At 45.6% G+C, this 70,738-nt stretch overlaps 2 protein-coding genes across 4 annotated transcripts; one reads left to right on the top strand and one right to left on the bottom strand.

Annotated features, from left to right (window-relative positions):
* Nucleotides 1–32,755: 32,755 nt before the first annotated feature.
* Nucleotides 32,756–36,433, bottom strand: Tmem176a (transmembrane protein 176A). Its single transcript, XM_041640718.1, has 7 exons — nucleotides 36,345–36,433; nucleotides 35,591–35,788; nucleotides 35,254–35,364; nucleotides 34,213–34,269; nucleotides 33,889–34,107; nucleotides 33,341–33,451; nucleotides 32,756–33,019 (listed from the first exon to the last, which is right to left on the bottom strand). Exons 2-7 carry the CDS (start codon nucleotides 35,786–35,788, stop codon nucleotides 32,978–32,980), a joined length of 738 nt encoding a protein of 245 aa, XP_041496652.1. The 5' UTR covers nucleotides 36,345–36,433; the 3' UTR covers nucleotides 32,756–32,977.
* Nucleotides 36,434–36,822: 389 nt separating this feature from the next.
* Tmem176b (transmembrane protein 176B) lies at nucleotides 36,823–53,568 on the top strand. Of its 3 annotated transcripts, XM_041640658.1 has the most exons (8): nucleotides 36,823–36,964; nucleotides 37,457–37,567; nucleotides 40,193–40,401; nucleotides 50,964–51,074; nucleotides 51,372–51,428; nucleotides 51,692–51,922; nucleotides 52,718–52,837; nucleotides 53,242–53,568. In XM_041640658.1, the coding sequence occupies exons 3-8, from the start codon at nucleotides 40,198–40,200 to the stop codon at nucleotides 53,323–53,325; spliced, it is 807 nt and encodes a 268-aa protein (XP_041496592.1). In that variant the 5' UTR covers nucleotides 36,823–36,964; nucleotides 37,457–37,567; nucleotides 40,193–40,197; the 3' UTR covers nucleotides 53,326–53,568. The 3 variants fall into 3 exon arrangements, with proteins under 3 accessions (XP_041496592.1, XP_041496593.1, XP_041496591.1); XM_041640659.1 differs by lacking the exon at nucleotides 37,457–37,567 and having other exon boundaries at nucleotides 36,828–36,964; XM_041640657.1 differs by lacking the exon at nucleotides 36,823–36,964 and having other exon boundaries at nucleotides 36,999–37,567.
* The last annotated feature ends 17,170 nt before the right edge of the window (nucleotides 53,569–70,738 follow it).

Below are 70,738 nucleotides of genomic sequence, written 5' to 3'. Positions count from 1 at the left end.
TCTCCAAGGGCCAGATCCTTCCTGCTTCTTCCAGCGTTTGGAGTTGGTAGTATCTTGACGACATTGTTTATCCCCTGGCTTACAGATGCAATATTCCAGTCCCCGGGCCTGTCCTTACTGGTGTCCTGCCTGCATCTCTGTCACTTCTAATGGTCTAGGGACACCAGTTACTCACTAGTGAGTCACCCATCTTGCTCTATCTTAAATAATCCAACTGTAATGATCTTATTTCCCAATGGACTCACATTCTGAAGCACGGGAATTATGCAATTTGGAGATGAACACCATGCAACCCTGCACGTCCTCTTCTTTCACCTCATTGTAAGGAGCCCAGAGCAGGACAGGTGGGTAACTTCCTAGGGTTGTGCTCTGGTGTGGATCGCTGTGGCTCCGAGAATCCACAGAGAGGAGCTCAGGTAGGTACAACAGAGCTGAGGAATAGAAGAAGGACTCTCCTCAGCCAAAGAGAGGTGATAGTAGAGTCACATAGCTGATGTGAGTGCTGTGTTCTTCATGAGGTTTGCATCACTGGGCTAGGGAGATGGGGTTGAAGGGGAGACTGAAGTAGGGAACTCCTGGAATGTGAAGTATGAGGGGCCTAAGGAATCCCAATGGAGATTTAGAGGAGAAACTTTTGGGAGAGTGCCCAAGGGACAGGGGCAAGTGGGAAGAAAAGCCAAGGCGATACCATGTGGGCATGTGTGGCCCACAGGGGCTTTGAGTTTCTGGCAATTCTCTTGCCTTAGATTTCCGTGTTGGCTTACACCATGCCTCACTGAGGCCACTGGCCTTGATTAAATGTATTGAATTTGGTGATTGGGGGAAGTGAGGGGTAACATCTGAGGATTCGGGCTCTGTGGCTGTGCTGTCCTGGGGTCACTAAGCTACATGTCCAGCTGCCAGGTCTTTCATGTCGATGACCTCAGCTTGGGAGGCGCAGCCTGTCCCTCCTGCAGTTAATCATTGGTGAGAATTACAGATAACATTTGGGCAAAGATTGCAAGCCCTTGCCCATTGTCTCCTCAACTGCCTGTCTCTCTTAAAGGCACAGAAACAAAGGACTTAGGGACACACTGATGCCACCTGGGAGTTCAGGGAGGTGACACTGTGCATGAAGTGGAACCAGAGTTCATGGATCAGTTGGCTGATGTAAAGATTGACTTCAAGTGTAAAAGCTTCAGGAGAGACTTGAATGCCAGGCTCACAGAGGACAGGGATCTTCCCCTTGCTCTGTTCCGTGTGACGACAGTCCCCAACCGATACTTCTTTAACAATTTGTGTGAAAGTACAGCATTTCTTCTAAGGATTACTGTGATTCTCAGATAGAGAGGGATATGACACGGAGTGAAATATATTAAATAAATAGTGAAAAAACTGACCCAGGGGATGGAGAGATGGCTCAGTGGTTTAAAATACTGAGTGCTCTTTCAGAGGACGTAGGTTCAATTCCCAGTATCCAAGTAGTGATTAGCAACCACCTTTAACTCCAGTTCCAGAACATCCGGAACCCTCATCTGGCTTCTGTGGGCTTTGCACACATGCTACATAGACACATGTGCAGGCAAAACACCCACACGCGTACACCCCACGCATACACCCCTGTACATACTCCTCCACACATACAGTTTTCATTTTTAAAAGGAAGCTTCATAAAAGGGGCAGTCTTCTACTCTCTCTTTATTTTTCAAACTGTCCCAAATATCTAAAAATTACAGAAGCTAAAATTAAAACCCATCACTCTCACTTCAAACTTTGTGGAACTGGTCTTGCTTTCAGTCAGTGCCTGATAGGCCAGTGCCAAGGGAGAGGAAAGGCTTTTACCATGTGCGGCCAGTCAGAACCCAAAGGGTTTTTAAGAACCTCCTCCTTTGGGGATTTAAAGGAACCTCTCATTCACACTGGGTCACCTAACTTCTGAGGGGGAGATGTCCGGGGGTGGGGGGGTTGTGCTCTTACCAGTGTGTACTCTGCGGAGGAGAGGGGAGTGTCCCCAACGCATTCAACGTAAGTCACGTGCCCAGCGAGACCCTGAGCCCTTCTGAAAACCAGCAGAACTGAGAGGGTGAAAATGCTAGAGATGCCAGTGGGCTCCTTGCAGGCACTACGAAGCCTATGTGGGCTTGACTGGTAGAAAGGAAGCTGGTCAGGCCTGGGCCACCTCTTAGACCCCCTTCAATCCCCAGAGTGAAAGGATAGCTGGCGAGTGGTCCAACCGATAACACTAACTAAACCTAAAAGGGACTCTGAGCAGGGCTGCTGTCTGAGAAAGACACCGGTGGGTGTGTATTCAGGAAGAAACACGATTCCAGTCATATCTGTGGCATTGTCCGCTGCAGCCATAACAGGCTCTCAGTTTTCCCCCCGATTCAGATCTAACCTCTTGAGCAGGTCTGTCTTCAAGGCAAAACAGCAGTGTAAACATTCTGGCCCCCAAATGTCATTTCACCACAAACTGACCTTCCGTTGCCTATTGCAGGCCTTCTAACTGGTTGTCTGAAGCCGGTCGCTGCAAGAACCTTGTTTTTAAAGATAAGATCCTAGGTCCCGGGCCTTCAGTAAAAACTCTGATAGTTTCAAATCAAGTTGATGCTCACAAATGGTTTCCAACCAATCTCAGTCTGTCTTGCTATATCGGGCAGAAAGGGATTTCTGCCTCCAAGGGTGATATCCAAGGCCAGTGCCATATGTCAACTGATGTAGCCAAAGAAGATTAGAGAATTGGCTCTTTCTTCTCCTTAAGGTTAAGGAAAAATGGGGCTGAAGAGATAGCTCAGTGTTTAAAAGCACTTGCTGTTCTTCAGAAGACCTAGGTTCAGTTCTGATACTGACTTGGTTCACAACCACCGCCTATAACTCTGGTCCCAGGGGACCTGACAACCTTTCCTGGCCTCCGTCAGCACCAGGTACACACATGATGCATAGACAGACATACAGACAAAACACCCTTGGAGGAAGAAATCTCTAATGGAGGAATGAGGTTGATGGAGGAAATGAGGTCACTGCAGAGGACCCAGAAGGGCCATTATCAGCGGGTACCAGAAGGAGAGAGGGTCCAGGCAGATGGGCAGCGCCAGCTGATGGACAGCTGAAGTCAAAGTCTCAGACCACGGGTTCTGGGCTTCGATCTTGCTGACATACTTCTTCCTCTTCCAACTCCCAGTCTTTCAGCTCTGTTCTGCTTAGTGACCCCGCTTGTTAAGGCAGTACACCTGAAGCAAGGAGTCTTCTCTAAGAACAAAATGGTGCAGGGCTGGGGCTGAGGGTGGCTGAGGACGGACTGGACAGAGAAAGTGAGAATAGAATGGTCAGCATCTGCATCTATCTGGGCCCCAGGAAGCAGCTGACTAGGTAGAAAGTCATATTTTAGCCATCAACCCGCACCTGAAAATTGCAAGAGAGGGACTGGGAGGATGGCTCCAGCGGCAAAGTACTTGTGGTACAAGCATGGGATCTCAGTTTGGATCTCCAGCTCTTGCAAAGACTTTTTTAAAGCTGGGCATGGTAATATATTCCTATAACCCCAGCAGTGGGGAGCTTACTGGCCAGTCAGTCTAGCCAGTGGATGAGCTTCAGGTCTAATGAGAATCTGTCTCAAAAATGTAAAGCAGAGAGTGAGCAAAGAAGACATTCTACGTTGACTACTGGCCTCCATATGTATATGTTCAAGCACATGCACACACACACACACACACACACACACACACACACAGCCAGAGAACATAACTCTGGGACTCCTCACCACCACAGTGTCCTAGGAGCTATTTCTCCAGCTCAGGGCCTTCTTATATTTTTTCCAAAAGGTAAGTGATTTTAGTAAACCATAAGAAAAACTGTTAGAACCACTGCATGTTATCTACCTGAACAAAGAGACGCATGGGAATGAGCTCAGATGAAAAGTCAACCCTGTGTGCAGGATGGATGGGGCCAACCTTGGATCGCATCTTGAGTGACAATTGCTAGTTTCTTATTTTAAGCTGTTGGAATCAGGTAGAAAATCACATTTTAGCAGCTGGTGGCTCCTCCTAAAGCAGAGACCCTTCTCCTACTCAGTGACTCAGATGGGAGGTGGTTCTGATCACTCCATGAAGAAGACAGAAGCCCTCAAAGGGACAAGAAATAAATAGGTTCTTGAGCCCTTAGCTCCTACTCTGTAAACATAAATATGTCCCTTCTTCTCTTGTTGAAAGTACACAGAATGTGCTCACCCTGTTGTAGCCCTGGTTCCTTATCCCACTTACCTCAGGGATAAAATCTGCAGACTAGTGTCAAAAATGAAACAGGCTACTGGTACACACACACACACACACACACACACACACACACACACACACATCTTATATGAGGAAAAGTATCATGAAACACAAGGAAGTAGTTGTTTTAAAAGGCCATTTTCACGAGCAGTGGAAAATTACATAATCCTAGAGGTGCAGGAGTGACATGCCAGCCCAGAAGAGTGCAAGAGGGACTTGTCTTTTCCTCTAGAACCCCAGCTGATTGGCCAGAACCACCCACACTGCAGGCATAGAGCCCAGCTGATTGGCCAGAACCACCCACACTGCAGGCATAGAGCCCAGCTGATTGGACAGAACCACTCACACTGCAGGCATAGAGCCCAGCTGATTGGCCAGAACCACCCACACTGCAGGCATAGAGCCCAGCTGATTGGACAGAACCACTCACACTGCAGGCATAGAGCCCAGCTGATTGGCCAAAACCACCCACACTGCAGGCATAGAGCCCAGCTGATTGGCCAGAACCACCCACACTGCAGGCATAGACCCCCAGCTGATTGGACAGAACCACCCACACTGCAGGTAGGTCTTCCCCCACTCAGTCTACTGACCCTTGTGCCAGCCCTCTGAAACACCTTCAAAGACACACCTAAGAATAATCGGTACCAATTCTCCTGGGGTTCCCTGCCCATGTGTTTTGCTGCTGGCTGCCCTCTTCATATCAAAGAAATGACCCTAGAAGGGAGGCTGAGAGATGTTTGTGTAATATGGAGAGAGGAACACATAAGAGAACAATTCCCAAAGCCCCTTTTTGGAGGAGGGAAAGGTTTATTAACTAGACCCTCCAACTCCCGAGGGAAAAGCCTTAATGCGGGAAGATTTCATCACTCGTCAACCCCTGACATAAAAAGGAAACTCCAGACACGGAACCTCAGGACATCTAAACAGGCTAGTAGATCTGACCTTCACTGTCCAACAATGAGGACATAGAGGAGGGAAAATCAAAACAAAGGACAAAAGGAGGGTTCAAAAATTAGTGACAGTAAAAGGAGCTACCCTGGGTAGAGATCTCCAGGTCCAGAGAAGCCTGGAGGAACTTGCTTTGAATGCAAGATGGGACCCTGGGGAAAGTCTCAACTGACACTCTGCCCTCTCTATCAAGAAACTGGGTTGGACACCTGGCATTGGAGAACTGACTGTCCCAAGTCTTGGAGGACACAAACGATGTCTAGAACTTTGTTGGCCATGGAAGGCATGGAAGGCTTGGGAGGTCTGGAGGGATCTTCATTGTCCTCACTGGAGAATAATCATCATCAGCTCTGAGGAGCCCAGCGCAGTTCTGGCCATTATGGGGAAGCAGGTTCATCTTATAGATACAAGGGCAGCTTATTCAGTTTTAGCTGTATTTGCAAGTAAATCATCCCCTCAGCCCACAATTGTTACTGAGGTGAAAGGTCACACAATTTATATTCCTAAACAGTGACTAATGCCAAGGGCCATCAAGAGACACAGTGAGACTTCTGAGGGTAGTAGAAAAACTGACCAGTGTAGGAGTCTCTGCAACCTTAACAGGCTGCAGTGTGGCGAGCCATGGGAAGCAAGAAGACAGTTCGGCTCACCACGGCTCAGTAGCTAGTGTTGGTTCAAACTTCGGGAGTCCAGGTGGTTTATTTCAGGCATATTTAAGCAAGCACAGCACTGTTTGGTGAAAACTATTCTGGTGATAATGAACTCAATCCTGCACGCACAGCAATCACATGCAAATTACCTTTGGGAACAAAGGAAGCCAAATACAGATCAGATGTGAGTACCCAGAAAGTTTTGGAAAGCCCATGAAGATAGGTTTTATAGGTTGACTGAGAAAAAACACACCTACAATAAGAGTCTTGGGGAGGGCCCAGTGCTGTAAAATCCCCGGCTGCACAGATAGTGCAAAGGTCACCAGGCTAGTAGGCACGCCTGCTCCAGCTTTCTAGGTGGATAACAACTATTGCATTTCTTCCCTTGAAGGAACAACCCTTGAATGTGCTTAACATTCCAGGCTCCCCTAGGCTTATCTGTGAACACAAAGACCTCTGTGCCTCCTACAGACCAGGAAGTCAGGGCAGCTGCCATAAGGATTCCTCCTATCTCACCTATGCTTGGTCTTACCAGAAATTAGAACCAAGATAGATTGGTGGAGAGGAGACCTATTGGGGAAAAGAAGATTGAGAGGAAGAATGTGGGGCCAGGGAGATGGCTCAGTCATTAAAGACTAGACTCATAACCAAAAATATAAAAGAGAACGAATGTGATTGGCAAGCACAGGAGGAAAAGTTGGTGTTGCCTAAGGCAGGATGATGGGAGGCTGCTCAGGCCTTTCATGATGCCTTTTTTGCAGGCTAGGAAACCACCATGACAATGGATTTGAGGAAGCTGATGGGGAATCACTGTGAAGCAATGTACCATGCTTGTCCCATATGTCTGTCTAACAACCAGGAACCCGAACCTCCTCCATGGTTGAACACTGTTCAGAGGCAAGGCTTACCCAGGAGATTATGGATTAGAGTTCATTCCCATGCCAGTCTGCAGAGGCTGTCAGTTACATATTTCCTGATTGCAGGAGAGGAGAGCTGGAACAACCTGCCCTTTGCCCTCAGAGGCCATCTCGTTCTTGTCATAGTCCATACCGCTGGACTCTGAGGCATTGCACTGAGGTAGAAGATCTCTGTTTTAGTTGGATTCATGAGACTGTGAGACCTTGAAATATTTAACTGAAATAAGACGTCACAGGCCCCATCTTAAATATGGGACTTCTCTTAAGATGACTGGTGGAAGAGAAACACACATATACACACTACTACTGAAGAATAACTGGAGTTAAGAAACACTGGTCATTATATCGCTTAATATCAATGGACTCAATTCACCTACCAAAAGACACAGGCTAAGAGAATGGATACGAAAACAGGATCCAGCCTTCTGCTGTATACAAGAAACACACCTCAACCTCAAAGACAGGCACTACCTCAGAGTAAACGGTTGGGAAAAGGTTTTCTAATCAAATGGACCTAAGAAACAAGCAGGTGTAGCTATCCTGATATCTAACAAAATTGATTTCAAACTAAAATCAATCAGAAGAGATGGAGACAGACACTTTATACTCATAACTGGAACAATTCATCAAGATGAAGTCTCAATCCTGAACGTCCATGCCCCTAATACAAGAATACCCACATACGTAAAAGAAACATTACTAAAACTTAAACCACACATCAAACCGCACACACTAATAGTAGGAAACTTCAACACTCCACTCTCACCAATGGACAGGTCAACCAGACAGAAACTTAACAGAGAAATAAGAGAACTAACAGATGTAACGAATCAAATGGACTTAACAGACATCTATAGAACATTCCACCCAAACACAAAAGATTATACCTTCTTCTCATCACCTCATGGAACCTTCTCTAAAATTGATCACATACTCTGTAACAAAGCAAGCCTCCACAGATACAAAAAAATTGGAGTAACCCCATGGGTCTTTTCAGATCACTAGGGATTAAAGTTAGAATTTAATAACAATTCCACCCCCAGAAAGCCTACAAACTCATGGAAACTGAAGAGTCAACTACTGAACCACCCCTGGGTCAAAGAAGAAATAAAGAAATTAAAGTTTTTCTTGCATTCAATGAAAATGAAGGCACAACATATTCAAACCTATGGGACACTATGAAAGCAGTGCTAAGAGGAAAGTTCATAGCACTAAATACCCACAAAAAGAAAATGGAGAAAGCTCACATTAGTGACTTAACAGCACACCTGAAAGCTCTATTAAAAAAAAGAAGCAGACTCACCCAGAAGGAGTAGAGGACAGAAAATAATCAAATTGAGAGCTGAAATCAACAAAATAGAAACAAAGAAAACAATACAAAGATCAATGAAACAAAGAGCTGGTTCTTTGAGAAAATCAGTAAGATTGACAAAGTCTTATTCAAACTAATCAAAAGGTAGAGAGAAACACCCAAACTAACAAAATCAGAAATGAAAAGAGGGACATAACAACAGACAATGAGGAAATTCAGAGTACCATTAGGTCATACTACAAAAGCCTGTACTCCACAAAATTGGAAAATGTAAAAGAAATGGACAATTTTTTAGACAGATACCATATTCTTTTATATTAATTTTGATTAAATGAAGACCAGGAGAGCAATTTCAATAGACCTATAAGCTGCGAGGAAATAAAAGCTGTCATCAAAAACCTCCCAACAAAAAAAAGAAAAGAAAAAGAAAAGAAACCAAAACCCAGTGCTAGATGGTTTTCGTGCAGAATTCTGTCAGAACTTCCAAGAAGATCTAATACCTCTACTCCTCAAAGTGTTCCACATAATAGAAACAAAAGGGAGATTGCCAAACTCTTTTTATGAAGCTACAGTTACCCTGACACCAAAACCACACAAAGACTCAAGAAACAGAATTATAGACCAATATCACTCATGAACATGGATGCAAAAATTCCCGATAAAATACTGGCAAACTGATTCCAAGAATACATTAAAAAAAACATTCACCATGATCAAGTCAGCCTCATTCCAGGGATACAGGGCTGGTTCAGCATAGGAAAATCTATCAATGTAATCCATCATATAAATAAACTGAAAGAAAAAAACCATATGATCATTTCATTAGATGCTGAAAAAGCATTTGACAAAATCCAACATCCCTTCAGGATAAAGTCTTGGAGAGATCAGGGATACAAGGAACATATCTAAATATAATAAAGTCAATATACAGCAAGCTGACAGCTAACATTAAATGGAGAGAAATCCAGTTGTTCCACTAAAATCAGGAACAAGGCAAGGCTTTTCACTCTCTCCATATCTATTCAACATAGTTCTTGAAGTTTTAGCAATATCAATAAGACAACAAAAGGAGATCAAGGGGATTCAAACTGGAAAGGAAGAAATTAAACTTTCATTATTTGCAGATGATATGATAATGTACATAAGTGACCCCAAAAACTCTACCAAAGAACTCCTACAGCTGATAAATACCTTCAGTAATATGTCAGGATACAAGATCAACTCAAAAAAATCGGTAACACTCCTGTACACACAAATGACAAAGAAACAGAGAGGGAAATCAGAGAAACATCACCTTTCACAATAGCCACAAATAATAGAAAATATCTTGGCGTAACACTAACCAAAGAAGTAAAGACCTATTTGACAAGAACTTTAAGTCTTTGAAGAAAGAAATTGAAGAAGATACAAGAAAATGGAAAGATCTTCTATGCTCTTGGATAGGAAGGATCAACAGAGTAAAAATGGCAATCCTACCAGAAGCAATCTATAGATTCAATGCAGTCCCCATCAAAATCCCAACACAATTCTTCACAGACCTTGGAAGAACAATAATCAACTTCACATGGAAAAACAAAAACCCAGGATAGGCAAAACAATCCTGTACAACAAAGGAACTTCTGGAGGCGTCGCCATCCCTGACATCAAGCTCTATTACAGACCTACAGTAATGAAAACAGCTCTGTATTGGCATAAAAACAGAGAATGTTGACCAGTGAAATCGAATTGAAGATGCTGATATTAATCCACACACTTATGAATACCTGATTTTTGACAAAGAAGCTAAAATTATACAATGGAAAAAAAGCATCTTCAACAAATGGTGCTGGCACAACTGGATGTCAACCTGTAGAAGAATGAAAATAGACCCATATCTATCACCATGCACAAAACTCAAGTCCAAATGGATCAAACACCTCAATATCAGTCCGAACACACTGAACCTGATAGAAGAGAAAGTGGGAAATACCCTACAACAGATGGGCACAGGAGATCACTTCCTATGTATAACCCTAGCAGCACAGACATTAAGGGCAACATTGAATAAATGGGACCTACTAAAACTGAGAAGCTTCTGTAAAGCAAAGGACACTGTCACCAAGACAAAAAGGCAACCTACTGACTGGGAGAAGATCTTCACCAACCCCGGAACAAAGGCTTGATCTCCAAAATATATAGAGAACTCAAGAAACCAGACTTTAAAATGTTAATTAACCCAATTGAAAAATGGGGCACTGAACTGAACAGAGAATTCTCAACAGAAGAAGTTCAAATGGCCAAAAGACACTTAAGGTCATGCTCAACCTCCTTAGCGATCAGGGAAATGCAAATCAAAACAACTTTGAGATATCATCTTACACCTGTCAGAATGGATAAAGTCAAAAACACCAATGATAGCCTTTGCTGGAGAGGTTGTGGAGTAAGGGGTACCCTCATCCATTGCCGGTGGGAATGCAAACTTGTGCAACCACTTTGGAAATCAGTGTGGCGGTTTCTCAGGAAATTTGGGATCAACCTACCCCTGGACCCAGCAATACCACTCTTGGGAATATACCCAAAAGATGCCCTATCATATGACAAAAGCATTTGTTCAACTATGTTCATAGCAGTATTATTTGTAATAGCCAGAACCTGGAAACAACCGAGATGTCCTTCAATGGAAGAATGGATGAAGAAAGTGTGGAATATATACACATTAGAGTACTACACTGCGGTAAAAAACAATGACTTCTAGAATTTTGCATGCAAATGGATGGAAATAGAAAACACTATCCTGAGTGAGGTAACCCAGACCCAAAAAGATGAACATGGGATGTACTCACTCATAATTGGATTCTAGCCATAAGTAAAGGTCACGGAGTCTAGAGTGGTGATCCTAAAGAAGCTAAATAAGAAGGTGAACCCAAAGAAAAACATATAGTTATCCTCCTGGCTATGGGAAGTAGACAAAATTGCCAGGAAGAAAATTGGGATCTTGGGGGTGGGGTGGGATGGGGGTAAGGGGAGATGGGGAGAGAAAAGTGAGAAGGGGGGGATGGGGGAACTTGGGGAAACAGGATGATTGGGATAAAGGAAGGTTGGATAGGGGAGCAGGGAAGCACAAATCTTAGTTAAGGGAGCCACCTTAGGGTTGGCAAGAGACTTGAACCTAGAGGGGCTCCCAGGAGCCCAAGGCGATGTCCCCAGTTAGTTCCTTGGGCAGCTGAGGATAGGGAACCTGAAATGACCCCATCCTATAGCAATACTGACAAATATCTTGCATAGCACCATAGACCCTTCATCTGGTGATAGATGGAGATAGAGACAGAGACCCACACTGGAGCACCGGACTGAGCCCCCAAAGTCCCAAATGAGGAGCAGAAGGAGGGAGAACATGAGCAAGGAAGTCAGGACCATGAGGGGTGCACCCACCCACTGAGACAGTGGGGCTGATCTATTGGGAGCTCACCAAGGCCAGCTGGACTGTGACTGAAAAAGCATGGGATAAAACCGGACTCTCTGAACATGGCTAACAATGAGGGCTGCTGAGAAGTCAAGGACAATGGCAAGGGGTTTTGATCCTACTTCATGTTCTGGCTTTGTGGGAGCCTAGCCAGTTTGGATGTTCACCTTCCTAGACATGGATGGAGGGGGGCAGACCTTGGACTTTCCACAGGGCAGGGAACCCTGACTGCTCTATGGCCTGGAGAGGGAGGGGGAGAGGAGTGGGGGGAGGGGGATAAGGGTGGGAGGAGGGGGAGGGAAATGGGAGGCTGAGAGGAGGCAGAAACTTTTTTTTTCTTTTTCTCAATAAAAAATTTTAAAAAAATTCCACATAACCCAATTAAAAAATGGGGTACTGAACTAAACAGAATTCTCAACAGAAGAATTTCAAATGGCCAAAAGATACTTAAGGAAATGTTTGACATGCTTAGCTATCAGGGAAATGCAAATCAAAACAACTTTGAGGTACCATCTTACACTTGTCAGAATGGCTAAGATCCAAAACATTAATGATAGCTTATGCTGGATAGGATGTGGAGTAATGGGAACACTCATCCATTGCTGATGGGAATGCAAACTTGTACAACCACTTTGGAAATCAATATGGCGGTTTCTCAGAAAATCAGGAATCAACCAACCTCAGGATCCAGCAATACTACTCTTGGGCATATTCCCAAAAGATGCTCAATCATACTACAAAAGCATTTGTTCAACTTTGTTAATAGCAGCATTATTTGTAATAGCTAGAACCTGGAAACAACCTAGATGCCCCTCAATTGAAGAATGGATAAAGAAAATGTGGCACATTTACACATTAGAGTACTACTCAGCGGTAAAAAACAATGACATCTTGAATTTTGCATGCAAATGGATGGAATTAGCAAACACTATCCTGAGTGAGGTAACCCCCTCCCCTCCTCCCATTCCCTCCACACACCTTCCCTCCCCACCCCCATCTAATCCGAAGAGAAGTTAAGGCACTTTGCTTTGTGGAAGGTCCAAGGCCCTCCCTACTACATCTAGGCTAAGCAAGGTATCCATCCAAAGACAATAAGATCCCACAAAGCCAGTACATGCAGTACAAATAAATCCCAGTGTCACTGCCAATGGCCCCTCAGTCTGCCCCAGCCAAACAACTGTCAGCCACATTCAGAGGGACTAGTTTAGTTCTATGCTTGTTCCTTTCCAGTCCAGCTGGAAAGTCCAATGGGAGTTGGTGAGCTCCCATTAACTCGGGTAAACTATTTCAGTGGGTGAACCCTTCATGGTCTTGACCTCTTTGCTCATATTCTCATTCTTTCTACTCTTCAACTGAACTTTGGGAGCTCAGTCCAGTGCTCTGATATGGGTCTCTGCTTCTGTTTTCATCAGTTGCTTGATGAAGGTTCTATGGTGATACTTAAGATAATCACCAGTCTAACTACAGGGCAAAGCCAGTTCTGGCACCCTCTCCTCTCTTGCTTAGGGTCTTAGCTGGGAATTTTTCTAGATCCAAGTTTCTTGCTAACCCCATAATGGCTCCCTCAATCAAAATATATCTTTCCTTGCTCTCACATCTGTCCTTCCTCCATCTCGACTATCCCATTCCCTCAAGTTCTCCTCAACCCTCTCCTTCTCCTCACCTCTTCCCCTTCTACCTTTCCCCTTCAAACTCTTGTCTTTCTCTGAACTCTGGACTGTACTCTCTCCTGACCCACTGCATTGGTGTGTTAGAAGTTTGTGGTCTGAGCTTAATCTTGCTAAACAAAGACCCTCATGCAGTTTGCATCAGAAATTGGCTTCGTGGATTCATATGGGGTTCAGTAACGTGGGCGTAAGAAGACATACAAGTGTTTTACTAATGAGCCCAGGACGGATGCTGTTTAATGCTCACCAGGTCCAGCCAGCATTGCTTCATCAATATAATGAGTCAGTAACATCTTGTGGCAGCAGAAGGCAGTCAGTTCCCTAAGGACTAAACTGTGACATCAGGCTAGAGAGGTGATCCATCCCCGAGGTTGAGTGGTGAGGGCATATCTGTTTCTGTCAACCGAGTTAAGCTGTCTGGTGGACATTGTGGGTAGAGATGACAAAAAAGGTGCTTGTCAGATCCATGAATGCATAAGCAAGCACCTGGGGTTGTGTTCATCTACTCAGGCGACGACATTGCAGCTGGTGCAGCAGCTGCAATTGGAGTCGCTGCTTAGTTAAGCGTATACCATTGTCAGACTCGAGAGCTCATCTGTCTGTCTTTTGTACGAGCCAATAGGGAACTGTATGGAGATGTGGCGTGGGTGTTTAAAAAGCAATGTGTTTTTAAGGCCTTGATGGTGATACTGACTCTACAACCTTGTCAAGAATTCGTCTCCCATTTAGAGGCTGCTGTAAAGACTCTCTACTTTTCCACAACAGCCCTTACTCCACAGCCTACAGAATCAGTGCGGGGAATCTGTCAGCTGCTAAGGAAATCTATTCTGGCTATCCATTCCAGCACTGGAGAAGTGACCACAGGATGGAATGGGTCATGGGCCCACTTTCCACACTGTGAGTCGGCTTAGCGGAAACTTCATCTGACCTTCATAAGGCTCTACACTGGCTGGGTGCTCTATGATGCTTTGGGTCTCAAGAAATCAGTGTTGGTCCAGAACCAGTACTTCTCTAAGAGTGTGATTATTTCTTTGTCCCCAAATGCACAGTTACACAGTTTCCTTTGACAAAGCCTGGGAGAGAGATTAACAGTATAAATGCATAGTTAGTGTGTGGGGCCATCATTCTCTAGGTTCTGGTAACTGATTGAGTACCACCGATCCTCTGTCTCTTAGACCTGAGGTATAGCATTGTTCAACTGATGTGAAAACTTTCTGCTTGTCCAGATTGAACACGAACCCAGGAGACATCTTATCTGTTTTTCCCCTAGGAACAGTACATTCAGCTCAGTTCCAGAGGTCTCCACAATTGAGCATGCTCTGATCGTTGCTTTGACTTTTATATCTATTTCTGTAATCATGTCCTCTGTGCCTTTTATTCTGGAGTGTCAGCGCTTGGTCCCTATCATCCTCAGCTCAAATCATTCTCATTTCATTTCCAACTGAGTGGCAGCCATCACAGTAAGATCTGTTCAGCAGAGAAGAGTGTTCAGAGAGCTCTTCAAGGTGCTGTGGCTCTGTTTAAAGAGCATTGGTCAGGAGTATGTTTCCAGTATGTTGGAGGACACTGATGACTCCATGGTGGCATTGCAATTCCCTACACCTTTGAATCCTTTCCATGCTAGCCCAAGATAAGACCTTTCTAACTTGCTCATACTGGCTCACCTTTTGGCCTATGTTTTAGCCAAGCAGTCAAACTGTTAGCCTTATCCTAAATCCCTGATCTACATTATTAAACACATACTCGCTCTCTTGGGGAGCATATCAATAACTTCAGATAGACCCACATTTGTGTTCCTTCCACAAGTATCTCATACCATTACATCGACAGGCCTAGTCCCTGTGTTTGTGTTGGTATAAATTTAAAAACTCAGATAGTTCTTTTGGATCAGAACACATCTCCTCATGAGTCGGACTTTGTGTCCCAGCTTTAGAGGCCTGCTTAACTTTAACTTGTAGGTCTAGAAACAGAGTGGAGCAGTGAGACTGGGTCCTAGAGAGTCTCAACATGGTTTCCAAGGCAGTGCCGGCAGGCCTAGCCCCCTAGACACAGGTAGAAAAGCTGATCCCACTCTATCATAGGTCATTGCTGATGGGATGCAAGGAGCAGTGGGAGCAGATAAACCATTGCCATTCATAAGCAAGACTTAACAGAATTCAGAAAATTCAGAAATTTTGACTCCAGCTTCTTCCAGATCTTTCGACACAACCCCACCCGAACTTGCACAATCTCAATTTTTCTCAACCCATCTGCACTGTGGATATGCTCAGAAGCTGAGCATCCAGCATTCACTGTAACTCGGTGAACTACACAATAGACATGCACTTGGTTTTCAGAAGTCTCAGCCTGTGGTAAAAGGAGGGTTCAGCCCAGGGCACATCTAGAAGCTTGCAGGCAGGGCTACATCTTCATGGTCCTTCTTCTCCTTTCTCCCTCTGTCCTGTGGTGCTGGGAGCAGCCAGTGTTACCATGTCCATTGGTTCTCTACCAATGATCACAAACATGATAAGCTGAGTCATCAACCTCTGTCATCCTATAAGTGACAGATCAGGGGCACCCAGGGACATTTATTTTGCATATATTTTGCAAACACACCATGGACAGTCAGTGCCATCTGCATTTAGGAGTGATGACCTCAACATTTTTAGGTCTATGAGATTAAAGAAGTCATTAAGTTTGCATGTCCTTGAATATATATACACACCTAGAACCATCCTTGTTTACAAAGGGATTTGGCAGAGGGAGAGAGAAAGCTGTGAGGAAGAATTTCTTAGAGGGATTGGCTTATGCAGTTACAGAGGTTGAGAAGTTCCCTGTCAAGTCATCAGTAAACTGAAGACTCAGGGATGCTGGTCCAATTCCAAAGGGTCCAGGACCAGGGAACCAACACAAGCACTTAGTCTGGGGCTGAATGTCTGAAAACCTAGGTGGGCGGTTGGTATGTTTCGGATCCCAAAGGCTAGAGAGCCTGCTGTTCTGTGATTGATAAGAGACCAGCATCACTGAGGTGGAACCTTCTGGGGAGTGTTTCCTCATGGTCAGCACGCAGAGGATGTGGCTCAGAGGGTGATAAGTTGTATCGCAAGCTGGCAGCCAAACTTGGTAAAGTATAAGAATCTCCCACATGGTACTGAAAACTGTGGGGTGGGAGAGGTGAGGGAGAGCAGCTGAGACTTGGAATATAAGAGGCCAGGGGAGGCCAGAGGTGAAAGTGCAGGCTCAGCTGCTGTGAAGACCCTAGGGTTGAAGTGGTCATGGGGAGAAGTTGCACCTTGGCGCCATGGAGCAGGGTTGGAATCTCTGTAAGGAAAATTGCCACGGATGGAAGTGCAATAGAGACTCCAGCATATGGCATTGTGGGATGTGGACGTGAGAAGACTATGGGGGGTGACCACTAAGGGTAGGGCAAGTGTGGAATCCACTCAGCCCGAGTCTACGTGACAAGCTGTATGTGCATGGCAGAGCTGTAGAGGTGTGGGGGGGCGGGGGCTGCCCAGTCCTTCAGAGCCCAAAGGATCATGAGGGAGTTCTAGGTGTTACATTCTGAGCTATATACACTCTGGGCTTGAGGTTTGCTTTGATCTGACTGTAACTGTGCTCTAATTCTTCCCTCTCGGATTGAGAAAGCATGTAACTCATTTTGAGTTCATAGAAATCCACGGTTAAGAGACATTGGATTTTAAAAGAGAACTTGGAGTTTTATAGTGTTGAAAAATTTAAAGACTGTGGGACTTAAAAGGGTGTGCTGTGTTTTCATGCTCACATGACATCTTGCTGTAGTTCAACAGTCATGTGTTCGTCGGTCTAACTGACAAGTCAATTGTGTCAGTTAGCGCTTGTCAATTTGACACAAGCTAGAGTCATCTAGGAGGGGGGCACTCTCAGTTGTTTAGCCTTTAGTCTGACATTTAGGCAAGTTTGTGGGGGCATATTCTAAGCAATGATTGAGATGAGTGGACCCACCCCTGGGCATGGGATCTTGGGTTGTATAAAAAGTCAACCTGAATGCCCCATGGACAGCTGGCCAGTATATAGCACACCTCCATGGCCTCTGCTTCAAGTCCTCATTCCAGGTTCCCGCCCTGCTTGAGTTCCTGCCTTGGCTTTCCTTGTCTGTAAAGTGTAGGACAAAATCAACCCTCTCACCCCCTGTGGCTTTTGGCCACAGCGCTGATCACAGCCATGGAAAGCAAAGTAGGACAAGGTGGAGCGGGCTCACTCCCTGACTGTCTCTCGTGCTCTTGTCAGTGTTTGAGACAAAGAGGGTCTCTCCATCCTTTAAGAATGAAAAGAAACTGGCTTCATGGTCCATGACCATCTTTATCGCCATTTTACAGTCCCCTCATCCACATCTTCCACAAACACTTGTTCTGTGCTTTGTACTTCATGGGGACATTTCATTTATAACACATGAGAAGCATTGCATTAACGACAAGAATGCTAGAATTAGTTTCAATTCGCCAGCTCTACAACTCTTCCACCCGAGGCTGCCTCAAATATAAGGCAGAGTGAGAAAACCCTGGCTCTGCCCATTGTGGTGTGGGCTCCAGTAACAGGAGTCAGAAACAAGTAGGGATCATACAATGGTCAAGGACGGAGACCAGAGTATGTGCAGGGTAGGGAGGAGGGAGCAGTTCCCTGAACTTAGGTGTGGCACTGATTTACAGTGTGTTTTCCAAAGACACTTCATACTGGGTCTTGTGAGGCCTATGGGTGTGGCTTTGTGCTAGGAACACAGGTCAGTGGTAAGGAGGTTATTATAGGCCAAGGGACAAGCAATGTCAGCAACAAAGATCATAATGCCATCGACAGAAGAGTGGCAGGGTAAGTTGACTAAGGTCTGTCCAGCTGGACTATTACTCAGCAATCAAAAGAAACAACGTGTCTCTGCTAGGCACAGCCTGGACCAGTCCCAGTGACGCTTTGCTAAGTAGGGGAAGCCAGATTCAAAGGTTGAAGTGCTACTATTTCATTTCAGAAGGAAGTGTTTGTCTCTGGTGGGTACAGTGAGAGACAACTTCCTGGGAAGGGGCCTGAGAGAACTTTCCCGGGGTGATGAAGTATTCAGCATCCCGAGGGCAGTTTGGGATCCCCAGTGTGAATATTTGTACACAATAAATGATGCGGGGGAGGTGGAACAACGCCCAGGGTGACCACATCTGGGTATCCAGAACTTGTGACCATGTCCCTCACATGACAGATGCTTCCCAGCTGTGATTACCCTGAAGCCCTTGAGATAGGGAGGGCAGCCTGAGCTATCGTTATAAGAAGAAAGCAGGAAGTCACGCAGTAGTCAGAGGCAAGGGAACTATAGAAGCTGTGTCTGTGCTGTGACAAAGGGGGTCACATGCCAGGGAACAAACACAGAGATGGATGATCTCCCTGGAGCCTCCAGGAGGAACCAGCCCTCCTGATACCTGGACTTTGACCCAGCAGGGCTAATTCTGGACCTACTAGGACAGTAAATATATATCAATTTGTGAAACAGACTGTGGTCATTTACTTCAGTCGCTAGAATGGGAACACACTGCACACAAGATGTGCATCTGATCTTGATTTTTTTACCTAAAAAACATTTTTAAAAGAACTGAAACAAATATGGAAATGATATACAAAAGAACTACTCTTCCAGGTAATTTTAGATATTTGCACCTGGCTCCGATGGATAAAGGGACAAATGGGTGTGTGTGTATGTGTGTGTGTGTAAAGCAAACAGAGCAAAATGTATTTGGTTGGTGTTTTTACTTGTCAGGGTGCAAGGTGCACCCCAGAATGGATGTTTTTTTCCACTTTTTTCCCTATTTTTGAGACAGGGTCTGGTTATATAGTCCAGGCTGGCCTCAGACTTCTGGTGATTTCCCTGACCCTGTCTTCCAGGTGCTGGGGTTACAGGACTGCAGCATCATGCCTAGCTCCCACACCGACCTTTGTGATGATCACTTGGAACGTCATCAAGAGCTGCTTTTGACAGTCTCATCCTTTGGAGGCGGGTGAAAAGCTCAGAACTCCTGCAACAAATACGGACTTGACAGACAGCAGGAGGCAGGAAAGGCAGTGAATCTGAGTCTCCACTGTTAAGGTTCCTGTTCTGAAGGGGGAAATGAAGTCTCTGAACAGACAGCAACTGGACCGTTTGTTCAAGGGAAGGATTAAGGAACCTCCCAAGAGCTTGAGTTTTGGCGGGTGTTTAGATTCCTACCTGTGAAGACATTTTCTAGGTGGTGGCCTGGGAGCAAGTTACTGAAGTGTCCTAAGCTGGAGGCTCATAGGGCTGCCGAGAACACTCTAAGACATGGGGTGGAAGTATTCTCCACAGAGTTCCTGGTACAGTGCCTGATGGCCGACAGTGCTGCTGACATGGTCGGTGTTGTGACTGTCGGCCACCTGCTTCTTCGCCAACAGCAGAGCACAGGCACACGGGAAGCTTGTCTGCACTCCTGGCTCATACTGTTCTGCAGGTCTTCAAAACGACCAGCAGGCGCCATATTCTGCCAGACAGCTCGCTGGAGAGATGGCTCAGCAGTTAAGATTACTGGCTGCTTGCTCTTTTGGAGCCAGCACCCGCAGGGCGACTCACAGATGTCTATAACTTCAGTCTCAGGGGATCTGAAGTCCTTCTTCTGACCTGCATGGGCACTAGGCACACAGGTGGTGCATACACGTGTGAATGCCGAACACTCAGACATATAACACAAATAAGGAAGGGAACGCACAGGCGAGTCTGGACTGTTGGGAACTCGGCACTGCAGTTCCAGCTTCCTAGCGGGTTTCCTTTCCTTTGCACTTAGCCCATCCCACAGGCAATTGCCTCACTGAATGGAATGCATTGCCTCTCTGGTGGTGGACAAACGCTGTGGCCAGCCATCTGGAAGAGGTTTCCAGACTCACCCTTCTTCCCTTCCTGCTCCCAGTGTACTAGGCAACGGTGTTTGCTGTTGTTGATGGTGGTGGGGGGCGTGCGTGTGTCTGAAGATGGTTTTACTCTGTAGCCCAGGCTGGCTGAGGACTCACAATGCAGCCTCCAGTCTCCAGACCCCACAGTGCTGGGATTGCAAGGGTGCCCAACAGCAGGTTCCTGGGAACTTCGTTTTTCTCTCCCACCAGCTACTCTCGTATTTGTTCTGGTTTGTTTGTGTCCACCTGTATCCCAGAAGCATCCCCTACTGGCCTCCTTGTTTCCAAGCTTGCCACCCCTCTCTCCTGTCCTTGGCAGAACGAGCTTTCCGCAGTGGAAACCCAACCATCTGCTTCCAGACTCCGGCCCCCAACAGTGTCCCTGAGTGTACTGACTCTAGCTAGTCCCTGCAGTACCGACTACGTGGCCTCCTTTGGTTTCCCCACAGCTGCCTGGAATCTTCCCTGCCTTGTGCCTGGAGGTCTATGACTGGAATGCTCCACGTGTTCATTCCTCCCTGTCCCCACCAGCTGCTGACCTTCATCCTAGACTCGCCAGGCCCGGTGGTCAGCTGCTTCCCTTTGTGTCTCTCACCTCTGTGTCACTGAGCTTAGCTCGGAGGCTGGCTCCAGGCGTTATCTTTATATGTGGGTACAGGAAGTGGGATCAGTCCCACGTTCAAAAGAGAATGAAGGTGAAGGAAAAGAAGCCTCAGTGTGCCCAGCGGGGTCCTATTAGGAGGCAGATGGAGTCCTTGCAGGCAGAACAGAAAGGAGCAAGGTTGAGGAAATTGGCAAGGGCTGTAGAGCACCCAGGCCTGGCAGCGATTGGTGTCAATTTCACCTCTGGCTGGACAGATGTGTTCTGCCTAGCAGAGTCACACTAGATGTTCGCCCCGCGCAGAGGAAGCGACTGGAGCTTATTCAGCTGCCAAGCTACCTACAGGCTGAACCCCAAGTCAATGTGGGCCTGAATGGAGTCCCTAAAAGCCAACCTTTCAGGTGCAGGGCAGAGAGAGCTGGCTGGAAGGCAGGTATGCTGAGAAATACCACCACCAAAAATCACCAGGAATACCTCTGTTCTCCTATCTAAGCATGAATGAAGGCAATTGCACTCATGAACAAGGACACGGCACCCCTGTTCTCCAGAGCCATGGGGGCAGGTGACAAAGTCAGGACACACTCTTTCTCTGGAGTGGCAGTCACTAGGCTCCCAAGAGACATTTTCTACTTCTACTTCCTGTCCTCAGTTTGTCCCATGAAGAATAGTTCTGGTGTCCCAAAAGAAAGCTACAGCTGGGTTTACTGGTCACAGGAATCTCAAGTGCGTCTGTAGCCCGCAAACTCCAAACTTTCTTTTTCTTTCTAAGAAGGTCTATGCACCAAGTCTCCAGGGTACAGCCTGATTGGTGTTCATGACCACGAGCTGAAGACAAAAAGTTTGGCAGAAAGCCTGGGACAGGAGTACCCGAGATCTGGCATGGTGACTCACACCTGTAACCCACCACTTGGGAAACAAAGGCTGAAAGCCAGCTGTGAAGCCTCAGCCAGCCTAGGCTATAGAGGGGTCCTGAACTCAAAACCAACAAATGAAATGCCACCCCTAAGGAAAGAAGAGAGTCCAACAGGATTTCTGTACTCCGTGGTGCTACCATCCAGCAACGCTCTTTTAGGGTGATAGGGTGTTGAGGAAGCCGGTTCCATTTTAGAATGGCCTAATTTTCCAAGCCGGCTGGACACGGAAGCTAGTCAAGGTAGTACTGGATGACAGACAACTCAGTGGGAACAACTAGAGACAGGCTAGGCTGAGGGGAGAGGTGCAAGTACCACACATCCAGGGGAAGGGGAAGTGGCTACAGGAAGGGCCTTGGTCCTCCCTCAAAGGATGTGACAGACTTTGACTCCCCATGAGAGGCCTCACCCTCTCTGAGGAGTGGATGGAGGGCGGGGTGGGAGGAAGGTGGGGTGCGGGAGGAGGTGAGGGAGAGGGAACAGGGATCAATATGTAAAATAATAATTAAAAGAAGAAAGGAAGGAAGGAAGGAAGGAAGGAAGAAAAAGAAAGGAAGGGAGGGAGGGAGAGAGGGGGAGAGGGAGAGAGAGAGAGAGAGAGAGAGAGAGAAAGAAAGAAAGAAAGAAAGAAAGAAAGAAAGAAAGAAAAGTAGGCTGGGCCTCCTGTTGGGCAAACACAGAAATCCATGGGCCTACTGCTCCAGCAAGGAACAGCCATAGAACACAGAGGGACCGCGCCCGCCCGGCGCCTCCTCTTTCCCAACACCGAGGGTGGAGGTGCAGGCCCCTTCTCCAGCCTGGGCTCTGAGGAGAGAGGCTGGACGCCGGGAGAAGCTCTGCTGAGTTTGGAGTCCCCAAAGTTTCAGCCCTCTCTGTCGGGGCCCATATTTTCATAGCCAATCTGCCTGCCACTCACTCTGTAGCAGCCAACAGGAGCTGGAGCCGCGGTAAAAAACCGGTCTTCTGTATGAGGAGAACAGCTCCCCCCTGTGTCCGAGCGGGGCAGAGTCAAAGAATTTGACAACCTTACTGTTGGATTTAGGATTCCCTCAAATATTTAGGGCTCTGCTGTATGCAGGCTTAGTAGCAGACATTGACTTCTCCATAGTATGGACTGACAGGGTGTTCCTTAAGCTCACTGAAACAGTACCGCTTTCCTAAATGTCTCTGTTCGTTCACCTGCCAGGGGGGTAGGAACAGAGATGGGTTTTTATCTACCTTGAGACAAGTTCTCAAATATTGCCTAGGTTAGCCTTGAACTCAAATATGTAGTCTAGGCAAGTCTTGGACTTGCTTACAATCCTCTTGCCCCAGTATCCCGAGTAACAAACCTCTCCTGGCTTATTTCGGATGTTCAATTCAGAGGACAATCTGTAAACTTTTACACGACCTACTCCCCTGCTCCAGTGGAATTTCCATCCTTTTGTCTGCAGGGTTTGTCCAGAAACCTTTGACCCCCATAGAATTTTGTGTTCATTACCTTTTAATAATGAGATATACGTAAATGAAAAGTAAACATAGATTTGAGGTCCTGTGGACAAACACAAAGCAAATCAAGAGATGGCTCATTGTTCCAGGTCTTTTTTCCTCCTCCCACAACTGATACACATGACCTGCATGCATTTTCTTTCCCTTGCTCCGGACCAGCTTCTGGATGCATTCCCAGATACAAACTGGCTTTGCTTGTGTTGACCCTTATACAAACAGAATCTTAGTGAAGGTGACTGCTTGTATATCTTTTTTAAAAAATTTTTTATTGCTTTATAAATAATACTATTCAAAATTTCCACTTCCTCCCCTCCTCCCATTTCCCTCCTGTTCCCCCATTCACCCTCCCCCTCCCCCAGTCCTAAGAGAGGGCAGGGTACCATACCCTGTGGGAAGTCCAAGGCCCTCCCCCCTCCATCCAGGCTTAGGAAGGTGTGCTTGTATATCTTTTATGTTTTGCTCAATTTCATGTGTTTTTTTCCCTCTGGAAATCTACAACTGACATATGCATTTTACCGATGGTTTGCTTCTGGATTGGGGGTATTGCCCACTGTGATCTATGATCGCATTGATGTGTGGGGGGTTGGTGGGTCTGTTCCAGAGCGTGTTGGTGAAGTCATCAGTGGCAGGTTGCAACTTTATACTAGTGTGCTGTGACTTTTCAGTGTGACTACACCAGTTCCTGCCAGGGGCGTGACTGCTCATTGCATGATCCTTACCATCCCTTGATAATCTCAGACGGGATGTTTTCTTCTGTTAAATTTGCATTTGTTGTATTTGGTTTATGTTTTCTTACTGTGGTTGTAATTTAACCCTATTCGGTGTCGATACTATTGAATATATTTCCTGTGTTTCTTGGCCATTTGGATTCCCTCTGGTGTCCAGCGTCTGTTCAGATCTTGGCTATGTTTTCTGGGGCATCATCTGCCCTGATGCTATATGAACTCTCCCTATGAGGTAGTCAGTGGCTTTACCGTCTTGAACCCACTCAAGTGGCAATTTCACACAGTTCCACTCACAGCGTCTGAATACCTGTCCCTTGTTAATCACGTGCTTACAGACACCCTCTGACACTGGGTGGAATATCTCTTCATTTCCTTTGTTCATTTTGGGGATCAGGTGTTTCAGCTTCCAGTGCAATGAACTTTATCAGCACCTCATTTTAGGGTTGGTGCTTTTGTGTCCTGGTTAGACCTGTGTCTCGAGGGTGAATGTGACCAGATGGACACTTGGGGCTGTGTTCTCAAGGTCTTCTCTTGGCCTTTGTTTACACTGCTTCCACTGGTGTGGGGACAGTCTCTCCGGTGGTGGGAGGGAGGTGACTATTGTCAGGAAGACCCTTCAGACTTGCATTTCCTTCCTTTGGGTGAAGGGTCCTCTCCATGAGATGTGGGTCTGGGTCAGAGCAGGACTGAGCTGAGGCTCTGTGGATGCTGCAGAAGGGTGAGCTGTGGTGGGGGTGACTCCCCCTTAGAGCTAGAGAACCCACTCCCTGAATTGTGTATTCCAAGGCGAGTGGGGTGGATTAGGAGGAAATGGGTGGAAGATAATGGAACAGTAGGAAAACTTTCCCTGCTCTCTAAATCTGGGACTGGGGCTCAGCTCCAACAGCTGGCTGAGATACAATGGGTGCCTGGGAGGGGGAAGCCTTGCTTCTCAGCATCCACAGGAGCCAGCACAACCTATCTTCCTTGAATTTCCAGGGCTAATGGGACCTTCCACACAGGAAGCACTAGGAGACGATTGCTCAGTCAGGAAGTGAGTACTTTTGAGAGTTGCAGCAAAATAATAATAATAATAATAATAATAATAATAATAATAATAACAACAACAATAATAATAACAACAACAACAACAACAATAACAACATCTTGAACTTTGCAGGCAAATAGATGGAGCTAGACAACATCATTTTGAGTGAGGTAACCCAGACACAGAAAGACAATTATCACATGTACTCACTCTTAAGTGACTTTTAGACATAAAGCAAAGAAAACCAGCCCACATATCACAATTCCAGAGAACCTAGACAACAATGAGGACCCTAAGTGAGACATACATCGATCTAATTTACATGGGAAGTAGAAAAAGACAAGATCTCCTGAATAAATTGGGAACGTGGGGACCTTGGGAAAGGATAGGAAGAGAGGGGAGAGGCAGGGAGGGAGCAGGGAAAAATGTAGAGCTCAATAAAAATCAATTAAAAAAAGAAAGAGCTGCCGCTGTGTTTTCCAATCAACTCCCCTTCTCAGGTTTTTGTTGTTTTGTTTTGGTTTGTTTGATTGCTTGTTTTTTTAATAGCCACTAGATGGCAGGTTTAGTCACATCTGGATGCTAGCAGCAAAGGATTCAAGTAAGGGAAGGAGCAAGACATTTGGATTTAAATTCAACTTTATTTCTGTTTGTGAACGCATCGGTCACAGATCTTTAAGCACACATTTCCGTGACGAGCACTGCACAGTGAAGCTGTGGCAGCCACTGGTGTCGTACCTCCTTTCCAGGCTTTTGAAAATGGTGTGGCTTTGGCTTCGGCATCCGCCCTTTTGTGGCCAGACTGTAAACATTCAGTTAAACAAATGTCAATCAAATTGTTCTGCTAGGAAGTGGCCTTTTACTGGCAGGATCTGGCAAGCTGCTTTGTTTAAGGCCTCCGGAGAGTTCCAGACTTGGGGAGCTACTGACCATATGCAGCCTGATCCTGCCTTCCATCTCCCGCCCCGCCTTGCTCCTCATTGTTAGTCCCCTCCACTGCCCTGCTTCTCCCCTGCAGATCCAGAAAATCCTGGATCTCTGGTGTTCTTTTCTGTTAAATCATGCCATGCCATTCTTATCTGGTATTTATAAATAAATAAATCAAAAGCAATTTGTGCATCTAAAAATGCAGCCAAAGTCTCAGCCCCGGGGTTCCTGTCTGGATCCGGAAGGTGAGCACACACATTTGGGAAGGACTTGGAGTGTTGTATTGGTCTCTTTGCTTCACCGTGTCTGACAGAACCATCTTGAAGGAGGAAAGAGTTCTCTGGGCTCACGACTTCACAGGGTTTTAGTCATCGTGCTGAGGAAGGTTTGAAGGTTTGTGGGGTGGCTGGGTTCACAGTGGGAGCAGTATGTGTAGATTCGTCATATCACGGTGGGCCAGGAAGCAGAGTGAGAGGGCCAGGAGCCAGCGACTGGGTGTAACTTGCAAAGACCTACCCCTAGGGACACACTTCTGCCGGCCCTATTCCAAGAATCTGCAACCTTGCAGTATGGCACTGCTAGCTAGGGATGAAGTGCTCAAAAATTAGCTTGTGGAGACTTTGTGATTACCGTCATAATAGATGTGGAGAGAGAGACAGGGCAACAATTTCATATGCATCGATGACTGTTTAGTAAAACTCACTTTTCCCTTCTTCTGTGTATAGGTCTGTGAATTTTAACAATGAATAGACTTGAACCATGGGCCTAGGGCTATCCCATCACCCCCAATTCTCCCTGTGAAGTTCCTTCTGCAGGTACAGCCTCCTCCTCAGGAAGTCATTAGTTCTCCAGCCTTACAAGGAACCATGTGATATGCATCCTTCCGGGACTGTCCCCTTCGCTAAAATGACCTTAAGATATGTTGTGCCTTGTGCTCCTCAGTCGTTTGATTTAATTTTACACTGGGCTTTGCAGCCCAGGCCAGGCTCAAACTCACAATCCTGCCTCAGCCTCCCAAGAGCAAAGATAATAGACACCTGCCACCACACCCAGAGAGCTTCTCTCTTTATTTTTGTTTACTTTCTTCATGTGTTGTTTTGTATGTGTAGGCATGTGTATATGGAAGGCAGAGGCCAAGTGTCTTCTTTAGTTGCCCTCCACACTTCAAAGAGAAGGTCTCTCTGGACCACACAGTGGTGTGGCCAGCATCAGCTTGACTCTTTGCATCTCAGCCTCCCCAGCACTGGGGATGCAGAAATGCACTGCCACACCTACCATTTTATGTGGGCACTGAGACTCAAGCTCAGCTTCCTGCTTGCTCTGCAAACCCTTTACCAACAGAACCATCTCCTCTGCCCTATTCTTTTTTCCTTTTTTAAAAGAACGATTTTTTAAAATTTCAATATTCATATTTCCAGTTCTTGCATACAAAGTAAATATTTTTCTTTGTGTTCACATGAAAATAAAAAAAAATTACCCATGTTGGAAATTGGTTGCCATCGTACTTAATATCCTTTGATAGAATATGTTCTCTTTTCTCTAATTTCTTCCCATTGTAAAGTATTGGTATTTTTCTTTTTTTTAATTGTTTTTAATTGAGCTATACATTTTTCTCCTCTCCCCTCCCTTCCTCCTCTCTTCCATTCTTCCCTCCCCTTTGATCCCTACACTTCCAATTTACTCAGGAGATCTTGTCTTTTCCTTCCTATGTAGATCCATGCATGTCTCTCTTAGGGCCCTCTTTGTTGTCTAGGTTCTCTGGGGTTGTGAATTGTAGGCTGTTTTTTCTTTGCTTTATGTCTAAAAGCCACTTCTGAGTGAGTACATGTGATATTTGTCCTTCTGGGTCTGGGTTACCTCACCCAGTATGTTTTTTTCTAGATCCACCCTGTTCTTTCTTTTCTGAGTAACACACTAGTGAGTGACCGTCTGAGAGCTTGTTTGTGGTTTTTCTTAGGGAAGGATATTTGGGTTCTTCTAGTCTGAGAACAATCATGAAGAGAGCTGCCATGAACACTCCGATGCAGGGTTATATAAGCTTTAGTTTTCTAGGATAAATACCCAGGAGTGGAGCCACTGAAATGTACGATGTGGGCTGGAATGTTTAAGGAACTGCCAACCTGGCTTTTCCAGTCGCTGTGCGACTTCCCGACCCCACAGAGTGGGGTGTTCGGTCTCTGCTAACTTGTGGAGTTTCTCTGGTTGTGTTTGTTGTCGCTCTTGCTTTCGTGCTGTTCACCTGTCAACTCAGTGATCCTTTTCATGGCCAGCTTCTCGCATCATGGGTTTTCCTCCCTCTAATATCCTGTTTCCTGTTTTGCCTTTTTTCTGCCTCCCTTGGCTTCATTTAGCTCTCTCCTGTTTCTATTTCCTGGCATGAAATTTTGTATTACTGATTTGAGAACTTGGTTTGACTCTGGATGATCATCAGTCTATTGGTGTAAGAAGGATGGAGGGATCATGGATTAATATTGTGTTTGGTTTGTTTCTATGGCTCTGGATGATCAGTGCAAGAAGGATGTGGGAACTATAGATTATTATTGGGTTGCGGTCAGTCTGTGGCTTTACAGCCAGTATTGCTCGTTTTATCATATCAGGTTAATTGATGTTAGATTCATCTATGTTTAGAATTGCAATATCCTCTTGATGGATTTTTTCTCCCTCTGAATAATTTTCGTTTGAAGTCTAATTAGTTAGATTTTTAGTATGGCTGTACTGGTTTGTTTTCTACTTCCATTGGCTTAGGATGTCAGTTCCCATCCACAGTACCCTAAAACTGTGTTCATCTGTGATAGCGGAGTGTGTTTCTTGTGGGCCACAACTAGATGGGTTGTGTTTTTAAATTCAATCTGCTAGTCTTTGCCTTTTGCCTGGAAAATTTAGGCCATTAACACTCGGAGTCCTTAATGGAAGGCATGAACTGATTCCTGACATTCTGATTCTTTATTTGGTATTCTGCTAAACTTTCACTTGACTATTTGCCATTCTTGTTAACTTAGTTTTTCCTATGACTTTGTGGTTATGTTTCAATATCTGTATTCATAAGGCCCATAAAGTCATAATCCATTAGAACTAAAACCCAAATTCCAAGTGTCCACACATTGTTCTTTTCTCCTTTTTTGTGACTGTGATAACGAACCCAATTATAAACATCATAGGGATTTGTATGTGTGGGAACCACTGTAATAACCTACTTTATCAGACGTTCTCTGCTGAGGTTGGGCGTGACCATGCACTATTGAAGTGTTATTGCTGTGGTGCAGAACGTTTGTGTGATGATGTGTTAACTGACGCAATGAATGACTTTCCCACAAGCCCTCACTTCTGTAATTGTGGTGTGCGGTTTGTGCTGCGACGATGAAGTTCACGCAGTAGAGGGTATAAACATGTGTACAGTTTCATTAGTAACACATATGCCCCTCCTGGGTTAAAAGTGAGGAGCTGATCATGACTGTAGACCCCTCTGTGTTTTCACAGGCCAGTCTCTTCCCTTCCCTTTCGCTCACCTTTGCAGCAAGGAGACTGCCATTCTGATGTCCACGTTACATATCCTCCTGCCTTTGCCTTTGCCCTGGGAGATGTACTGGTGGAAGCAACACGCCCTTTGATTTAGAAGCAGTGAGAAGCAGCGCACAGATGAGAGCTCAGAAAGGTCGCTATTCAGAGAGCTGTCCAGCTTTCCCGGGAGTCTCTGCGGGTGGAGAGGGAGAAGCACAAGGGAAGTGCAGGCCTGGGGAGCCAAGAACTCTTACCTGAGGTGGCTGTTGAGGCTGTATCAGGGACTGCAAGGCATGTAGCCATAGAGGCACCCTGGCTGGCCTCTCACTCATCACACTACAAGAGACTAAAGAGCATTTCTGAGGGCGCTATGAGCATCCTCAGTGGCTGCAGGGGAAGCTAGGGAGGGCTGTGCATGCATGGAGAGCAGTCAAGTGGAACACGAGTCCGCATGTCTTCCTATGAGCTCTGTCCTGTCCATACCTTTCCCACCTGCGCTTGCTACGGTCTGTCCCCAGCTGCAGTGAGCTGTCGTCAGGCAGGCCTCACAGCTCCTTCTTGGGAAGACACTAATTTTTTTGTAATGTTTTAAATTTTATTTATTTTTATTTTGTGTGTGGATTTGTCTGTGGGTACGTGTGTCCACCATGTTCATGCCTGGTGCCTACAGGGGACAGAAGAGAGTCTCAGATCATTTGGAACTGTGAGCCACCATGTAGGCACTGAAAATCAGTCCTGGGTCCTCTCAAAGAGCAGTGGAGCCATCGCTCCAGCCCCGATCTTCATCGTCTTTGAAATGACGGATATTTGTCTACAGTGTGACGTCTGGACAAGCTCAGCTGCCACTCTTCGTGCGGTGGAAATGGCTTCTGACAGAACACACAAACTAACACAAGTTTGCCTCTCGTACAGACATCTTACTCGGCTCCTCAGGATCCCCGTGTTGTGTGTGCTTTCCTTCTCTATTGTGATGTCACCCCAGTGTGGCTTGTTCCAAGGCCAGAAAGGTGAGCAGAGGGGATCTGCCTCCTATGTGCGTCCCAGGAGGTATACGTAGGACTAATTCCTAATCCGCTCTCTAGAATCCACTCACCAAAGGACACTGGGAAACTCAGTCTTCATCCTGAACAGTAAAGTACCCAATCAATGTCCAGGATGCATATTACAGGGGCTAGAGAAAGAATGAAAATGGGGGAATGATGCCAGCCTCTGCCAGTGGCTCATTGATGGCTGTCCCTGTGCTCTGAAGACACACCTTCCACAGTGTTTGCATAGGCCAACCCTGCTGACTGTTCAGATGGGTTTTCCTAATGCCTGTTCTAAAAACTTGAAGGAAGAAGGTTATTTTAATTAGCGAACTCTGTTCTAGTAAGGAGAGGTCCTTGGAATGCTTGGAACAGGATTATTTTTGCCATTGTTTTACTTTTTGTTACTTAAGGAGGAAAAATCTGGGCCCCGGAGCTTCACCCATTGCTGCTTATCACTGGGACAGAACATCATGGCAGCAGGAGTGTGTGGCAGAAATGCTCCTCACTTCCTGATAGACAGGAAGGAGAAAAAAGGGGGTAATTTAAAAACTGTGTGTGTGTGTGGGGGGTATTTGCACGTGAGTGTGTGTGTGTGTTCGTGTGGGTATTTGCACGTGAGTGCAGTGCCCACAGAAGCCAGCAGATGGTGTCAGATCCCCCGGAGCCAGAGCAACAGTGAGTTGCCTGATGTGGGTGATTGGAACAAAGCTCAAGAGCGGTACACACTTTCAACACTGAGCCATCTCTCCGGCCCCTAGGACTTTTTTTTTAAAGCAAGATTTTATTTTCCTTCTTTGAGAGTATAATGAGCATGGTCACACTGTAGGTAAAGACAGTGAAGCTGTGGGGCACAGAATATTCTGAAAGCCGGTTTGGTCACCTGAGTTGCAATCTCTAGCAATCTGTACGAACAGATGAGAAACAGACGAGAAACGCCAAGTTCCCTTTAAAGTAGCTTTAAGAAGAATAGAAAAACAGGATCTTGGAAATTCTGGGTCTTTCCTTTCCTGTTGCAAACTCGCGCTGCGGTGGTTGAGTTTGCACAGCATCTGCAGGTCAAGTGGGTTGGGTGAATCTTCGTGTTTGTGACCACATTTTGATTCTGAGACGGGAAGTGGAGGGTGAAGAGGTCACAGTGGCCTTCTGGTTTTGAAGTTTAATTTTGTTGGTTTTGTTGCTGTCCACCCTCATGGATCTTCTGCCTGCTGACGTCAGCCCCATCTTCAGAACCCTCTTTGGCCACGGCTTTCTCAGCCTCCTCTTCTCCCCCACCCTCTTCATCACAGTGGGCAGCTCTGATTTTATTTGGCTTTTAGAATGTTCTTTTGCTGATTGGGTGGATTTGTATGCCTCAGCAGATTCCACAGTATGAGCTTGCCTAGCTTATGCAAGCAATGGGATTGTAAGAGAACACCTGCTCCCTCTTACCTCCCACTCAGGAATCTTGACTAGTGGAGTCTATTCTAGTGGAGAGAGAGGGCACCCCAATGTCTAGCTTTCAGGAAAATTCATCTCAGAGCCTTACAAGGGCTCCTCTGGCAGAAACGGGCCTGCACCTCTCACCAGAGGGTGGTGGGTGGCCTCTCCCCAGAGGGTGGTGGGTGGCCTCTCACCAGAGGGGAATGTCAGAAGCAACACTGTGTTTCCCTAGAGCCCTCCTAGAATGTCTTCCTGGCCTTAATTCTAGGGTATATCTTCTTGATGCTCTAGGTTATCCACAAATACAGACACATGCTGATCCTTTAGGCCCTGCAGGAGGAACCCCAAATGTGCAGGTGTTCATGGCACATTGACATAAGACCAACTCAAGACAGTGCTCTGGATCCATCCCCTGCCTTTATTATGGCCTTTAAGGTTGTTCTTATTATCTTGATATTATCTTTATACACACACACGCACACACACACACACACACACCCATGGAATTTTTAAATATATGAGTCATATGTTGTCTAGTTTTCGGTATTTTTAAGGGATAAATTAATTTGGGGTTTATTTCACCATATCATTGGATCACTAACTTGAAAAAAAAAAGTTTTCAGAGCCAGGATGGCAGTACACACAACTGTGATCCCAGTACTCAGGAGATGGAGACAGGAGGATCATGAATTCAATTTCAGCCTGGAAGTCTCTATCTTAAACAGCCCCAAAATAAATAAATAAATAAATGAGATTTCTGGAATGTTTGTATCTTGGTGTTATGCTGTCTGTGTCTTGATTTTGCTCAACAGTGAAAATGAGAAGCCATCCATCCAACTGCCAGACACCCATCTTCTTATATCAGGATCTGGGGGGCAGAGTCTCTACTCCTGCACCCAGCCCACCCAGTCAGTTGTTTTCAGGTTGTGTGAGTCTAGACGTGGGTAGGAGGCTGCAGCTATGTGAGGCGCATCGTAGGCTTACTGTCCTTACCTTGCCCTGCTTCCCAGCCAATGAGAACTCCTTGGAGTGACAAAGCAAGAATCTGCAGCCAATGCCGTGAGACTTTATTATCAAGTCACTGCCTGAGAAGGAACATGGGATGGTGAAGGTGGAGAGAAATGAGCGAGGGCTGCTGTGAGCAACAGCAAAGCTGGGTGGAGCCAGGCAGGAGCCATGCCCTGTCGGTGGGGTAGGGTCTATTTGCTCTTGTCCAACTCTTCTTTCAGGCTTCAGAAGGAGGGAGGTCCAGAGCAAGGGAGAGGCAGGGCTAGATCACATTTGCACCCAGCAGTTTCTTCTCGTCTGTTTTCTAAGAAAGAGGCCAGGGCAAGATGTTAGTGGCAGGGAGAGAAGGGACAGCAGGGTCCTGTGCTCTAGGCCAGCTAGTTCTGGAGCCAGGCAGAGCCAATCTCAACTGCATAGGACCCATGACAAAAAGCTCCACAGGCCTGGGATAGATGTGGCCTTCTATGGCTTCCTAGATAGGAACAGTGGTTGGAAACGGACCTTGTGGAATGGGACAGAAAGACATGACTCTTCCTGGGACTCATATAATGGTCCCCTTCTTCCCTAAGCATTGATGTCTCATCTGAACATGCCGCTGCCCCAAACACATGGCGTAGGGACTTACCGCCTTTGTGAAGAATCTTTTCCAGAGGTAAACACACACAGGGATGAGAGAAGCCAGGAGCAGCAGCACCCAGACACCCAAGAGCATTGCCTGGAGACTTATGAGCAGGGGCTGGGAACACAGGACAAAGACAAGGGTGCTGGAGTGATGGCCATGGTCCTGCCCCTTTCCATTCTCTCTCCAGACAAGGGTCACTTTCTATCCCTCATCTCCAAAGTCTACAGCTTCTGGACTACAGAGGGATCATGGGTCCAGGGGGTAGAATTCATCAGAAATGTTTCCCACTCTCCTCAGAAGTTGAGTTTTGAAGTAAGTGACAACCTCAAGGAGGGCATACATGTTGGTAACCCTTGCCATACTTGCAACCCTGGGTCACTTGTGACTAGTAGTATTCCTATGTCATGCCAGCAGCAGTGGGAACAGTTTCTGGTTGGCTCAGTCCTGCATCTTTAGGAACAATCACCAAGACTAGGGGGAGGGGTACCTTTTCCCAGCCATTTTTGTCTCCCTGCCAGTGTCTGCAGCTGCCCTTCTCCACGGCCACTTACCTTTAGCATGCTTACGTAGAATATGCACAGGCTTATCCTATCAGTTTCCTCTGGAGATGGGGTGCTGGGGGACCGGGGGGGCCGGAAATCTGAAGGGCGGGTTGCACAGACATTATCTCTGAGATAGTATCGGTAAATGTGGAACTCACTAGCTCCAAGAACAATGGCAGCCACAGCCATGCAGAAATTTGCCAGCACAAGAAGTGTCCTCAACAGGGCCTAGAGAGAGGAAGAAATAGAAGACATTGAAGATTCAGAACTACCCAGCTTGTGTGTGATGGGGCAGGAGGGTCGAGTGTGGGTCTTGCCTGGTCCTAAACTCACCCAGCAGGCACCCCCACGTTTCTTGTGAAGGAAGGCAACAGCTCCAGCCAGCATAGCCTGGGAAGAGAATGAACAAGAAGAGTCAGCATAGGAAAGACAAATGCCCACTAATTCCCTGCCTTATTTCTCCTGTGACTCTTATCTGTAGTGCCAGCCACACGGCCTATACCATTCTATCTGCATTGTCTGCAGTGGAGTGACTGTGCAGGGCGATGAGCCTGGAGCTCATCGGTGAGGGCGTAGGACACTGTTTGAGTGACACCTAGGTGCTCGTGGCTAAGCCATGTGTGAACCTTCTTGTCTGTCCCTACAGTCTTCTTTTGAAAACGCACCAGATTCCTGATGAAAGTTCGGAGGACCGGGGATCTTGTGGATCAAAGTCCCAAGTTGTTAGAAGAGCTGTCCATGCAGGATGTGACTTTAGGCAGCCTCGGGTCCAGACACCTGCACTAGCTGGTATTGGGCCCCTCTGGCAGAAGAACAGGAAGTCTGGTGCACACCATGGACACATGGGTCCTGACCCTATTTGACTATTCTAGAATTAATCCGTCTATTTTTGCCATTGGGAGGATTAGCGAAGTTCCTTTCATCTCTGTTCTCAGTGAATGAGTGTGTGTTTTTTGCTGTTCTGAGTGTGTGTGCCTGTCAGAAAGTTCTCTACCCTCCATGCCCAACCCAACCAGCTGTCATTAGAGATAGCAGCATGTCGGATCCCATTGGAGGAGTAAAGGGAGGTAGAAGATGCTCCCCGCCTGCCATGCTCTACTTCCCCTGTCTCGAGGCAGACATCAGAGATGGGTGAACCCTTAGAGCCCTAACCGATGACAGCCATTGACGACGAGGAGTGGCTGTCAGTGTGCTGGGAGCAGCATGGGGCAAGAGACAGAGTTGCCTCACTCCTGTCATCTACACAAGCACCAAACTGGCCTACATGGTCAGGTCTGCTTGGCTACACACTCTTGATGCCACATCAATGGTGGTGGCATGAAGAAAGTGAAGAGAACTTCATCCCTCTGACAGCCGTGGGACCTTCATGCTCACCACGATCCCGGTCCAGAAGGGCGCTCCTGAGGTATTCATGGCTAAATACTGGCAGATGCAGAGGATTCCACCCAGAACCACACTCAGAAGCCCCAGCACAATCTGTACCACCTGGAAGAGAGAAGACTTGAGAACACAGCTCGTGAGCAGTGGGCCCACCTGTTAACTTGCAACTGATTGCTGAGTTTGGACCGATTTCTACTAAGACGAACAAACCAGCTCAATATCTTAGGCAGAGAGGGAGGCCAGAGGCAAGTGTGGCAGGCAAGAAAAAGGACCGTTCCTTAGCCTGGCTGGCTGTCCCTCCTCAGCTCACGAAGCATGTAGCTACTCTCACCCAGGAGGTCACCAGAAACCTGCTGCTGTCTAGACCCCTGGACGAGGCAGATGCTGGGAGTTGTAGTGCTGACCATCCGGCCAGCAGGAGTTTGGCCAGGACAGACTCCTGGGTGATGTGAACGTTAATGTGGGTGGGTTGTGGGGCCTCAGGGGCCACCTCACTGACGTTTTCAGTCTCCATGTCTGAGGACATCATCTGTGAGGGAGAAAATGAACAACAGGAAGGAATATTTGGCAGGTTTTCAGGCTTATTGGAGTTGGGAAGTTCCCTGGTTTTGGAGCTGTACCCCTGGTCTCTTTTGGGGAGTTGCCTGTCAGGGAAGCATGCTCTCTCTTCACCCCACATTTACTTTGTTCTCCCCCCCCCCGCCCCCCCCGCAAAAAGGTCTTCAGGGACCTGGTGTCTAGACCAAACAGTACCCATCTGCCTTATCCCTCCACTTCACTCCCGACTATAGTCCAAGCCTCATCAACAGCGCTCCCCAGAGACCCATTAAGCTTCTGCTTCAATATCTCTTCCCTATAGGGTCCCGGGGTTCACCTCTGTCTCCTTGAATGAGCACTTAGCACTGACTGACCCTGTCCCCACAGGACTGAGTGGCAGAGATAGAAGCCACACCTGTTCCTGGGGGCCTATCTCAGTGTGCCCATTCCCCTGGCAAGCTCTATGGGAGCTGAAATGGAAGGAGCTGGTGTACTGGGAAAGGGTTTGTGCTGCATGGCTCAGGATGAGACAGGATGGGCGGTCTTACCTGCTTTCCTCTGGGTCCAGGGGAGTATGCAGCAGGGAAGGCCGGGGGACACAGGGAGGAGCTGGCTGTAGTTGAGAACCTCAGCCTGGGGAGGTGGAAGAAATTGGGTGGGAGCCAGAAGGGGAGGGAGGATGACCAGACTTTAGCACTTCCTGGCAGGCAGCTGGGACTGGGCGGGGGGCCTTAGGGCCTTCCAGCAGGGCTTTCAGTTCCTCATTGGGTACAGGGGAGCTGGGGCAGGTGGTGAGGTAGGCACTGAGTTGGGGCTGGCACCCATCAATCCCGTGGAATCTTTGATAGTTCCCTCTCTTCCAGTCCTATCTGGGCTCCACCTTTCTAAGCGACTGGGAGCCTGTGCTCCCTGGGGTATGTGTGTATTCCTGTGTCACCTGAATCCTTGCTGCAGTAGGCCTGATCATCTACTCTAAACGGAACCCCCCAAGTGGGGCCCCTTCATGTTAGCTACTTGCTGGGAAACCAAGAGACTCTGGTCAGGCCCCCATCCCTCCACGCCTTCTTCCTGCTCTCCCCCAGCTCCTCTACTGTGTGGGGTCATTAGCTCCAAGTCAGCTCCTCCCAGACCTCTCTGCTCCAGCCCCACCTCTCTCAGAGGATAGCAGGTGAGACGGCCCTTCCCAGCCCCAGGGTAGCCCCTCTGGGAGCACAGAGACCCTTCTCTGGAGGAGTCTCCAAGACAACTCTTCAGTCTCCACCAGAGCCCAGGATGCTGCTTCTCCTTTCTTGGCTCCTTTCCTGTGGGAGTCCAGGGAGGGAGGGAGATGTTGGACAGAGCTTGTGACTCTGGAAACAGCTGAGGCTAGGGGTGGGGTGGGGGAGGCTCAGGGCCTGGCTTTGCCTTCCACAATTACCACCGCCTCACCCCTGCACTCTGAGAGAGTGGGATGGCTGTGGAGTAAAGACAGACAGGGGGTGTTTCTTTTCTCTATTCCTGGGCACTGGGAGGAGGAATATCAGGGAGTCACTGGAGTGGTGGCAGCAGCGGTGAGCATAAAGGTTTCTGAGTGGCCAGGGTGGTGGTGCTATTGGGGACCTGGAGGGCATCAGCATACAGACACAACTGAGGTTTCATTCCTGACTCCTGGAACCTCAAGGAAAGGTGAGACCCTGGAGCCTTCACTTGTGTTTCTGTGAAGAAGCCCAAAGCCTCCTCCTCCCTCCTGAAGAGTTGTCAGACTCCATCCTCTCACCTCCGAGGTGCCCAGGTGAGTGCAGGTGAACCGCTCTCCAACGTGTGGGGCAAATACAAATGGGTTTAAGACTGGTAAGACTGGAGCGGCTAGCGATATCCAGTCGGAAAGGATACTTAACCAGATTGCTTAGTAGAGTCTCCTGGGCAGATTTCTTTTGGATCTAAGCAATTGACCAGAGGGGCTAAAATGGAAATGGCAATTCTGAACCAGTAACAGGAGAGAGCCGGGAAGCAGGCAGGATGTGTTTAACTCTATGCTGGTTAGAAGGGTAGCAGTAGTAAGGAGGCCATTGAACATTCAAGTAGGCAGAATACGAAGACCTTGTGGACCTGAGGCCCTATGGAAACTCAGGGCAATGTTTTTAGTCAGAGGGAGAAAGGTGACACATAGCACAGTAGAAACTATTCTTCAGAGGCTAATACTACCTCCCTTTGCATCACATCTCGAGATTATGATGTAGATCCAAAGATTAGCGTTTCTTCTTAAATCGAGTTCATACCTGTCCATGTGGATGTGAGTGTGAGTGCACATTGCCATTGGTAAATTTTCAAATATACAAAGAACTTTAATGAAAAAAATCAGGAAGTATGAAAATGAAGATCTTACAAAAGAAGGAATAAAAAATGCCCTTAAACAAAAAGACAGCCAAGCACATTATGAAAGAACACCAAAAACAATGATAGAAACCAATGTGGAAAACTTGTACAAGGTGATTTATGGGGGGGGGGGCTGGAGTATTGGGTAATTTTTATTTTTATTTTTTGAGGTAAGATCTCATTGTGTATCCTTGGCTGGCCTGGAACTTGCTATGTAGACTAGGCTATCCTTCAACTCACAGAAATCCACCTTCCTCTACCGCCTGAGTTTGGGATTGAAGGTGTGTGCCGCCACACCTGGAGGGACGTTTGCAATGCACACCTTGATTATAGCTGTGCTTTCATAGAGATAAATATTGTCACATTCAAGAAAAGCAATGAAAAATTGAACAATTTATTGCATTAAATTAAAACATATAAGAGAATGCAATTTCTCTTATGTAAAATGAAGGAAGCAGAAATTGCCAGTACATGCAGGGGGAGAACTGGATGGCACTCATATATATATGGTCATTGCTACAACGTCCGTGGAGGGTGACTGACAACAGCCACTAGAAATACATTATTACATCCTGGTCATGATGCAAAGGGATTGGAAATATCCTGAGTGTCTATCAATAGGAGAGTATCCAAATATTCACGTGTGTGTGCGCACGCGAGCAAGCACATGCGTGTGCGCGCACACACACACTGAAGTGTTAGGCAGTCATACAAATGGAAGCTTTTGATGGACTGATGTAGGATGATCCTAAACCATGTGAGCACATCAGCACCATGTTGCACAGGGCCGTGTATGGTAAGTGGCCATTTGTGAGGAAGGACGAGAAGGAATACTTTACACGCTCCTGTGTACAAAACATGGCACTGGAGGCTCTGAAGAAACTGGTCACGTTAGTTCCCATCTGGAATGCAACTCGGCAACTTGGAGGACATAAAAAGAGGGATTCTAAAACTATATTCTTTTCCTTTATCATTTGCACTTTTATGTACTTTTGTATAGTGTGGGTGTGCATGTGTGTTGGTATGCGTGTGGGCACAAATGTATACGGGAAGGTGCACACATACATGTGAGATCGTGCATGTGGAAGCCCAAAGTTGACATTGCATGTTTTCCTTGATTCATTTCCACTTCATTGAGGTGGGTTCTCTCAGCTAAATGCAGAGCTTAGCAGGCCAGCTTGCCCTGGGAATCCTGTCTCTACCTCCCAAGAGCTGGGGTCACAGGAAGCCATCACGCCTGCTCAGCTTTTACATGGGTTCTAGAACCTGAAGGCTGGTCCTCATACGTATACAGCAATTTTCTATCCACTTAGCTACATCCTCAGCCCTCTTTTGAACTTTTTAACAAGTATTGCGTGTGTGCGTGCATGCATTTGTGTGTGTGTCCATGTGTGTGCACATGTGTGTGTGTGTGTGTGTGTGTGTGTGTGAACTCAGAATCCTTTTTGTCCCTCTTAGACCCAAGTCAAGCTGTATTAGGCAGCCTTATGTTACTGTGATAGACATCTGAGTGAAGGTAGATTTACAGGTTTCTTTGGTGGCTTACTGGGGCAGACATTTTGAGCTGAGGCCCAAGGCAAGGAAGAATATCAGGACAGTGGGGGTTTGTAGTAGAGGCTGCTTACCTCATTGTGGTCAGAAAAGAGTAGAATGAGGAAGAGGTGGGGAGAGGGAGGAGGGAAAGGAGAGGAGGAAGTGAATTTGGGGTGGGGGACTTAGATGTTCTTCAAAGGCACAGTCCTGTTAACTGACTGACATCTTCCAACCAGTCCCCACAGCACCACCAGCCAAGACCAAGCAGGCAATGGTCTGTGAGGAGCCCTGCATTCTGACAATAACATTCCATTAATCCTTCGGGAAAGCAGCCCAGGACTGCGCGTGGTGAAAGGCTCTAAAAGTGGTTTGACTCTCAAACAAGGGCCACAGTGACACTGGCATCTTCGCTTGGGGCATCTTCTTGACCTTGATCCACCCATTACTCCACTTTCTTTATCTTTCCTAGCTCCCGTACTTCATCCATTTCTGTTTATTTCCCCACCAGGAAAGATGGCTCAAACCACGGTGACGGTGGATGGAGCTGAAGTGGCATCTGCACTGCCCACGTCCCCTCAAGTCAACATCCACATCCACCACCACTCGGCTCTGGAGCAGCTGCTGAGAGCCATGGGCTCCGTGAAGAAGTCTCTCTCCCGCCCTCAGGACACAGGGCCCTCCAAGGCCAGCATCCACCATGGGCTGCTGGCTCTAGGGGTGAGAGTTGGGTGGTAGGCGGGTTAATGAGGTGGCACAGAGGGCAAAGGAAAGCAGCTTGACTCCTCAGGGAAGAACGCAGGAGCCCACTCCCCCCTTCACATCTGGGAAGAGGTTTTGGACATTTCTCTGCAGGGATTTTCATAGAAAGGAGGGCTGAGAGGGCTGTGTCAACCAGAGGCTGGGTGACAAGAGAGGAATTTCTGGGCTGAATTTGGTTGTTTCCTGGAGTTCAGGGGGCCTGAAGGCTGCAGGTGCAAATCAAGATGAACCAACCTCCCAGGGAGAGGCCGAAAGGACCCTTGAGTCACCTAAAAGAGCTCAACATGACTAAAGTTAGATCTAGTGACATAAGCACAGAGTGCCCCCACCCCCAGGAACTGGTGTCTGAGAAAGGCCCTGAGTGGAGCAGGGATGGGCGTGGACAGGGAGCTGCAGGGTGCAAAAGGAAAGGACTTCCGTGGGAAAGGGGTGTCAGGAACAAGGGCAGCCGGTGCTATGACAGTGAAGAGAGAAGAGAAAGGGATTCTGGGATGATAAGGAGCCATTTTGCTAATAGCCTTGAGTGACAGGATGAGGCGTTCGGGCCAGCTTCTGTGCATGAGCTTTGAGTGCCAACTCAGCTCAGGCTGCCTTGGAGCCAGGAGGAGCGCGGCAAGAACACACTTGTGTGTCTGAGTGAGGGGAGATCGGAATCCAGATAGTTTGCATAGGGTCCCCCTAACTTAGATGGGTTTGGGGTGTAAGGAAGAGTTAAGGCCAGAAACATTTGGAGGTTCAGAGGAGATAAGAACCCTGGAAGATAGGAGAGGCTGTCCTTCGGGGGTAGGGTTTGGCACAATCTAACAGCTGAGTCTAAGAGGCTGGAAGGACATAAGGTGGGGTACAGGAATCAGTGACAGTTGGATTCTCTGGGAAGAAGACACTCAGAAGGCTAGGGCTGGCTGTGGTTTATTGGGGCTTACATCGGTGAGAAGAAAAGGCTAGGATAGGATTGGACAGTGGGGATCATACACAGTGGTACAGCCTGTTGGGAAAGTTTCACAGTGCAGGGAAATGGTCCTTTATATGCCACCTTGCTTAGTCATTGGCTGGGATAATTCCTTAAAGAATTTCAGCTTGAAAGACTGGGACATGTCCCTCATTATAGGCTATCTGTAGCCAGCCTTCCTTCCTTCCTTCCTTCCTTCCTTCCTTCCTTTCTCCCTCCCTCCCTCCCTCCCTCCCTCCCTCCCTCCCTCCCTTTTTTGGTGTTATTTCAAAACCATACATATTTTTTAATTAATTAATTAATTAATTTTACATCCCAACTATAGCCTCCTCTACCTCATCTCCTCCTACTCCCTCCTCCACCTCACCTCCCCCCCTCCACCCTTTCTCTATAATTGCTCAGAAAGGTCTTGGTTGTGGGTCTCTGAATCTGCCTCCATCAGTCACTGGATGAATGCTCTCTGGGGCAGCCATCAATCTGATCGCAGAGATGGCCAGTTTAGGCTGTACATCCACTGCTGCCAGGAGTCTTAGCTGGGGCCATCCTTGTAGACGCATGGAAGTTTCTCTTTCTTAAGACTTCCCCATAAAGCCCCCCTTTCCTGTTGTGTCTCTCAGCACTGTTTTCCTCCACCCACTTTCCAACCCAGTCCCTTAAATTCCCATGCCCACCCAACCCAAGTTCAAGCAGGAGATCTCTATTTCCCTTTCCCAAGGAGATTATCCTTGTTACCCAGCCTCTCTGAGCCTGTGGATGGTAGCTTGGTTATTCTTTACTTTAAGTAACGATCTATTTATGAGTGAGTGCATACCATGTTTGTCTTTGTGGGTCTGGGCTACCTCACTCAGGATGATTTTTTTGTTCTCTCCATTTGCCATCAAATTTCCTGATGTCTTTATTTTTAACAGCTGAGGAATACTCCATTGTGTAAATGTATCACATTTTATTTATCCATTCTTCGGTTGAGGGGTATCTAGGTTGTTTCCAGGTTCTGTAATGTGGGATTCCCCTCTGTATGCTGTGACTATTTTATTGCCATTGGTTAGTGAATAAAGCTGTTTTGGCTAATGGCTTAGCAGAGCAAAGCCAGGCAGGAAATCTTAACAGAGATATAGAGAGGGAGTAGGCGGAGTCAAGGAGATGCCATGTAGCAGCTGAAGGAGAAAGATGCTGCCGCTGGAACCTTTCTAGTAAGCCACAGCCTCGTGGCGATACACAGATTAATAGAAATGGGTTAATTTAAGATGTAAGAGTTAGTTAAGAAGAAATCTGAGCTAATAATCACAACAGTGTTGTAATTAATATAGTTTTTGTGTGATTATTCGGGTCAGAATGGCTGTGAAACAAAAGAACAGTCTTCGACTACAGTTCTGGCTATTAACGAACAAAACTGCTATGAACATAGCTGAGCAAACGTCCTTGTGGTATGTTTGAGCATATTTTGGGGATATGCCCAAGAATGGTATTGCTGGTTCTGGAGGTAGATTGGTTCCCAATCTTCTGAGACATATTGATTTCCAAAGTGACTGTACAAGTTTATGCTCCCACCAGCAATGGAGGAGTCTTCTCCTTGTTCCACATCCTCTCCAGCATAAGCTGTCATTTGTATTTTCATTCTTAGCCATTCCGACAGGTGTAAGATGGAGTCTCAGAGTTGTTTTGATTTGTATTTTCCTGATGGCTAAGGATGACAAACATATCTTTAAAAAATTTCTCTGCCATTTGAGATTCTTCTGTTGAGAATTCTCTGTTTAGGTCAGTACCTCATTTTTATTTTTATTTTTATTTTTAGTATGGACCTCTCTTTATTGATTTTATTGAGTTATACATTTTTCTCTACTCTCCACCTTTTTCCCTCCCCTTCAACCCTCTCCCATGGTCCCCATGGTCCCCATGCTCCCAATTTATTCAGGAGATCTTGTCTTTTTCTACTTCTCATGTAGATTAGATCCATGTACGTCTCTCTTAGGGTCCTCATTGTTGTCTAGGTTCTCTGGAATTGTGATTTGTAGGCTGATTTTCTTTGCTTTATGTTTAAAAACCACCTATGATGGAGTACATGTGATAATTGACTTTCTGTGTCTGGGTTACCTCACTCAAAATGATGTTTTCTAGCTCCATCCATTTGCCTGAAAATTTCAAGATGTCATTTTTTTCTATTGTGTAGTACTCCATTGTGTAAATACACCACATTTTCCTTACCCACTCTTTGGTTGAGGGACATTTAGGTTGTTTCCAGGTTCTGGCTATGACAAACAATGCTGCTGTGAACATAGTTGAGCACATGTCCTTGTGGTATGATTGAGCATCCTTTGGATATATACCCAAAAGTGGTATTGCTGGGTCTTAAAAAAGTTTTTTTCTAATTTTCTGAGAAATTGCTATACTGATATCCAAAGGGGTTGCACCAGCTTGCACTCCCACCAGCAAGGCAGAAGTGTTCCCTTTACCCCACACCCTCTCCAGCATAAGTTGTCATCAGTGTTTTTGATCTTAGCCATTCTTACAGGTGTAAGATGGAATCTCAGAGTTGTTTTGATTTGTATTTCTCTGATGACTAAGGATGTTGAACATTTCCTTAAGTATCTTTCAGCCATTTTAGATTCCTTTTTTGAGAGTTCTCTGTTTAGGTCTGTATTCCATTTTTTTTTTTGGATTATTTGTTGTTTTGATGGCCAACTTCTTGAGCTCTTTGTATATTTTGGAGATCAGATCTCTGTCTAATATGGGGTTAGTAAAGATCTTTTCCCATTCTGTAGGCTGTCATTTTGTCTTGTTGACCATGTCCTTTGCTTTATAGAAGCTTTTCAGCTTCAGGAGGTCCCATTTATTAATTGTTTCTCTCAGTGTTTGTGCTGCTGGGGTTATATTTAGGAAGTGGTCTCCTGTTTCAATCTGTTCAAGTCAGCATCTCATTTTTAAATTGGGTTATTTAGGTTTTTGATGTCTAGTTTCTTGAGTTCTTTATATATTTTAGAGATCAGCCCTCTGTCAGATGTGGGGTTTGTGAAGATTTTTTTTTAACATTCTCTAGGCTGCTGTTTTGTCTTATTGACAGTGTCCTTTGCCTTACAGAAACTTTTCAGTTTCATGAGGTCCCAGTTCTTAATTGTTAATCTTAGGGTCTGTGGTATTGGTGTTCTATTCAGGAAGCTCCCTCCTGTTCAAAGGTGTTCAAGGCTATCCCCACTTTCTTTTCTCTTAGGTTCAGTGTAACTGGACTTATGTTTAAGTCTTTGATCTACTTAGACTTGAGTTTTGTAAAGATGATAGATATGGATCTATTTGCATTCTTCTACATGACAACATTCAGTTATGCCAGCACCATTTGTTGAAGATGCTTTCTTTTCTCCATTTTATAGTTTTGGCTTTTTTTTTTTATCAAAAAAATTAAGTGTCGCCGGGCGGTGGTGGCGCACGCCTTTAATCCCAGCACTCGGGAGGCAGAGGTGGGCAGATCTCTGTGAGTTCGAGATCAGCCTGGTTTACAAGAGCTAGTTCCAGGACAGGCTCCAAAGCCACAGAGAAACCCTGTCTCGAAAAAATAAAAATAAATAAAAAAATTAAGTGTCCATAGTGTATAGATTTGTGTCTGGGTCTTCTATTTGATTCCATTGATCCATCTGTCCTTTTTTATGCTAATGCCATGCTTTTTTTTAAAAATCACTATTGCTTTTTAGTTGAGTTTGAGATCAGGGATGATGATACCTCTCATTTCTTTTGTTGTAGAGGACAGTTTTAGCAATCATGAATTTTTATTTTTCCATATAAAGTTGAATATTGTTCTTTCAAGATCTGTAAAAAATTGTGTTGGAATTTTGATGGGAATTGCAGTGAATCTGTAGATTGCTTTTGGTAAAATGGCCATTTTTACGATGTTAATCCTTCCAATCCATGAGCATGGTGGATATTTCCATTTTTTGAAATCTTCTCCAATTTCTTTCTTCAAAGATTTGAAGTTCTTGTCATACAAGTCTTTCACTTGCTTGGTCAGAGTTACCCCAAGATATTTTATATTATTTGTGGCTACTCTGAAGGGTGTTGTTTTCCAGATCTTTTTTCTTGGCTGTTTTAGCATTTGTATTTAAGAGGGCTACTGCTTTTTTTTTCAGTTAATCTTGTATTTAGCTACTTCAATAAAAGTATTTATCAGCTTTGGGAGTTCCTGGTACAATTTTTGGGTTGCTTATGTACACTATCATGTCAGCTGCAAATAGTGATACTTCGACTTCTTTTTTTCCAATTTGTATCCCTTGATTTCCTTCTGTTGTCTTATTGCTCTAACTAGAACTCTGAGTGCTACATTGAATAGATATAGAGAGAGTTGGCAGCCTTGTCCTGTTGCTGATTTTAGTGGAATTTCTTTGAGTTTCTCTCCATTTAATTTGATGTTGACTCTCAACTTGTTGTTAATTGCTTTTGTTATATTTAGGTATGTTCCTTGTATCCATGATCTCTCTAAGACTTTTACCATGAAGGACTGTTGGATTTTTGTCACAGGTCTTTTCAACATCTAATGAGATGATCATGTGTTTTTTTTTTCTTTCAGTTTGTTTGTATTGTGGATTACATTGACAGATTTTTGTATGTTGAACCATCATCTATGCATCTCTGGGATGAAGTCCACTTGATCATGATGGTTGATCTTTTTGTTATGTTCTTGAATCCAGTTTGCCAGTATTTTATTGAGTATTTTTGCATGTTCATGGGGGATAATGGTCTGTAATTCTCCTTCTTTATTGGTTGGGTCTTTGTGTGGTTTGAGTATCAGGGTAACTGTGGCCTCATAAAAAGAATTTGACAATGTTCCTTCTGTTTCTATGTTGTGGAATAATTTAAGAAGTGCTGAGCTGGGCGGTGGTGGCGCACGCCTTTAATCCCAGCACTCGGGAGGCAGAGGCAGGTGGATCTCTGTGAGTTCGAGATCAGCCTGGTTTACAAGAGCTAGTTCCAGGACAGGAACCAAAAAGCTACAGAGAAACCCTGTCTCGAAAATTAAAAAAAAAAAAAAAAGAAGAAGTGCTGGTATTAACTTTTCTTTGAAATTCTGGTAGAATTCTGCACTAAAACCATCTGGCCCTGGACTTTTCTTGGCTGGGGGACTTTTAACTACTGCTTCAATTTCCTTAGGGGTTTTAGGTCTCTTTAAATTGTTTATCTGATCTTGGTTTAATTTTTGGTATGTAGTATCTATCAAGAAATTTGTTTATTTCTTTTAGATTTTCCAATTTTGTAGAGTACAGGTTTTTAAAGTATGATCTAATTATTGTCTGGATTTCTTCAGCGTCTATTATGTCCCCCTTTTCAGTTAGATTATGTTAATTTGGATGTTCTCCCTGCCCCTTTTAGTTTGGGTAAGAGTTTGTCTACCTTGTTAATTTTTTCAAAGAACCAAATCTTTGTTTCATTGATTCATTGTATTTTTCTCTTTGTTTCTATTTTATTGATTTCTACCCTCTGTTTGATTATATCCTACAATTTACTCCTCCTGGATGAGTTTGCTTCTTTTTGTTCTAGATCTTTCAGGTGTGCTGTGTGAGTCACTAGTGTGAGATTTCTCTAAATTCTTTAAGAAATCACTTAGTGTAAGAACATTTCCTCTTAGCGCCACTTTCATTATGTTCCGTAAGTTTGGGTATGGTGTGGATTCATCTTCATTGAATTCTAGGAAGTCTTCAATTTCTTTCTTTATTTCTTCCTTGACCCAGTGATAATTCAGATGAGAGTTGTTTGGTTCCATGAGTTTGTAGGCTTTCTGTGGTTTGTGTTGTTATTCAACTCCATCTTTGATCTGATAGGAAACAGGGGGCTAGTTCAACTGTTTTGTATTTGCTAAGACTTGCTTTGGGACTGAGTATGTGGTCAGTTTTGGAGAAGGTTCCATGAGGTACTGAGAAGGAGGTATATTCTTTGGCATTTGGATGAAACATCCTGAAGATATCTGTTAGGCCCATTTGAATCATAACATCTGTGAGTTCCAATATTTTCTGTTTAATTTCTGTTGGAATGATCTGTCCATTGGTGAGAGTAGGGTATTGAGGTCTTCCATCATTAATGTGTGGGGTTCAATATGTGATTTTAGCTTTAGTAATGTGGGTGCCCTTGTATTTGGGGCATAGATGTTTAGATTTGAGACATCATCTTGGTGGATTTTTTCCGTTGATAAATATATAATGTCCTTCTCCATCTCTTTTAATTAATTCTAATTTCAAGTCTATTTTGTTAGCTATTTGAATTACTACACTAGCTTGCTTCTTTGGTCCATTTGATTGTAAAATCTTTTTATAATCCTTTACTCTGAAGTAATGTCTGCCTTTGATGTTGAGGTGTTTTTCTTGTATGCAGCAGAAGGATGGGTTCTGTTTTTGTATCCATTCTGTTAGCCTGCAATTTTTATTGGTGAATTGAGCCAATTGATATTGAGGGATACTAATTACCAGTGATTGTTAATTCCTGTTGTTTGCTGCTGCTGGTGGTAGTGGTGGTGGTATGTGCTTGCTTTCATGCTTGTCTGTGTGCACATATGTTTCCCTCCTGTGTGGGATTATCTATTGCCTGTGTTTTTTGTGGGTGTAGCTAAATTCCTTGGGTTGGAGTTTTCCTTCTAATATCTTCTGTAGAGCTGGGTTTGTGGATAGATGTTGATTAAATTTGACATTTTCATGAAATACCTTGTTTTCTCCATCTTTGGTGATTGAAATTTTTGCTGGGTATAGTAGTCTGGGTTGGCATCCATGGTCTCTGAGAATCTTGTAGTTAGTTGTTTTAGACTTGTGGCTTTTTTGAGGGGCACCACTAGCTCCCCCCAAAATCACACATGGAGTTTTATTCTTTCTTATAAATGCCTGGTCTTCACTTGACTTATTTCTTGCCAGCTTTTCTTGATCGTATATTAGCCCCTCTACCTTTTGCCTCTGAGCTTTTTACATATCTTACTTCTGTAATCTTCCTTTCACTCTTATTCCATGGCTGGCTGGGTGGCTGGTCCCTTTTTTTTCTTGCTCCTTGTTCTCTTTTCCTTTCTTTCTTTTTCTCCTTCTATTTATTCTCTCTGCCTGCCAGCCCCACTTATCCTTTCTCCTGTCTTACTATTGGCCATTCAATTATTTCTTAGACCAATCAGATGTTTTAGACAGGCAAAGTAACACAGATTCACAGAGCTAAACAAATGCAACATAAAGGAATGCAACATATTTTTGCATCATTAAGCAAATATTCCACAGCATAAACAAGGGTAACACATCTTAAAATATTATTCTACAGCAGAGTCTGTAAGGGATCTGTTCATGTGTGGCATTGGGATTGGTCTACCATTATTTGTTACTTGGCCTTTTTCCTTAGTCTTTCTTTATTCTGTATGTTTAGTGTTTTGATTGTTATATGGTGAGGGGACTTTTTTTCTGGTCCATTCTATGTGGTGTTCTGTAAGCTTCTTATATTTTTTTATAGATATGTCCTTCTTTAGGTTGGGAAAATTTTCTTCTATGATTTTGTTGAATATATTTTCTGGGTCTTTGAGCAGCAATTTCTCCCCTTCTATTCCTATTGTTCTTTGCTTTGGCCTTTCATGGTGTTCCAGGTTTCCTGGGTGCTTTGCTTTTTGTTTGTTTGTTTGTTTTTTTGAGACAGGGTTTCCTCTGTGTAACTTTAGAGTTTGTCCTGGAACTAGCTCTTGTAGACCAGGCTGGCCTCGAACTCACAGAGATCCACCGCCTCTGCCTCCCAAGTGCTGGGATTAAAGGCGTGCACCACCAACGCCCTGCTGTCCTGGGTGCTTTGTGTTAGGAAGTTTTAAATTTAACATTTGACCAATGAATTTATTTTCTCTATGGCACCTTCAATGCCTGTGGTTCTCTCTTCCATCTCTTGTATTCTGTTGGTGATGCTTGCATCTGTAGTTCCTATTTGCTTACCCAAGTTTTCCAGTTTGTGGTTTTTTTTTTAAATTGTATTTCCATTTTCAGGTTTTGAGCAGTTTTATTTGTTTCTGCCAGCTGTTTGCTTTTTCTTGGTTTTCTTGGCATTCTTTAACATATTTATTCATTTCCTTGGTTATCTTTCCTTCCATTTCTTTGAGGGATCTTCTCAGTTCCTCTTTAAAGAACCTCTATTATCCCTATAAAGTTATTTTTAAGGTCATTTTCTTGTGTTTCATCTGTGTTGGATTGTTTAGGTCTTACTGTCATTGGATAGCTGGGCTTTGGTGATGCCATATTGCCTTTTCTGCTATTGATTTTGTCCTTACATTGGCATTTAGGCATCTGGATTTGGGGTGATTATAGGTCTAGGTATAGATTCCTGTGTTTGTCTTTGTTGGATGGATGTTTGTTACTTGTTTCTTATCTTCAGTCCAAGGATTCTGGTGACTGATGAGTCTTCAGGTCCAGTAGGATGTTTTCATTGGGATTTTGGGGTCCTTGAGTCCCTTATTCTTATCTGGCCTCCAATAGAAGTCTTCTTGGATCTCTGGATCTTGCCTGGTCTCAAGTAGAGCCTGTGTTTTCTTCTGGGGTACCTAGGGTACCTGCTTGACTTCTGATAGAGCTGCTGGGACTGTTCTGAATTTCAGGTAGGGTAGATGGTATGTGGGCCTATGGCATCTATTCTTCCAACTGGTGCGGACTCTGTCTGGGTATATGGAGTATCCTGAAGTTTGTTCTGGCTTGTGTGACTTGGACCTGCATTGGCTGGTGTAGTCTGTGCCTCAGTGGTGGAAGCCCACTGGGATGGGGAATGAGGACTCAACAGCAGTGATGAGCTGGGATGGCATTAGCCTGGAGCAGGGTCTCTACAGACTGAGTCCAAGGAGGGGTACAGTTCTGTTGCTAGGCAGGTCACTCACCTGTTCTGGCTGGTGTGGCCTGGGTCTGGTTGGTGGAAGTCTTCTGGGGTTGTGGGACTGGGGACTATCTGGGAAGGCTGAATTTGGGGACTGGTTGAGGGGGTCCGAATCCAGGTGGGAATGCAGTTCTGCTGGTAGGTGTGTCATTCGCCCATTCTGATGGATCATACCTCTTTCCAAAATGTGGTCTCACTGTTACATCTTTTTTATTTTTCTGAGACAGAGTCTCATGTAGTCTATTTCTGCCTCTACTTTCTAAATGCTGAGTTTATAGTCATGGATTGCCCCATCCAGTCTTATCTGGCCCTGGGGATTGCATCCGAGGGCTCATGTCTTTCTCTTTATGCTCATCTCCAGCCTTCAGTTCCACATCTTGTGTGTACCACAGAGCCATCCACGTCATGTTTGTAAATGAGGCATTAGGGTGGAGTGAGATCCTGAGGTTGGGAGCAGGATTTGTCGGGATGATAGTCCTGAGGGAGAACGGGATGGAAATGGGAAGAACTGGCATAAAGTGCTGGTGTTAGGAAAAGGTGATGAAAGAGCCTGAGGGGGAGGCAGAAAAAAGCTGACCATTGTGGCTCAATGGATGTTAGCACAGAACCTTCCAGAATCAGAGCTGCAGGGAGGCCAAAGCAGAGGAAATGGTTTAGCCTACCCCTAGCTTGGAGCTGTACAGTTATCATTGGGGTGTGAAGGGAGTTGATTTTTTTCCCTTCTGTCTTGCAGGTGACCCAGATTTTGCTGGGGCTTGTGAGCTGTGTTCTCGGAGTGTGTATCTACTTTGGGCCTGAGACTGAGCTGCATACCTTTGGCTATGCCTTCTGGTCAGGGTCTGTGGTAAGTAAGGAGTTACCAAGGAGTTCAGTGGAGGCAAATAGGAAACAGTTGCCTTAGGACTGGAGGAAACCTTCTGAAGCCTAGTTTTTTTGGTTTTGTTTTAAAGGCAGGACATTGGTGATAAGTGTCTGCCCATGTCCTGTTTTGGCTTGCTTGTCATTTGAACCCTGCTTCAGTTGGGTTGTCCTGGGAGTTGTTGGTGGAAGGGCAATGGAAAACCTAGCCAGGAGAGTAAACTAGAGGCCATTTTGTTTGTTTGTTTGTTTGTTTTTATTTTTTGGTGTCTTCTCTTTCCAGGCAGTTGTAGCAGGAACTGGCATCATTGTCAACGAGAAGCGATGTGGAAAACTAACTGTGAGTCTTGGGTTTCTTCTTTATCAACCCCGTCCATCTTCACCCTCCATAGTAAATGGCGAACATTTCAGCGCTATTTTACCGCTTGTCCCTAATTGCCAATAAAACGAGTCTTTCCTGGGGGGTTGGGAGGGGCTTCCTGTCATAGCGACAGGAGGAGGGACTTCCTGTCATAGCGGCAGGGGAAGATGGGTACCCCTGAGGCTGCAGTTCAGGACTCTGCCACTGGCTGCGGAATCTCCTTCTGACCCTCTCTCCTCCAGGGCCGCATATCCTGCCTGCTTATCCTGGCTTGCACTGCGACAGCTGTGGCTGCGACGGTCCTGAGTGTGAACAGCTTAACCTGGCAAACGAGCGGTGCCTACCGTTACAGGATCAGTTCCACGTGTGACCCCTTACAGACGAGCACGGACCGTGGGGATGGGCTAGCGCGATTCTCTGACAACACAAGCTGGCGGACAGAGAGGTGCAGAGAGTACCTGCGCATGATGATGGTGAGAACGGAGGAACGGTTTTCCTGGGACACAGGGTTTGGAGCCCTGGCAGGGATGAAGGCTCTGTGAGCTTGGTCCTCACCCTAGTCCTTTGGTTAGGAAGCTGTCGTTCAAGCTGAAGGCATTTTCAGACCTTCGTACATAACGATTCCCTGAATCGGAGGTGGTGGGGGAACAGACAGTAGTCACCCCTCTGACTTCTCTAATGAGTGGTCATTCTGGTTATCTACTTACTGATGTATAAGAACTCACCCCCAAATACAGTGGCTTTAACACCCCTTACTCATAATTCTCACACTTCTCTGGGCTTGGCTGGGTTTGGACAGACTGTTCACCCTTGGGTTTTCCTATGTAACTGCGGGCAGAGACAGTGGGTGTGGTCATCCAAGGCCTTACTGGGGCTGGGCATTCACACCTAGGCACGAGTGTACCGGCTGGCAGATGGTGTGGCTCTTGGCTGGGAGCTCGCTGGGCTTTCAGGGCTGAGAACCTATAGCAGCTTCTTCATGTGCCTCTGGCTTCTCAGTATAGCAATCAGGTCTTAGGTAGGGAGTTATGGTAAGGTTGTCAAGAGGCAGGAATAAAAGCTACAGAGTCAGTGAAGAGCCATCTCTGGCATGAATGCCATTTTCACCAGTCAAGCAAGTGGGTGAGAAGTGGTGGCTATATCTTCACCAGCAGACACTGCCTGCCTTGGTGGCAGACAGGGTCTGGACTGAGTGTGGCTTTGGGAAGGTCGCCATGTGAATCAGAGGAGCCGACTCTTGACTGGGTCTGTTCCGCTTTTGCCTCCAGAACTTGTTCCTAGCATTTTACATCATGCTCACAGTTGTCTGTATCCTGAAGATTGTCATGTCTTTGGCTTCCCTGGGACTGAGTCTCCAAAGTATGTGTGGCCGGAGCTCCCAGGCCCTGGTGAGTGCTCAGGAACAGGCTTGCTGGACAGCAGGGGTCTGGGCATTGAAAACAGAGATGAGTACCCATCTCGGAAGTCCCTGGTCCTCACTCATCCTTCACTATCTGGGGACGGTGACCCTCTCTCATGTCCTGTCTGACTTCCGCCTCTCCATGCCTTGCTTTGTCCTCGTTTCCCACTCTCTCCACGTTCATATCTCACTCCCCCGACTCTGCCTCCTGGTCCTTTTTGCTGCATGTACTTCCCTCTGTTGTTTCCTGTCCCTCCTTTCCTCTGCTGCTTTTAAGTGCTGATGCTAACCTTGTCCTCATGTTTTCTCTGTCCATCAGTGAAGCTAAACTTCATGCTTCATCTTCATGCTTTTCTTCCATTCATTGACTTCTTCCCCCTGTTTTATTTTTAGGATAAGGAAGAGGCAGAAAAGAAGCTTCTTGGGGGAGATTCAACACCTCCCTCCCCAACCAAGGCAATTCCTGTTATTCTGTGAGCTGCTACAAAGACCCTTCCTGAGCCCATGTGTGTTTATGAGCAGAGGAATCCAGCAAGGGCAGCGCCTGTTCCCAGGGCCTCTGCTGGCCCCACAGCACACACCTACTTCTGATATAGCCACTGTCCAGCCCTCTTTCTCTTCCTCTCTCCCCACGCCAATGTCCTTTGTTCCCTGAACAATATTGTGTCATTTTTCCCAATGCTAATGAAGCAGAAACAACCAGAAAAAAGTAGCTTCTTGCAGAAAGGTGTGGACTCTTCATTGCTCCAGATGGGGTTCTGGGAAAGGCTGTCCCTTGAGCTGGTGTGTGTGGAGACAGAAGAGTGGCCGTGGAGCGTGGTTGCAGTTCTATATCTCTGCCGTCACACTCTTCTTCAGGATTTGCCTCCATTCTGCTATGTAAATTGAATGTAACTCATGGGCTTAGAATCTTCTTGGCCACTGCTTAGTCTTCTTTCCTGATGCTGGGATAAGTTCTCTGGCAAAAACAACTTACCGGAGAAAGATTTTTTTTTCTTATTATGCAGTCCATCCTGGCAGGGGGAGGTCAAAGCAGCAGGAGCCGGAAGCAGCTGGTCACGTCACATCTGCAGCCAGAAGCAGAGAGGGATAAACACACTCTGTGCTTGGCTCACTTTCCCCACTCCTAGTTCAAGATTCCAGGGAATGGTGGCTCCCGAAATGGGTGTGTCTTTCCCCTCAGTGAGCTTAATCAAAGTAATCCCCCACGTCTGTGCTCAGAAGCCCCATCTTTCAAGGGATTCTAGTCAAGCTGATTCTCCCAGAACCCAGCCCACTGTGTGTTCAGGGGGCACCTGCTATAGGCAGGCCTGTGGGTTTGGGTCTTAGGGAATTAAGGACATTTTAATTTGTTTAGAAGGTGAAGTGTCAAGCCTATCCCATAAAGAGTGTTGTGTGCCAGGCAAGAAAGTAGTGTGAAGTGTTTGCTGAGTATCTGCCAGAGGTGAGGATCAAACAGGGAGTTATAGAGATGGCCTTCAGAGCAGAGGCTCTGAGATTGCCATTGGTGCTTAACTAGCTGGGGCCATGCAAAGTACTCAGCATCCACCCACCTCAGTGTGCACTGGCGTCTTTGGTAGTGTCCAGTTACCTGGTCATCAGCCCAGTCTCAAGAAACAGTGGCTCAGTTGGGCAGGGCTGCTTCTTAGTTGTCACTCATATAGATACCCAGGATTCCACCTGCCAAGATCCCAGCCTGCAGTATAGCAGGGGCAGTCTTTGGGGCCTGGTAAACCCTGGAGGCCAAGAGAGAACACCATGTCACCAACTTCTGGGGTAGAGTAGGAGGTTATAGGATTATGGGTTATGAAGACTATGTTCCCCTCAAATGTGAGTTTGTAATTCCCAGTGGCTCAGAAGGTGACCATATTTGTAGATAGTCTTTTTGTCTAAGTCAGTTTGAAGAGGGGTCAACAGGGTGGGCCCAAATCCATCATGACTATAGGTGTCCCTATAGGAAGAGAGCATTCATTGTGAAGACACAGAGGGAAAGGCGGCCATTTGGGAGCCAAGAAGTCTCAAGAGAAAACTGTCAGCACCTTAATTTCAGGCATATTTTCATCAAGGGCTTAGCTACATTGTCAAAAGAGGAAGGGGGGGAGTGTTTGGGAAAAAGGAACTGATAATGTCTCCGTCAGCAAGCCTGTCTGTCCTGTGGCCCTCCCTATCCTGAGAAGACAAGCATTTCTGTGCTCACCACAGATCAGGAAGTAACACAGACCAAAATAAGGATAGCGGCAAAGTTCAACTTGAACCAATGAGTTTGCTGAGGTTTCTTACAGGAGTGTGGGTGAGGGGGATGCTTTCAGGAACACAAAGGCAACATCATCCTCTAAAACCCACCCAAGCATGAGTGCCAACTTGTAAGACCCAGGATCCTGGAGATCTCTACATGGCCAACAGGCAGCTTGATGGGTTGGAGAATCTTCTCTAGGCAGTCAATTAGGCTGGTCTAAGCCTTCTCAGCAATCTTCCCTGCTTATATAATTTTAAGAAGAGTGGGACCTTCTAAGTTTCTGGAACTCCCTGAGACTTTTGAGTTGTTTATTTCTCTATTCTTAGCAAGCCTCCCCTTAGGACTTTTTGGGTCTTAATGAGTTACCTTCCAGAATGGAATGTTCCAATTCAGAGGAATTTTCTCTGTACCTGTCATGATGCCATCACCCTGAGGGACGCCTGGACTTCCTATTCTTCTGAGTATCCTCCCTCCTCTGGAGCAGAGCCTTGCCTCCCTCACCTGAGATGCTGCCATTTCTGTTTCCACTTACAGTGGGTGACTCTGGTGTACCACAGGACAGTGCTATAGGGGTGCCCCAACCTCCAGTTTGCCACATGTACCACCTGGGGGTGGCTCTGGGCATGACGAAGCAGCGGAGGGAGAAATTCCAGTCAGGGAGGGTAAAGACTAATAGAAACCACACCTTGCTCTTCAAAATCATAAAACTGCTAGGGGAAGATGAGGTGCACTGTGAGGTTATACCCCAGGATGCTGTGATGCTAGCATGTTAAAGATATGAGGAAATCTGGGGGTTCACAGAAAGGAGGGTGAGGCAAAGTACTCTTCCGAGAAGCTTGATTAAGGGAGTCATGGGATTATAGCCATAGGTAGCCATGACGAGGCCTTCCAGTGGGAGGGCATTAGGAGAGACAGCTGCCATATATGGCATGATGGGGATCCTGAAGGAAGATGGCCACCAGCTCCCTTCAGTTCATGGATTGGGAGGCTCACAGTGCTCTCCCATAACTGCCTGAAGAACCTGGAAGGAAGAGACAAACCTTTCACTTCTGTAGGACTAAGGGGATTTCTTGGACTTACAGGTTTTCAGGTGTGGGAGTTAGTTCTGTACCATGTGACCTAGGCTTTATGCCAGGAGTCATAATGTATGAAGGCTGTACATATAAGTCAAGGGTGTCTCAGGTCTGGGCATCAGGGCTAGCTGGGATTGCCCTCAGTGGCGTGAGGGAGGGAGAAGACGCAACTCTTTGGAGGGATGCCAAGGTTATGGCCAAGGTTATGGCAGTGCTCTGTAGCTGGCAGGGTTGGGGTTAATTGCAGGTGGTAAGGCTTGGCTTTTGGCGAGAGGATGTGTAACCTAACAGTATAGAAATCTAAAGTAGATGATGGCCTCATGAAAGGGATTCAGATATGCAACAGGGATGCTTGCATTCTTGATCTTGTTTGACTTTTTTTTTGTTTTTAAAATTATTTCTCACTGTGAGCATGCATGTATGAGTGAAGGCACCTGCAGAGGCCAGAAGAAGGCACCAGAGTCCCTGAAACTGGAACTACAGGTTGTTGTGAGCTGCCATGTGGGGGTTGGCAACCAAACTCTGAAAAGGCAGTGAGCGCTCTTAACCCCTGAGCCATCCCTCCAGCCCGTTTTACTCCTTTTCATTCAGCACAGGCTCTTAGAAGACAGCCCCAGGCTGAAGAGGCACAGGCGAGCTGAGGCAAAGGTGAGGTCAAAGGAGATATTGTTTCCTTCTTTGGCTCCAGTGGTATCCATTTTTGTCCGGTATTTTTACCCCAGCCTTATGCAGCCAGATCAGATAACGACTCTTGGCTTTTCCGTTATGGAAAGCAAGTGTCAGCTTGTTTGGTTTCTGTTTCAGTTGCTTTTGCAAACAGTGGTCTGTGTCAGAGTTCGGCCACCTCCCACCCCCAGCTTCGGAGGGAGGCTGGCTTCCTTCCTCTGGCTCCTTCTCCCCATGTTCTCTGTGTCTGTTTTACTGTAGGCTCCTACCCCCACCCCATGAAGAGCCTGGAAGCTTCTTTGGATATGTTTTTCTTTTCTGTAGACTATCAGATGTCACCACCCGCCTCCTACTTTTTGTTTAGTTGGGAAAGCCAACATCCATCTCTCTTCACAGAGCTCTGCCTTGTTGTTAAAACTGTGTATACAGACGGGAATGACGTCAGGTCCCTGATGGAGTTCTGAAAATTATCTCCAGCCTGTTTATATATAATGTCTCTAACGGAATATTTAAACCCACAAGGCATAAACAACAATGAAGTCTTCGTCATTCACTTCTTTGTCCTCCTATCCTCCTCCCCCCATCGTTTTTCCTTCTGTGTTATTTGTTTTTGGGTCCTGTAACATCAGGGTCAGATTCTAGCTTGCACAGATTGGCTACTAAAGGGTGTGCTGGTTGGTGTTCTTGTTAACTTGACACACGCCAGGGTCATTTGGGAAGCGGGACCCTCAACTGAGAATATTCTCCATCAGATGGACCTGTAGGCAAGTCTATGGGGCATTTTCTTGATTAATGGTTCATGTGGGAGGGCCCCACTTACTGTTGGCTGTGCCACCCATGGGCAGGTGGTCCTGGGTTGTGTAAGAAAGCAGATCGAGCAAGCTATGGGGAGCAGGCCAGTAAGCAGCAACTTGGTGGCCTTGGCATTATTTCCTGTCCCTAGGTTCCCTTCCATGAGTTTCGCCCTGATTTCCCTTCATGAGAGATTGTAGGCTGTAAGATAAAATAAACCCTTTCTTCCCCACGTTCATTTCAGTCAGTGTTTACCACAGCGATAGAAAACATCCAAAAACAAAGCGAGTCCCACTTGGTTTCTAGGCCAAGTTCTATTCATTAAAAACCGAACCAAACCAAACCAAAGCTTGGGTCTCTATGTCCCCACTCCTCCAGGTCGCTTGGACTGGAGAGCTGGGGGTAGGAAAGAGGCGTCTTCTCTCCCCTCCTTCTGCAGTCTTCCTCCTGCATGATTAGGATAGGGAGAAAAGGTGAAGGGCAGGTGGGTTTTTGTTTTATAGTTTGTTTTTTAATCGACCAGCTGCAGAATGGCCATGAGTGGATGAGGGGCAGGATTTATTGATTCAGTCTAAATCCAACTGATGTTTTGGCTTTTGTTTAGAAGCAGTGGGTAATGGGTTCATATATTCTTACTGCTTAGTCTGGGAAGAACTTGGGAATTTCCCTGCCCTCCACTGCATTAGCTGTCTGGGTTTTTCTAACTGCCTGGAAAGGCACATTTAAAGGAGAGAAAATGAGCTGAAGGGAGGAAGTCACTCCCTTGTGACAAGATCTTTTTAGATAAATAAATAAGTAAATAAATAAGTTTGTCTTTTTTTTTAAAGCAGAAATACCCAAAGAGACATACCATATAAGTAAAAGAGAAAGTATAAAACAAACCTTGCTACGTCTATGCAGAGTGGAAGACAAACCTTGCTACATCTATGCAGAGTGCATAGGTCAGTCCCATGCAGGCCGGCTTGTCGGTCTATCTATCTATCTATCTATCTATCTATCTATCTATCTATCTATCTATCTATCTTTTAGTTATCTATCTATCATCTAGTTACCTATTATTTATCTATCATTTAGTTATCTATCTATATATCTATCATCTATATCTATCTATCTATCTATCTATCATCTATCTATATCTCTATCTATCATCTATCTATCTATATCTATCGCCTATCTATCTATATCTCTGCCTATCTATCTATCTATATCTATCTATCATCTATCTATATCTATCTATCTATCTATCTATCTATCTATCTATCTATCTATCTATCCATTATTTATCTTATTTATGTAGCCTCCCGGCTGCAGTTTCCCCTCCCTTCCCTCCTTCCAGTCCCTCTACTTCATTCCCCCTTTCTGGTTCCACCCCTAAATTCATTCCTCCTCCTTTTCTGTTCAGGGAATGGCAGGTCTCCCATGAGTATCAACAAAACATGGCATATTAGGTTGCACTAAGAAGACTAAGCATCTCCCCATGTATTAAGGCTGGGCAAGGTGACCCAGTATGAGGAGTAGGGTCCCAAAAGCCTGTAAAAGAATCAGAGACAGGCCCTGTTCCCACAGTTAGGAGTCCCACAGGAGGACCAGGTGGTGATGGGAATATGAGCAATCAGGTTTGGAGGGGACCAATGGGCAGAATGAGACTACTAGAAAGGGGGTGCATTTCGGGGTCAGGTAAAAACCCAACAGAAGGGAATCTCTCCAGATTCTACAAGGATGATCCCAGATAAGACTTCTAGCAATAGTGGGTAGGTAGCCTGAATTGGCCATTTCCTATGACCAGATTGGTACCTAGTCCAGTTGTCATCAGAGAGGTGTCATCCAGCAACTGATGGAAACTGATGCAGACCCAAACATTAGGTGAGTTTGGGGAATCCTGCAGAAGAAGGGAAAAGGGTTGTAGGAGCCAGAGGAGTCAAGGACACCACAAGAAAACTCACAGAATCAACTAACCTGGGCTCATAGGGACTCACAGAAACTGAACCGACAACAAGGGAGCCTCCATGGGACCGACCTATGAATGCTGCATAGATGTGGCAAGGTTTTTAATACTATCTCTTACACTTACATGGTATGTCTCTTTGGGTATTTCTGATTTTTTTTTAAAAGAACAAAACCTCTTGCCTTCAACTCTGCAGAAATGCCAGACTTTTAGATTCAAAGAACAGATTACAGAAAAAAATGCAACAAAGGTTAGGGAAAACATCTGGAGTAGGAAGTAGTTGCTAGGTAGACACTTATAGGAGCAAGCTGCTATACTTAGCTAAAATCTGCTGCTCTTTAAATCTCTCTCAAAATGCCTTTAGAGCCAAATTCCGTTCTGACTTGTCATGATCTGGCCATTCAGAGAGACAGCACAGACCAGCCAAAGCTCCACGTCATTCTCCTGTTTCCTTTGGAGGTGTTCTCATTATAACACCAAGTTCTCCCAGGGGTGTTTGCAATCACACTGTTTGCTTATTTTTCAAATACATAGCATATGAAGTTGAACTGAACATGCAATGTGCCCCTGTGGCACACGAGGCTTCTCTACCCAAACAAGTGTGAGTTCCCCAGTCAAAGCTGTTTTCTTTCTTTCTTAGGGAAAACAGCTGCTTTGATAATGGCCTCCGGGGTTGCCCTTGCTTGCTGCATAAAATGAACCTCTCTGTTCTTATGTCCTCTTATGTTGGTCATCTTTGTCCTCATCGAGAGATAAAGCATTGCCTTCATTCCATTACCAGAATAATCTACTAAATTCTTTATCTGCACTTGGAACAGCTTCAAGTTCACCATTCGTCGTCTCTGTGCTCGTCATTATTTTCTGTGCTTTCTCTCTATCTTCTCTTCTTCCTTCCTTATCCCCACTCAGGAAGCATTCCGTTATCTACTTATGTCTCTAGAATTTTCTATTTAAAAATGCATGCATGTATCAGTCAACTGTCATCAGAGAAGCTTTGCATTGCAGTAGATGGCAACAAACACAGAAACCACAGTTGGTGAAGGTTTAGAGATACAACGCCAGAGTGTTTAGCCACGAATGGGACGTCTGTATCAAATGCCTCTTCCCAAGGCTCAGGGATCTTTTCAGCAGAGCAGACAGAAAGATTCTACGAGCCAGAGGACTATGTAAGAAAGCAGTGTTTTCTAAATAAGGCTGGGCAGTTGCACAAATGAATTTACAGCCATTGAGACAGAATAAACAAGACATGTACGAGTTCAGGCCAGACAGTTCTGGCATGGAGAGGGGGAGGTCACAAGTCCCATGCCTCGTCAAGGGGTTCTCAGCAATCACTAGCTGCTGGAATGGAGAGAGTCAGTTCCCTAAAGGATGTGGCTCCTGATGGACTGACCATGCTCTAAGCGAAGGCCACACATCTGAGAGGATATGCGCAGTGCACACTGTACTTGGTGGAAAGAAGAAGAAGGAGGAAGATGAGGAGAAGGAGAAGAAAAAGAAAAAGAAGGTGCCATCAAGTTGGGTACTCAGAGAAATGGAGATGGATCTGGGAGGGGTGGGCAGATGGGTTGAATATGATCAAAATGCATTGTTTTTCCATTTAAAGACATTAATTAAGATAATAAATTAAAATGTACTTATATAATAAAATTTTATAATAATAAATATCTTACTCCTCTGTCTGAAAAAAAAGTACCACTATGAGAAGGCAGGGAATTCTGGTCTTGGATTTCAGTTCTATCTTGATTTATTTTAATACTATTAATTAGATGTTTTAATGCATTTGACATTTGTGTGGATTTAGTTAGGTCTCTATTAAGAAAAAGAAGTCGAGTTATATATTCTTCTCTGCTCCCCTCCCTGCCTCTCCCCTCCCCTTCTTCCCTCTCCCATGGTCCCCATGCTCCCAATTTACTCAGAAGATCTTGTCTTTCTTTACTTCCCATGTAGATTAGATCCAGGTATGTCTCTCTTAGGGTCCTCTTTGTTGTCTAGGTTCCCTGGGATTGTGATTTGTGGGCTGGTTTTCTTTGCTTTATGTCTAAAAGCCACTTATGAGTGAGTACATATGATATTTGTCTTTCTGGGTCTGGGTTACCTCACTAAATATGATGTTTTCTACATCCATACATTTGCCCGCAAATTTCAAGATGTCGTTTTTTTTTTTTCCTGCTGTGCAGTACTCCATTGTGTAAGCACACCACATTTTTCTTATCCATTCTTTGGTTGAGGGGCACTTAGGTTGTTTCCAGGTTCTGGCTATGACAAATAATGCTGCTATGAACATAGTTGAGCACATGTCCTTGTGGCATGATTGAGCATCCTTTGGGTATATACCCCAAAGTGGTATGGGTCTTGAAGCAGGGTGTTTCCTAATTTTCTGAGAAATCGCCATACCGAAATCCAAAGCAGCTGTACCAGTTTGCACTTCCACAAGCAATGCAGGAGTGTTCTCTTTACCCCACAACCTCTCTAGCAGAAGTTGTCATCAGTGCTTTTGATCTTGGTCATTCTTATAGGTGTAAGATGGAATCTCAGAGTTGTTTTGATTTGTATTTCTCTGATGACTAACAATGTTGAACATTTCCTTAAGTGTCTTTCATCCATTTTAGATTCCTCTGTTAGAATTTTCTGTTTAGGTCAGTATTCCACTTTTTATTGGATTATTTGCTGTTTTGATGACCAATTTCTTGAATTCTTTGCATATTTTAGAGATCAGTCTTCTGTCCAATGTGGGGCTGGTGAAGATCTTTTCCCATTCTATAGGCTGCTGTTTTGTCTTGTTGACCATGTCCTTTGCTTTACAGAAGCTTCTCAGTTTTAGGAGGTCCCATTTATTAATTGTTTCTCTCAATGTCTGTGTTATTGAGGTTATATTTAGGAAGTCCTGGTCCTGTGCCAATGTGTTCAAGTGTAGTTCCCATTTTCTCTTCTATGAGGTTCAGTGTGGTTGGTTTTATGTTGAGTTTTTATGCATGGCAATAGATATGGATTTATTTTCATTCTTATACATGTTGATATCCAGTTATGCCATTTGTTGAATATACTTTCTTTTTCCCATTTTATATTTTTTGCTTCTCTGTCAAAAATCAAGTGTTTGTAGGTGTGTGGAGTGATATCTGGGTCTTTTATTTGGTTTCATTGGTCCTCCTGTCTGTTTTTATGCCAATATTAGGCTGTTTTCAGTATTGTATAGCTCTGTAGTAGAGTTTGAGGTCAGGGATTGTGATGCTTCCAGAAGTTCTTTTATTGTACAGGATTGTTTTGGCTATCCTGGGATTTTTGTTTTTCCTATGAAGTTGAGCATTGTTCTTTCGAAGTCTGTGAAGAATTTTGCTGGGATTTTGATAGGCATTGCATCAAATCTGTATATTGCTTTTGGTAAGATTGCCATTTTTACTATGTTAATTCTACCTATCCAAGAGCATGAGAGATCTTTCCATTTTCTGGTGTCTTCTTTAATTTCTTTCTTCAAAGATTTAAAGTTCTTGTCATACAGGTCTTCCACTTGTTTGGTTAGAGTTATTCCAAGATATTTTATTTGTGGCTATTGTGAAGGGCGATGTTTCTCTGATTTCTTTCTCAGCCCATTTATCATCTGTGTAAAGGAGGGTTACTGATGTTTTCAAGTTAATCTTGTATCCTGCTACATTACTGAAGGTGTTTATGAGTTGTAGAAGTCACACTCACTAATTTGGTGAAGTCATGGTTAATATGTCTCTAAATGTTCTATTATAACTAAATTGCATTTATATTTTTCTGGTATAATATTTGTTTTTGTTCATGCCATTGTCTGCCTCTGGATCAGATCACTGACCTATTTATGTAAGCTTATTTCATTGTCTGTCTTATATTAAATTATATCAAAATTTGAAATCTATACTTATTATTTATTTTACCTCTTTTTTGTTACTGTTATTTTCTAGTCTATTGCTAAGCCTAGAAATGGTTCTGTGGCAGCCTTCTGTGCATTCACACGGTTGTGCAGCCATGACCATGCTTCATCACAAGTCATGCCATGAATCCGAAGAGGAGCTCAGTCTGCAAAGCGCTGACTTATTTCCTCTCCTTCTAGCCCTGGGGAGCTGTTGTTCTGCGTTTGCCTCTATACCATCTCCTGCTGGAGTTAACGTGTACAGGCAGAGGCGTGTGCTGTTGTCTCTTGTGACTGTCTTCTTCGGCTTTGCACATCGTTTTCAAGTTTTGTCTGTTTAGTGGCAGGTGCCACTCATTTTGAAGTTTTCCTCCCATATTTTGTCCATCTTTATTCAGTTCCATTGTATTCATTCCATTTTTTCTTCCTTTTGTCTGTCATAAACAGTGCTGTTATGAGCACGGATGAATTCAGAGCCACCCAGGTCCCTTCTTCGGGGGAACGTGCTCAGCTGTCTAACGCTGAACGGTGCAGCAACTCCAAGTGTGAGTTTTCGCAGCTCCACTGCTCTGTTTTCCACAGCAGCCGCATCCGTTAGCAGCCTTTCCAGCTGTGCTCAGGAATTCCAGTTTTGCTACATCCCTGCCTGTCACTTGTTACATTCAGTGTTTTGGTCTCTCTGTGCGTGCCTGTGGGTGTATGCCTGTGTGTGCCTGTGTGTAACTGTGTTTGTGTACCTATGTGTATAAGCCTATGTGTGTAAGCCTGTGTGTGTGCATGCACATGTGTTACTAATAGTAAAAAGATATATGAATGGCAATATTTTCTCTGAATCTGCAGCTTGATCTTGTTCATTGTTAACATTGTTCTTTGATGCAAAGACCTTTTAAATTCTCATTAAGTCCAGTTGTCCTGTCTCATCCGTTATTGCCCATGATTTTAATGTCATTTCTGCTGTTTTGTCCCCACATGTTCATGTAGTAACTGGAGGCTGCACTTTCCTTTCCCAGCCTCCCAGTCCCGAGTAATCACACAGAAATTTTTATTAAGTACAAAATGTTTGGCCTATTAGCTCAGGCTTATTTTAACTAGATTTTACAACCTAAGTTAACCCATTTCTATTATTCTATATTTTACCACGAGTTCATGGCTTGTCACCTCACATCTTGCTTCTCTCTTGTGACAGACGGGTATACTTGTTACTATTCTAATGAGGCCATCTTTGGTGGGATCTTCCTGGCCACGGTCCTAGCTGGGGCAGCCTTCACACTGGGAAGGAGGACACGCATTGCCCGTGGCCAATCCAAGCACTAGGATGTGAAGAAAAGCACACTCAGACGCCATGTGCTTCACATTTGGTCCCCAGTATGATGTTGAGAAGTGGTGAGGCACCGTGGCCCTGTGATTGGGCACACGATTGTGACTCTTTACCCTTTTGTGACTGTCCCTTGATATCAGTGACATCTGACTTCACAGGCTCACCTTGGACAGGGTCTGCCTAGAGTCTCAGACTTTTCTGACATACTGGGACAAGCTAAGACTTTGGGACTGCTGGGTGTGGGATGACTATATCTTGCCTTGTGAGAAGAAGAACGTGAACTTTTGGGCTGCTGCAGCACTGAGGCTTGGTTATGCTTTAATTACTTCCTCCAAAATTTCATGCACTGGATTCTTCGCCTCTGCTGTTGTGATGCTGAAAAGCCTTTAGGATATGGGGGATAATGGAAGGCAAGTAGGTCTCGAGGGTTCTTCCCTCAAGTTGTTAGTGCATACCCCTCCAGAGTGTGCTCTGTGTCTGACGCTTCCCTTGAATTATTTTCTTGCCATCAAGATTTCTGTACCCATGGCGTATGCTGGACAGTTTTATGTCAACTTGACACAAGCTAAATTGAAGGAAGGGAATCTTAGCTGAGGAAATACCCCCATAAGATTGGGCTGTGGGAAAGCCTGTAGAGTATTGATTAATTGGTAACTGATGGGAGAGGGCCCAGCCCATTGTGGGTGGTGCCATTCCTGGGCTGGTGGTTCTGAGTTCTGCATCCTTAATAATCAGAGAAATGCAAACCAAAACAACTCTGAGATTCCATCTTACACCTGTAAGAATGACCAAGATTAAAAACATTGATGACAACTTATGCTGGAGAGGATGTGGGGTAAAGGGAACACTTCTGCATTGCTGGTTGGAGTGCAAACTGGTACAGCCGCTTTGGATATCAGTGTGGTGATTTCTCAGAAAATTAGGAAACAACCTTCCTTAAGACCCAACAATACCATTTTGGGGTTTATATCCAAAGGATGCTCAATCGTGCCACAAGGACATGTGCTCAGCTATGTTCATAGCAGCATTGTTTGTCATAGCCAGAACTTGGAAACAACCTAAATGCCCCTCGACAGAAGAATGGATAAGAAAAATGTGGTACATTTACACAATGGAGTACTACACAGCAGAAAAAAATAATGACAGCTCGAATTTTGCAGGAAAATGAATGGAGGTAGAAAGCATTATTTTGAGTGAGATAACCCAGACCCAGAAAGACAATTATCACATGTACTCACTTATAGGTGGTTTTTAAACATAAAGCAAAGAAAGTCAGCCTCCAAATCACAATCCCAGAGAACTTAGACAACAATGAGGACACTGAGAGAGACTTACATAAATCTAATCTACATGGGAAGTAGAAAGTAGAAAAAGACAGGATCTCTTGAGTAAATTGGGAGCATGGGGACTTTGGGGGAGCGTTGAAAGGAGGCGGGGAGAGGCAGGGAGGGGAGCAGAGTAAAATGTACAGCTCAATAAAAATCAATAATAATAATAATGATGATGATGATGATGATAAAAGCAGGCTGAAGAAGCCAGTAAGCAGCAGCCCTCTAAAGCTTCCACACCGGCTTCTGACTCTAGGTTCCTACTCTATTTGGGTTCCTGCTCCGACTTCCTTTGATGAATACTGCATGGACGTGCAAGCTGAACAAACCCTTTCCTCCCTAAGTTTCTTTGGCCACAGTGTTTCATCACAGCTATAGCAACCCTAAGATGTGACTCAGCCATGAGGCCCTTGTGAGAGCCCAGCAGATGCTAGCATCATGCTCTGGAGTGTCTAGACAAGTGAGATGAGACCTCCCACCTTTACAAACGGTCCATCCTTAGCTGCTGTTGTCCGGCAACACGAGACAGTCTAGGAGACCCCGTGCTGGGCACTGCTAAATCCTACATGACTATGCTTTTGCTCTCAGCTTTCTTAAAATACTTTCAGTTTGGGCCCTTGTATTTAGGACTTTGATCCATTTTGAATTAAATTATGTAAAAGGCACTATGTGCAATTCACCCCTTTGCATGTGGATACACAGCTTCCCCAGCACATTGGGCTGACAGATTCTTTTCCCCATTGAGTGGGTTCGGCTCATTTGCCAGGAATCATTTGTACATGCACTAGAGGGCTCATGTCTGGGTTCTCTACACCACACTGTGTCATCACCACACGGTGATGGTATTAAGTTTCAAAGTCAGAAAGCAAACGCCCTTGATTTTTTGTCACTATGACTGGCTGTCTAATGTTTCTTGTTACGTTCTGGGTTTTACACATTTGTTCCCTTCTGGATGCTTCATCACGTGACTGGGCCATGAGAGCCCTGAGCCCATTCATTGCCGAATTAACGGCATCTCTTCACCTAGCCCTTGGGGAATTTAACCTCTGCCTAATTTACCGCCCCACATACCAGTCATTCTTGAAGTCTCTCTAGATGTAGAGAAAATCACTGAGTGTCAGGATTGCAAGCCTGAGTATTAGTATCTTGTGGTTCTACATGGTCCATTTGATAATCTCTCCCACAGTTCAGAGAGTTTCCCTGTGGGGCCAGCAGAGCCTGAGGATCCAGGGGGCATGCGTCTATTCATAAAGCTGAAAAGAGAATGCGCACACAGGACAGACGCAATGGGAAGGGGTGTGGAGGCGGTGCGTGGGCAGCTCTATGACGCAGAGGAAAACGTGAGTGTGATAGGACAACTGGGATACCCATGGTCACTGTCTGATGTCATGAACATGACATCAGAGTCAAATGAGGGGACATGAGGCCAAACAAAGCTTTCAGTAGTGCGGACTTGTCCTTCTTCGTCAAAGGCAGCGCTGGGTGTCTCTCCTTACTGCTCCTTTTAGATGCCTGGGTAAGTGAGGATGTGTGGGATGGGAGACTGCCTGCAGAGCAGCGAGCTGGAGCTACAGGGCAAAGACCAACGGTCCCCGTAAAAAGGTAGGCAAACATTGGGGGGACTTTGGACCTTAACAGTGGCAAAGGGGAAACGATAGGAGCAGTGTCTGTGTGTCGCAAACTTTCCTTGATGTGTTTGTAAAAGAAGAACGTGAAGTAGGGTGGGTGGAGAAGTGGGGAGAATTGGAGAGGAGCTGGGGGAGGGGAGAGAATATGACTAAGATACATGAAAAAATTTCAGAGAGAACACTAAGTGGGCTCACTCATAAGTGGATATTAGGAGTAAAATACAGGATAATCAGCCTACAATCTAGCCCCAGAGAGGCTTGACAACAAAGGGGGATTCCCCTGGGAAGATCTCCTGGGTAAACTGGGGGTGGGGTTGCTGGGAACCCGAGCGAGCAGTTTGGGGGCACAATGGAGGGGGAAAGTAACAAAAGAGACATCTTGTTGGGGGGCATGTAGGGGTTAGGGAGGAAGCTGGTGCTACAGAGACTCCCAGGAATCCATAAGGATGACCTCAGCTAAGACTCCTAGCAATAATGGAGAGGGCGTCTGAACCAGCCTTCTCCTATAATCAGATTGATGACTACCCTAATTGTCATCACAGAGCCTTAATCCAGTCCTGATGGAAGCAGATGCAGAGATCCAGGAGGGACTGTATGAGTCGGGGGGGGAGGTGTCAAAGTCACGAAGGAGGAACCCACAGACACAGCTGACCTGAGCTCGTGGGAGCACATGGACTCTGGACCAACAGTTAGGGAGCCTGCATGCCACTGACCTAGGCCTCTGCATGTGTGTGTCAGTTGCGTAGCTTGGTCTGTTTGGAAGGTTCCTAGGAGTGTGATAAGGAGCTGTCTCTGGCACTTAGCTGCCTTTTGGGAACCTATTCCCCATGCTTGATAACCTCAGTCAGCCTTGATGCAAGGGGAGGGGCTTGGTCCTACCTTAACTTGATGCCCTGGCTTTGTTCAAGCCCATGGGAGGCCTGCCCCTTTCTGAATGGAGACTGAGGAGTGAATGGGCAGGGGGTAGATGGGAGTCGGGAGAGGGAACAGGAGAGGAGGGAGGGGAAACTGTGGTCGGTGTGTAGAATAAATGAAAAACATAATAACAAAAAAATTTTTAAAAAGACAGTACAAGTCTCTTGCCAACTCTAAGGTGGCTCCCTTAACTAAGAATTGTGCTTCCGTGCTTCCCTATCCAACCTTCCTTTATCCGAATCCTCCTTTTTCCCCAAGTTCCCCCCATTCTCCCCTTCTCCCTTTTCTCTCCCCATCTCCCCTTACCCCCATCCCACCCCACCCCCAAGATCTCAATTTTCTCCCCGGCCATGGACGGAGAGGGGAGGACCTAGGACTTACCACAGGGCAGGGAACCCTGACTGCTCTTTGGACTGGAGAGGGAGAGGAATGGGGGGAGGGGGAGAAGGGTGGGAGGAGGGGGAGAAGGGTGGGAGGAGGGGGAGGGAAATGGGAGGCTGGGAGGAGGTGGAAACTTGTTTTTTTTTCTCCTTTTCTCAATAAAAAAATGGAAAAAAAAAGACAGTACACAAAGTTGGGTGGATATGGAAGGGGATAGATCTTGGAGGAGTTGGGGGCATGGGCTGAATGTAATCAAAATACATTATGAAGCCGGGCGGTGGTGGCGCACACCTTTAATCCCAGCACTTGGGAGGCAGAGGCAGGCGGATCTCTGTGAGTTCGAGGCCAGCCTGGTCTACAAGAGCTAGTTCCAGGACAGGAACCAAAAGCTACTGAGAAACCCTGTCTCGAAAAATCCAAAAAAAAAAAATTATGAAATTCTTGCAGAATTGCTAAAAAATGAGGGGAAAGAAGCAGCTATGTATGTCTTCGGGGCAATGTATAACATTCTCAGTCGTGTGGGTATGGGCTATAGGAGAATAAGAATGACTGTCACAGTTTCTCCCCAAAACACTGCCCATTGCCAAGATGTAAGAGACTATGGGGGAAATATTCTTTAAAGGTTTATTCTATTATTTTTTTTTTAGTATCTTTAGATGTCTCTCTCTCTCTCTCTCTCTCTCTCTCTCTCTCTCTCTGTGTGTGTGTGTGTGTGTGTGTGTTTGTGTGTGTACCATGTGCCTGCAGAGTCCAGAGGCATTGGATCCCCTAGATTTACAGGTGGTTGTATAGTATCCATGTGCAGTATGTGCTATTGACTGCTGAGCCATCTCTCCGACCACAGGAACAAAGATGCGTTATGGGGCTCACCAAGAATTTCACTTGTAGCATGTTAAGTTTGCTAGGCTTATTAGAGATCAAGTTGAGGTGTTGAGAAGATAGGTGGACACATTAGCTTGGAGTGCAAAATCATTTGACATCCCCTGTTCTTTTTTTCTTTGTCACACAAATTAAAATTAACAAAGATTCAAGGTTGGACAGTGGCCTGAACCAGTAAAAGTTAGAGAGGACCACCAAGCAACTGTCTGCCCAAGATGACAACAGCAGTAGCAGCAGCAGCAGAAGCAACAACAACAACAACAACAAGATGGCTTCAGCTCCGCCTTCACCTTTCATGGCTGGGCTGTCTTGGCAGTTTGACTCCTCTGCTGAAAGCCTGGCTGCTCTGATTGGCTGAGACTCAGGTTCTTACTACAAGACTGCACTTGCAACTCAGGTAAGGGGTCGCCTGTATCGTAAGCTACAGTGTGCCGTAGGCAGATGCAGCTTTAGGACAACATGTAATTTACTTTGCAAGTCTGCAAACATGAATCCAGGAGTTGGCAACAAACTTCAACAGGAACAACTCTGTCTGCCTTGTGCACACAACAGCGACATTATCAGAGGGCCAGTGGGGAGGCCGTCTCTAAATATTTGTTGGGTGAATCAATAAATGGCATGCAGTATTTTTTCTAGCTGTGTGATTTGAGCCTGACACACTTAACAGTTTGTGTAATGGCCAGTGTGAAATAGCTGGGTGGTAACTCACTTTGGTGGTGTTCTTCAGCACTTATTGGGAAAGCATCCCCATCAAGACGGAGAAAGAGCTTAGGATTGTTCTAGTTCTTGCACCATTCTTGGCTGAGACTTAAACGGGAGGAACTTTATGAGCCACAGGGTTGGTGTTAATGTAGAATC

The sequence above is a fragment of the Microtus oregoni genome, unplaced genomic scaffold (assembly GCF_018167655.1).
Source record: "Microtus oregoni isolate MIOR12 unplaced genomic scaffold, Mior012 000064F_ref0000363, whole genome shotgun sequence".
Classification (NCBI taxonomy): Eukaryota; Metazoa; Chordata; class Mammalia; order Rodentia; family Cricetidae; genus Microtus; species Microtus oregoni.
The sequence above is the reverse complement of the archived record's forward strand: the minus strand, read 5'-3'. Positions and strand labels throughout refer to the sequence as shown.

What these genes read in the sequence shown, in the direction of transcription:
- Tmem176b (XM_041640658.1), top strand. Translation starts at nt 40,198, where the DNA reads ATGGCTCAAACCACGGTGACGGTGGATGGAGCTGAAGTGGCATCTGCA. An exon ending in ATGGGCTGCTGGCTCTAGGG is followed by an intron (nt 40,402 to 50,963) that starts GTGAGAGTTGGG and finishes TCTGTCTTGCAG; the next exon opens with GTGACCCAGATTTTGCTGGG. An exon ending in AGTACCTGCGCATGATGATG is followed by an intron (nt 51,923 to 52,717) that starts GTGAGAACGGAG and finishes TTTTGCCTCCAG; the next exon opens with AACTTGTTCCTAGCATTTTA.
- Tmem176a (XM_041640718.1), bottom strand. Translation starts at nt 35,788, where the DNA reads ATGATGTCCTCAGACATGGAGACTGAAAACGTCAGTGAGGTGGCCCCT. An exon ending in CCTTCTGGACCGGGATCGTG is followed by an intron (nt 34,270 to 35,253) that starts GTGAGCATGAAG and finishes TTCTCTTCCCAG; the next exon opens with GCTATGCTGGCTGGAGCTGT. An exon ending in AACGTGGGGGTGCCTGCTGG is followed by an intron (nt 34,108 to 34,212) that starts GTGAGTTTAGGA and finishes TCCTCTCTCTAG; the next exon opens with GCCCTGTTGAGGACACTTCT.